This window comes from Glycine max, chromosome 13, assembly GCF_000004515.6.
Source record: "Glycine max cultivar Williams 82 chromosome 13, Glycine_max_v4.0, whole genome shotgun sequence".
NCBI lineage: Eukaryota > Viridiplantae > Streptophyta > Magnoliopsida > Fabales > Fabaceae > Glycine > Glycine max.
Genome location: NC_038249.2, coordinates 37,932,484 through 38,004,572, shown reverse-complemented (window position 1 = coordinate 38,004,572; position 72,089 = coordinate 37,932,484). Strand labels below are relative to the sequence as shown.

General features: G+C 31.4%; 7 protein-coding genes and 1 pseudogene across 7 annotated transcripts in view; 4 read left to right on the top strand and 4 right to left on the bottom strand.

The window, feature by feature from the left end:
• Positions 1 to 1,557, top strand: part of LOC100799073 (chitin-inducible gibberellin-responsive protein 1) — a 2,990-nt gene extending 1,433 nt beyond the window's left edge. Inside the window, exon 2 of the mRNA XM_003543235.5 lies at positions 1 to 1,557. This exon is cut by the window's left edge and continues 428 nt beyond it. Coding sequence (XP_003543283.1) covers positions 1 to 1,379 — 1,379 coding nt within the window. The 3' untranslated portion in view covers positions 1,380 to 1,557.
• Positions 1,558 to 2,400: 843 nt separating this feature from the next.
• Positions 2,401 to 5,152, bottom strand: CYP82A2 (cytochrome P450 82A2-like). Its single transcript, NM_001253148.1, is given in 2 exon segments — positions 2,401 to 3,206; positions 4,202 to 5,152. Coding segments are annotated over 2 exon segments (1,569 nt in total). The 5' UTR covers positions 5,141 to 5,152; the 3' UTR covers positions 2,401 to 2,576.
• A 6,803-nt stretch (positions 5,153 to 11,955) lies between these two features.
• TPS19 (terpene synthase 19) lies at positions 11,956 to 15,062 on the top strand. The gene is made up of 7 exons (XM_026125204.2): positions 11,956 to 12,131; positions 12,616 to 12,898; positions 13,035 to 13,407; positions 13,540 to 13,758; positions 13,887 to 14,028; positions 14,120 to 14,365; positions 14,531 to 15,062. Exons 1-7 carry the CDS (start codon positions 12,003 to 12,005, stop codon positions 14,834 to 14,836), a joined length of 1,698 nt encoding a protein of 565 aa, XP_025980989.1. The 5' UTR covers positions 11,956 to 12,002; the 3' UTR covers positions 14,837 to 15,062.
• Positions 15,063 to 21,447: 6,385 nt separating this feature from the next.
• LOC100797665 (organic cation/carnitine transporter 4) lies at positions 21,448 to 26,076 on the top strand. Its single transcript, XM_006594739.4, has 3 exons — positions 21,448 to 22,178; positions 24,596 to 25,111; positions 25,252 to 26,076. Exons 1-3 carry the CDS (start codon positions 21,764 to 21,766, stop codon positions 25,914 to 25,916), a joined length of 1,596 nt encoding a protein of 531 aa, XP_006594802.1. The 5' UTR covers positions 21,448 to 21,763; the 3' UTR covers positions 25,917 to 26,076.
• A 1,098-nt stretch (positions 26,077 to 27,174) lies between these two features.
• Positions 27,175 to 30,212, top strand: LOC100780297 (organic cation/carnitine transporter 4-like; annotated as a pseudogene).
• A 135-nt stretch (positions 30,213 to 30,347) lies between these two features.
• Positions 30,348 to 32,452, bottom strand: LOC100779759 (uncharacterized). Its single transcript, XM_003541820.5, has 2 exons — positions 31,945 to 32,452; positions 30,348 to 30,570 (listed from the first exon to the last, which is right to left on the bottom strand). Exons 1-2 carry the CDS (start codon positions 32,208 to 32,210, stop codon positions 30,507 to 30,509), a joined length of 330 nt encoding a protein of 109 aa, XP_003541868.1. The 5' UTR covers positions 32,211 to 32,452; the 3' UTR covers positions 30,348 to 30,506.
• Positions 32,453 to 37,727: 5,275 nt separating this feature from the next.
• On the bottom strand, positions 37,728 to 39,968 carry LOC100779229 (uncharacterized). The gene is made up of 4 exons (XM_006594738.4): positions 39,582 to 39,968; positions 39,100 to 39,286; positions 38,386 to 38,479; positions 37,728 to 38,286 (listed from the first exon to the last, which is right to left on the bottom strand). The coding sequence occupies exons 1-4, from the start codon at positions 39,839 to 39,841 to the stop codon at positions 37,979 to 37,981; spliced, it is 849 nt and encodes a 282-aa protein (XP_006594801.1). The 5' UTR covers positions 39,842 to 39,968; the 3' UTR covers positions 37,728 to 37,978.
• Positions 39,969 to 56,839: 16,871 nt separating this feature from the next.
• LOC100797120 (indole-3-acetic acid-amido synthetase GH3.6) lies at positions 56,840 to 60,498 on the bottom strand. Its single transcript, XM_003543231.5, has 4 exons — positions 60,031 to 60,498; positions 58,507 to 59,435; positions 57,614 to 57,909; positions 56,840 to 57,464 (listed from the first exon to the last, which is right to left on the bottom strand). Exons 1-4 carry the CDS (start codon positions 60,348 to 60,350, stop codon positions 57,174 to 57,176), a joined length of 1,836 nt encoding a protein of 611 aa, XP_003543279.1. The 5' UTR covers positions 60,351 to 60,498; the 3' UTR covers positions 56,840 to 57,173.
• Between the last annotated feature and the right edge of the window lie 11,591 nt (positions 60,499 to 72,089).

Genomic DNA, 72,089 nt, shown 5'->3' with positions numbered 1-72,089 from the left:
CTTTGCTGGAGCTAGAAACTGCTCTGATGGCACCTGATGACGATCAAGTTAACACACCGAATACATTGGCCGAGAGCAGCAGGCCAATGGCATCAGGCCAGAGATCCAGGTCCTGGAGCAATGAGAACCATGTGTCACAATATACTCAAACTCAGCCATCATATGCAACTGCCAATATGCAGTCAAGTGAAGTTGTGCACGTAGAGAAACGGCAAAAGTTGATGGAAGAAGCAACGCTACAAGATTTCCCACCAAACAATTTGAAGCAGTTGCTGATTGCATGTGCCAAAGCCCTGTCTGAAAACAACACGAAAGATTTTGATCAATTGGTAGGAAAGGCTAAAGATGCTGTGTCCATCAATGGGGAGCCAATCCAGCGGCTTGGTGCTTACATGGTAGAAGGGCTTGTTGCAAGGATGCAAGCATCGGGGAATAGCATCTATCATGCCCTCAGGTGCAGAGAGCCTGAAGGTGAAGAGTTACTCACTTACATGCAACTGTTGTTCGAAATCTGCCCCTACTTAAAATTTGGTTACATGGCTGCCAATGGAGCCATTGCGCAAGCATGCAGAAACGAGGATCACATACACATCATAGACTTCCAAATTGCTCAGGGAACTCAATGGATGACTCTTCTTCAAGCCCTTGCTGCAAGACCTGGTGGTGCTCCCCATGTTCGGATCACAGGGATTGATGATCCTGTTTCCAAATATGCCCGTGGCGACGGACTAGAAGTTGTTGGGAAAAGGTTGGCCTTGATGTCTGAGAAATTTGGCATCCCAGTTGAGTTTCATGGAGTTCCTGTTTTTGCTCCAAATGTGACAAGGGAAATGCTTGATATCAGGCCAGGAGAGGCCTTGGCTGTGAATTTTCCCTTGCAACTCCATCACACAGCTGATGAGAGTGTTCATGTGAGCAACCCAAGGGATGGACTTCTGAGATTGGTAAGGTCACTTTCTCCCAAGGTGACCACACTGGTGGAGCAGGAATCAAACACAAACACAACCCCTTTCTTCAACAGGTTCATTGAAACCTTGGATTACTACTTGGCAATCTTTGAGTCCATTGATGTCACCCTCCCAAGAGATAGCAAGGAGAGGATTAATGTGGAGCAACATTGTCTGGCCAGGGATATTGTGAATATCATTGCTTGTGAAGGCAAGGAAAGGGTTGAGAGACATGAACTGTTCGGCAAGTGGAAGTCGAGGTTAACGATGGCCGGCTTCCGTCAGTGTCCTTTGAGTTCTTATGTGAATTCTGTCATAAGAAGCCTTTTGATGTGCTATTCAGAACACTATACACTGGTGGAGAAGGATGGAGCCATGTTGTTGGGGTGGAAGGACAGAAATTTGATATCAGCTTCAGCATGGCATTGCTAAAAACATAGATAGTAGGAAATACTGTGTAGTGGTAATAGAAATACCATGATGATGGGAAGCCAAATGGTATTTGGGAGGGTTTAACATGTAGCTGATTAAGGTTTATGTTCATTGCCATTGCTCTCATCTCATGTACTGGTAGTATATTGATTCTTTTATAAAATGTCATTTATGTTAACTGTTCTTGTTCTGTAGATATTTCGATCTTGTGCCTGATCCCCAGTGAAGTATGGACTATGGGAATCACAATTTTGAACTGACTGTCCTAATAAAAACATTCTTAGGTGGGTACACTTCGGTGCACTCTTATCTTGTGTGGTAAAATTGCTTGAATAAGCTGGTTACGTGATGTGGTACAAGAAAAACTTGTCTATAATGATTTTAATAAATATATACTGGTTACGTGACATGGTACAAGAAAAAAATACAAAAAATAGACAAACCGAATGACACTTGAAACAATCCCTGCAGCAAACGCAGGCCCATAACATATCCTGAGATGCAACAGAGCAAAGGATGTTGCTTCTTGCACTATTACTATTGTTTTTTGTTGTGTCCCCATTCATTCGGGAATTGTATTTTGGATTGGACTTTTCAGAATAAATGGGGTACAGCAGAAAACAACAGTGAGAGTGCAACAAGTTTTAGCCCAAAATAGCCAGCCCAAAACCACATTGGTTCAGCAGCACAAAACCTAAAATGCTGGGTCAGTATTCCAAAATCAGACACGTGTTTTATAAATAAATAAAAATGTTTGATTCTTTTTTACTTTATCTTTTCATTCTTCTTCGATATTCTCCAAAAAAACATTAGATTCTCGGAAAAGTCCTTATATGTGTTCTGTTGTGTCTGTTTACGTTTGTTGTGGCCGAAATGTAACCACCCTTGTTACATTCACTCAAAATTCAACATATAAAGTCTTTAATTTTAAAAAAACTATTTATTAATTTAATTATGAAGTGTAAATTTTTTGCGCATGTGTAACATGTTGCGTAGAAATAATAAATAACAAAGGAATATTGAAGAAAACACCATCAATCTCTTGCTTCATGTTTATTCAAATGAGATTAAGCAACAAAATACATAGTTTTGGAATAGCTTACAAGGCAAACCAGGCTTATTTTAAAACAGATTACATATAGTTTAAAAATAAAAAATACAGACAGCAGGTTCACACAACTAACACATAATTAAATATTAGATACTTTCATAACAACTAGGAGATAGGCGTGGTTTAATAAGAATCTCAAGTGGAGTGGCTTTAGTGTTGGTTGCTCTAAAGACTTCAGTCATATCAAGAGGCTCAGTTGATGGATTTAAGATTTCAAAGGAATGCAAAAAACTAGCAAGTGTCAAACGAACTGTTTGAAGGCCTAAGTTTATTCCAGGACAAATCCTCCTACCACCTCCAAATGGTAATAGCTGAAAATGTTGACCCTTCATGTCTATATCTTTATCAGTCGTAAGGAACCTTTCTGGTTTAAACTCTAATGGATTTGACCAAACGTTATGATCTGTGTGGATCTTGGAAAGATTTGTAATTAGACGAGTTCCCTTTTTGACAGTGTAGCCACCTATAGTGCAATCCTCTTCAAACTCACGAGGTCTTGAGAGAGGAGCTGGAGGGTACAATCTTAAAGTTTCTTTGACTACAGCTTGAAGATATGTTAACTTACTTAAATCAGACTCACATATGTATCTCTCTTTTCCAACTTGGATGTCTAGTTCTGCTTTAAGTTTTTCTAGTACACTAGGATTATTCAATATCAAACTTGTTGCCCATATAAGAGTAGTAATGCTTGCCTCAGTTCCTGCTTGAATTACTGTCTGCGAATCAAATACGTAATCCAAATGAATGTGTAATTAGTGGGGGTTTGTAAATTAAGAAATGAAGCAAATGAATATGATGTTTGCATCATTCTATTTAAGATTTTTTAAATGTTTTTTGAAGGGTAAAAATATTTTATTGAAGTGATAAATTACCAATCCAGGAACAAGACGTGTTATTGATTGGTTACATGCATGAAGATAATACACCAAGCCAAATAGAAAAAAAGGAGATTAAATGAAAGACTCTATATGCTTTGAATACATTAACTCCCAATACAGTAAAGGACTACAATGTAAACCATAAATCCACATAATCTTCAAGCGATGATATAAATACATACTGCAATGCACACTTTTGCTGCACCACATATTACATACATATACATCATTGATTATGGAATAAATTGGCTCTCGAACAACAAATTAATAGATTATGAAACAAAATAATAAACTATTTTAGCGATAGTATATTTTGAGATTTGGCACAAATGTGCAAATAATAGATCAATGCTAAAAATAATCTATTATCTTGATCAAACTTAAACCCAAATAATTTCAAGATCAAAATAATTGATTTTCTTGAGACAGTAATAATAAATTATTATGGTTCTCAACTGTAAATAGCGAACTTCTGAGCACCCAGCAATGCGACTCTAATCCATATTCATTTTTAGAAGTTTCTTGAGAGAAAAGTGAGCTACGAAAATCGTTTTTAAGAGCAAACTAAAAAGGTTTTTCATCTCTTTCAAACTTTCATCACGGATCGCTCCGTTGTTTATGTTCTGCTCTCTATATTTGTATTGTTAACACATATTACAACCTAATTTCCAACTCCACAATATGTATAGTGTTCGATCTTTATCCATTATATTGCTTGTCCATCTTTTCAAAGTTTATCCATTTTTAAGACCAAAAAATTAATTAAAGTCATGACCTGGTGCTAATTAATTAACATGGTAACAAGTAGATGAATGAAGAGTATATATACATACCAATACAAAGGATTTGATGACAATATCAACATTCATGCCCTCAATAGTTTTTCCTTCAAGCAAGGAAAGCAACACGCTCATGAGGTCTTGAACGTTCTCACCCATTTTTCTTTTTTGTCGATGCTCATCTAACCACTCGCCAATAATCTCGTCCAATTCCTTCCCAGTTTCTCTCATATCATTCTCATAGCCACCAAAGTCAAACCATCTAAGATAAGGAATGGCATCTCCCACGGTGAAGGTGGCGGCGAGACGCACGAACTCATCCACAGCCTTAACGCATCTGTTTGCCTTCTCATCATCCGAAGTAGAAGCGCTGAAATAGCGCTTCCCACAGACCATCCGCAGAATCATGTTGAAGACAAGAAGAGAGAACCATTGCTTCAACTCCACAGTGGCAAAGCCAGACTGGACATTCTTATTGCTACGCCAATCACGGAAGAGCTCCGTGATGGAACTTTGAACTTCAGAGACGCGAACATGGTGTAGTTGCTCTACTCGGGAAGGAGATAGGAACTCAGACATTAAAATCTTTCGAAGTTGGCGCCAATAGGGACCGTAGGGTGCTACGACTATCATGGATCGGTTGTAGCACAAGAGGTTAGCGGAGATAAGATCGGGGAGGGAGGAAACGGCGATGTCGTTTGTGGTGTAGCATTCTTTAGCCATTTCCCAGTTGCTAACAACCACTGCGTTTTTGGCACCAATCTTGATCGAGAATATGGGTCCATACTTGTCAGCCAAGTCACCCAATGTTTTATGAGGTGTCTTTGAACCAAGCAACAATGGGAGGTGACCAATTATTGGCCATGCACCTGCAACTGTTGGAGGACCCTCTTCCCCACTCTTCCATGAACCACCACGCAAAAACAAGTACAAGAGGAGGATCAGAGAAACAACTCCAACTCCAATTGTTGTGCTGTTTAGAACTAACTCCATTTTCACTTTTGTTTTTGTGTTGTTCCATGCACATCCCCATCATCAGTTTAAATAGCAGAGAGGTCATCCATTTTCAGTACTTGAAATAAAACAACATTGCAAAATTAAGTAGATAATATGGTTAAAGAAAAAATTAATATTTTTAAATATTTATAATTTTATCCTTTCAGAAAAATATATTAAGTCACTGATTATAAAAGAACATTACAAAATTAAGTAGATAATATAGCGATTTTTGGTGGAAAGTTGAACACTTAATCAGAATTCTTTTCTCTTTACCTACCCTCGAATCAGTTCAGCTGCAAACGTAAACGTTTCAATTTTCTGACATTCAACATTCAACATTCAACGTCAACATTGGCTAAGTCTACATTGGCTGCACGCACGTTTTAGATATGGCTCATTAAGTCAAATTGTACATCAATTGCAAACATAGACTTTCAACAAGAATTTACCGAAATTTTAATTGTATTTAGATTGATGTAAATCTAATTTAAAAGCAAAGATAAGGAAATAATAGATAGAAAATAAGATAAAGATTTAGAAGAAAAGATAAATATTTAAAAATAAAAGTAGAAAATAGAAAAGATAAAATATTTGAATTAAAAAATGATAAAGATAAAAGAAAATTGAAGATAAAGAAAGATAAGATAAGAAAAATAAAAGATAAGATGAAGATAGAGAAAGACAAACTCTTAGAATGTGATAATGTTGGGACTAACCTGCCTTATTTGCTAGGATGTATTATTTTAGATTTTTCTCTATCAATTTGGTAAATTTTTCTTACCCACATATACTAATATGCTCAACCTGAATCCCTCATGATGAAGACATAACAAATTCACTCTATCCCTATAAATGTAATGTTGAGATACCCTTTCCTAGTTCTATTAAGGATTACTGTCTCCCGACCGATTAATCCCTAAAACTAATGCATGCAAGACCTTCCTTATACTTTTATTAAGGATTATTGTCTTCCGAGCGTCTAACCCCTAAAGATAATGCAAGATTGAATGATAGATGAAATTAAAATAAGAAAATAGGAAAGAAATTAACACCTGATTGCATTGATAAATATGAAACATTACAATACATTTGTTGGTTTTTTAGACCTGCCAGGACCTAACTAAGGAGGTTAGCCCCTCATTGTCATGATAGACTTTTACACTTTAAGGGGTTGAGGTGGATGGAAAAGGTGATAGATGACTAATAACAAGAAAAGAAGGATGACTAAGGAAAGAGAGTTTCTCTTAAGGGATAGACCAATTGTGTAGGTTGTGAGATTGTCCCCTTTTTCTTATGTTTCCTCCTCCTTATATAGACACTAGGTAGCTTAATTTTCACGTTGACTCAAGGCTTAGCATAGGCCTTAGCGCAAAGCGTGCCTTTAAAGTTCTTGAGGATTTTTTTCGTGCTAAGTGTGTGTTGTGCGTTAAGCGAGAATGGTGGACTTTTTAATTCTTCTAATTTTTCTTCAAGACTTTTTTCTTTTTGTTTTTGCATTAATTTTTTCTCTCAAACACTTGAAATCTCCTTCTTTTGAATTCTGCTAATAAAAAATAACAAACATGTTAATTTCTTTATTATTTTCTTAAAAATAATAATAAAGTAAAGTTTCAATTATTTTTAATCAAAATTAACTATCAAATTAACTTATATTTTATTATCAGCTGTGGTATCTGAGGTTGAAAGACACATTCCTAATATGTCTACTTTTGCTTTTTCATCATTTCATCAAAGTTTTTAATTTGGTCACATTATAAAGATGTTTTGGATGTTTTAGAATTTTTTTTGACACAGGAAGTTTTAGAACTAAACTATACATAACTGTGCGTAAGTTAAATGATATAAATTGGACCTTTTTTTCATTAAGAAATTTTATAGGAAAATGATCATATGATTTCAGCGTTATAATAATTTTATAAGGAATTAATGCAAAATCAAATAAGAACTGAAGGAAAACAACATACTGGAATCGCACTACAGTGATTTTAGTGTTAAAATTTAAAATAAAAAGAAATACATTACCCCATGAATAAATTTAAATAAAAAAAGTGAAATTATTTTGCAGGTTCTTAAACTATCTGACGATAATAATTATATTTCTTTTAAGGTTTAAGTATATTTTTAATCTTTCACTTTTGTGACACTTTTGATTTAGATATCCTTCAATTAAATTATATTATTTTTAATTCCTTAATTTTACTTTGAATGACTAAAAAGAACATAAAGTCTTATCATTTTAGTCTCTTAAATTTACTTTGAAGGATTAAAAAAAATATTTTATAAATTTAAGAAACTAAAAAAAGTATATTTTAAATCGGAGGATCAAGATGAGGAATGTTTCAAAAGACTAAATATTAATACTTATCGATAAAAAATTAATATAAGATACTTTCTTCTGAAAATGTGGTATTATATATATATATATATATATACACGCGTGTAACTTGAAATGGACATGTGTATTATTAGTCTGTCAGTACCTTTTATGGTGAGAAATAATTAATTATTTTTTCATGATGCAATGAAAGTAACAAATAGTAGCTAATTGCTTCTTATATTACAAAAAGGCTGATTACCTTAACTCGCTATCTAAAAGTAACGTGCACTTCTTGGTTCGGATACAATAGAACTCTTAACAACCTATCAGTTTTTCTTCTTCTTCTTTCTAGTTAACGTTTGAACTAGTCTAGTGTTATAAGTTGCATATAATTAATGCGCTTACGGAAAGAACGAGCTTGTACTTTTACAGAAAATATTGAGAGAGCATTGCTTATATATATATAAAGATAAAGGTACCAGGAGTAGCATTGTTCCAACAATTACATAGCGAATCAAATACGTTGTGTCCTGCATACTCTTCCCCTAACGTGGAGCGTTTACAGGTTATTTATGCCATTAATAATCATAAATAAGTGATAATCGCCCACCCCTATGTGTATACATAACAGTGAGTGTTTCTAACTACCCAAAGATTTGTTACCTACAAAACGCTTGCACCCCCGGATTTGATGAAATAAGGATCATAATTCTTTAACCACGACCAAGAGTGATAAGTAACCTGATGAAGAAATAAATTTCCCATTGACCAAATCTCACCTTCCCACCGACCCAGGTTAGCTATAATATCCCCCTTTTTATTCCCAGTTAAGGATAAGTCTTGGATATTTATATGTCAAACTTTTTATCTCCCAACCACACTTCACTCCGAAATAAAATTTTATCCCCTTTCCCAAGCTTCCAACTCACCATCTCATCAAACCACTCACTCTCATTTTCCCTCCCACATGAATCGTTCAAGTTCCTCCACCAAAGTGATGAATTATGCACATTTTCCTCCCTTTCAAGGCCTCTCCAACCCAACACGTCACTCTCCCAACATATTTTTCTCTTCCCTTCCTTACACCCCATGAAAAATTCCTTTCAAGTTTGATGAGAATGTCACCCACTTTCTTAGGAACTTTAAAGAAGGAAAAAAAGAAAAAAACCAAAGAAGATAAAATATGGTTTATTAGACACACCCTACCTGCAAAGCATAAAACTTTCTGATTCCAACCCGACAATTTCCTAACAAATTTATCAATAAAGGTTGCCAAGTTTTCACTCTCTTAGGATTTGTACCAATGAGAATTCCCAAATAAACAAAAGGACATACTAACAATTTACAATTTAACAAAAATGCATACCTAATGCTTCCTCTTTATCCACCCCAATGACACCCAAATCTTTTTTTTTTTTTTTTTTTTGTGTGGAGAAGTTCACCTTAAACCCGGAAAGAAACTCGAAGCATCTCAATATACTCTTGATAATACCATTTTTTTTCACACTTGGCATCTTGGATTATTTTTTAACTTGAATTAGTCTAGCTAGTTCGCATGCAAGAGATTCATCAAGAGTATAAATATGTTATGAAGTTATAAAAATCCCAGCCATTAATTAGGTGAGTGTAAACTGCGCAGTTTGAATAGACTTCAATTCCCTTTTACAAATAAAATGCAGTATTTTTTTTCCCCAAGTGACCTATAATATGTCTTACAAAAGGAAAGTGAAGAGGAAATAAGTGAGTGAATGAGAGAGACAGTGGGCATTGTTGAGGGTCCATCCTACTTACCTACAATTTAATTATATCCCGCAGTGTTTAACTAATTAATGGAATATAAAGTTAATGGAATTTTCACTTCTTGTTTTCCTCTTTTCATTACATCGTTTATTGGCATGGGGGAATCTGCAAATGAAGGTGTGTTCGATTGGGTTTTTAGTGATCCAAATGTCATCAAAGCTGCATCAATTATTGGTAGAGTCTTGGACGACATGGGCTCACACACAAGGTACACACATGGCTTAATTAATATTAGGGTTAATTAAGTTTTTATTTTTAAATTTTTTTAAAATTTATTTTTTAATCTTTAAATACAAGTTTAATAAGTTAAAAGTTCCTCAATTTTTTAATTAAAATTTTTAATCTCTAACTAAAAGTTTGATCAGTTAAGGTTCCTAAATTTTATAAAAATTTAATTATTAATTCCTAAACAAAAATTTGAATCATCTTATTTTTATTTATTTAATAAAGTTTTAGGGAATAAAAACTGAGATTTTAAAAAGTTTAAGGGTCTTGATTGGTCATTTTTTTTAGAAACTAAAGTAAAAATCTTGACACAATTTTTTTTAAAACTTTGATCAAATAAATTTTTGTTCAGGAACTAATAAGCGTATTTCAAAAATATTTAAGGATTAAAACTTAGTTAACCCTTAATATTCATAATATTGATCATTATGACGTTCGGAAATAATAACTTTTGGATTTTCTTTTATTAATAGTTTGAACAGCAAAGAGTACATGTTGCCTCAGCCGTCGACTGTTGCACGAAGCAATATGACATTTCACAAGCAAAGGCCTATTACCTTATTCATAATGATGTTGAAGATTGTTGGAAGGTTATAAATGAACAGTGCCTCAAGTCAAATGATATCTCAAAATTTGTGCTTGATTGTGTAGTTAATTTGGCACGCATGTCAGTGGTTTCATGTGAAAATCACCAGGATAAATTCACAAATGGAGAATTACTGAAAGAGTTTGTCTCTTCACTGCTTATGGATCCAATTCGCCTCAATGAGCATGAATAGGGGAAGCTATTTCACAATACATCTTATATTCCTTTATACGATTAAGGAGATGTATTGCATATAGTGCTATGTACTAGCAAGCATGTGAAAAGCGAATTGTCCACAGGAAACTTGATTGATCCTATATGAATTGCTCAATGTGTGAGTTGAAACAAATACTGTTTGTATGTTGTTGTTTACTCAAAGTTTGCAAGTGCATATTTTCTTGACCAGGATTTAACACACAAAGAAATATGCTACATTGAGAAAGAATTCCAATATTATATATATATTTCACAAAATTAACAATGATAAATGTTAGATTTTTTTTAAAAATAATTTTATATTATATGATTTATTTTAACTATTATGCTAATTAATACAATAAAAATATTTATACTTTTGTGTATATGTTTTTTTTTTACTTTATTTTAAATTTGATTATAAATATTATAAGATATAATATAAGATTACTAGTATAATACATAATATGAAAAATATAATAATTGAAACAAAAAATATAATACAAATATTTTGCTATAAATAAAAATTTCTGATTTTAAAATTAATTAAAAACTAAAATCCTAATACCTTATAATATATTTTTACCCATAAAATAAAATTAAATTTATATAAAAATATAATATAAATATTTTTATTTATTTCATTTTAAATTTTTTAATTCAATATATAATTTTATTAATTAATCTAACAAATTTTATCTACCAACTAACTTTTTAATTAGTTTTTTTCTTCCTTTTCATGTCAATCAGTCTTTTTGTCAATTGGGAACAGAGAGAGAAAGATAGATTCTCTTGGCCACTAATTCAAAAATAAAAAATAAAATCTGTTTTCTTTTTCATTTTTTTGTCGGTACATCTTTCTTATTTCTCCTCCTAAATAAAATGTGAAAATTTAGTTTTTCTATCTCATTTATTTTATTTTTTCACTCGAACAAATAATAAGTAAAAAAAAAATAGTGCTTATACATTTTTCTTAATCTCTTATATGGAAGATATTGCCTTTAACTTAAAAATAAATAATAAAAGGTGATTGTTATATGTTATTACTCTACGTTGTTACTATTTATCAATCTATTGGATAAAAAGAAAATTTATTACTTTGTGTTCAATAATTAATGGAATTGGTTATTAATCTCTCCTGTCGATCGATTGTGTCTTATGAGTAACACGAGGTGCTCCCAACTTGCATATATTTGTTTGGATCAAAACAAACAATTGTACCGTCCAATGCCAACTGCCGTATATTTGTTTGGATCAAAACAAACATTGTACCCTCTAATGGTTTGTCTTTTAACAAAGACGACGGAAAATTTACAGATAGATGAACAATAACAAACACTTTTTAATCTGAGGCAGTTTTTTTTTTTAAAAATTAAACAACGATAATCATTCTTGTGCATGTATTTCCTTCATAGCATGCGCAGGAGGAAACGTGAATGCTAATCTTTTCTAAATATATATGGAAACGTGAATGTTAATCTTTTCTGAACATATCATGACCCCGACAAAGGCCATCATGGGGTCGCTCTGGGCCCTGATGGTTTATTAATTTTAGATGAATCCAACATAAAGTCATGTTAACACTGTTTACATAAAATTAAGTTAACTGATGTTTCAATGTGATTTTGAATAAACCAACGTAAAACTAATACGCTATAAATACCTAACTAGATGTTTGGGTGTTTCATCAATAATTAAACAAATCTTTTTTCCATACAAAGCACCTTGTAAAGATGTCCCTTCCAGCTTCAACACTTGCCTCAATTCAACATGCAGTATCTGACCAGCTCAAGCGACCTTGCGTGAGTTTTGCTCCTTGCATATGGGGAGATACTTTCCTTGAATATGCTTCTCAATTTGAGGTATTGTATTATAGTACTATATTCATATATGCGACCATGCAAGATATGTAGTCTTTTTATTAGTTCCCAAGAGACTTAATTAATTATAATAGTCTTACCAATGGAAAGGAAAGAGAAGATAAGCGAATGAGAAAGAGACAGTGCGCATTGTCGAATGTGGAGGTCCATCCTACATACCTACAATTTATGTCCCGCAGTTTAGCTGATTAAGTTGACTTGAGATGACACTGGATAACTATGAGAGAAATAACAAAAGAAATATATGTATTCTCCTAGTTCCTTCATACTTAAATATAAATAAATTTTAATTATTAAAATTAAATAATATTAATTAACTTTTTAATTAGCATAAAAGTTATTTATATTTAAATTCAGAGGAAGTATAATATAATTATTCTAATCTCAATAGTTGTTAATGTAAATTTAAAATTTTATTAAATACTCTATAAATATCAGTTAATTGAATGCTACTATATATTTGCAGGGAGTCAATGATGACGAGAAGCAGCAAGCTCAAACACTAAGGAATGAGGTGCAAACGATGTTTCAATCATCAATCGATCAAAATATCATACAAAAATTAAACTTGATTGACTCAGTCCAACGTTTCGGTGTATCCTATCATTTCCAACAAGAAATCAATCAAGCATTGGAACAAATTCACAACAGTTTCACAAAAAATAACACCATCAGTGATGATGGCAATCATCACTCTCTTGCTCTACTCTTTCGTTTGCTTAGACAGCAAGGATATCAAATTTCATCAAGTATGTATAGAACTTTGTCATTAATATTATTTTAAATAAGAAGATAGTATATATTATATGCCTAGAGAAATATATGTCAAAATTAAAATCCATTAAATAGCCATTATTTATTATTTATGTTCAATTAAATGAGCAGGTGCATTTAACAAATTCAAAAATGATCAAGGAAACTTTAGTGAAACACTTGCTAATGATATTCAAGGGTTGTGTAGCTTGTATGAAGCTGCACATCTAAGAACTCCCGAAGATGACATATTGGAGGAAGCATGTGACTTCTCAAATACTCACATGAAGTCCTTGGCCAACCAATTAAGCCCATCTCTTGCAGCACAAATCAATCACTGCTTAAGACTACCTCTTAACAAGAGTTTAATTAGGTTCGAGGCAAGGTGTCACATGAATCTCTATGAAAAAGATGCATCTCATAACAAAACTCTACTAACCTTTGCAAAAGTAGATTTCAATATTCTTCAAAAACTACATCAAAAAGAAATTAGCACTATCACCAAGTAAGTCTCTTGAATTTTTTTCCCTAGTCATGACTACATTCATATTGAAATACACTATCACACTAAAGATTTTTCATCATAAAGAATGGAACATATTTAAATTGTTAAGGTGTATTTTATTTTTTTATATAGGTGGTGGAAAAAGTCAAACTTTGAGACTAAGGTCCCTTACGCTAGAGGTAGGTTGGTTGAGGCCTACCTTTGGTCATTGGCTATGTCCTACAAACCTGAACACAGCCTCGCAAGAATGTTTGTGGGAAAATTGATTGCTGTTGTTTGTCTTCTAGACGATACTTATGATGCTTATGGCACTATTCAAGAACTTGAGCTATTCACAGAAGCAATTCAAAGGTTGATGCGTTTCACAAATTATAGCTTATATGATATCCAATGGGAACAGGACTTAAAAATAACATGATTGATTTTTAGCTCATGATTTCACACTTAAATTTTTTTATTAATTTTTTTTTTAATTTCAGATGGAATAAGAGTCCCATTGAATCTCTTCCACAATGCATGAAAGTAGTATTTGATACAGTTGTAGAACTGGGTGAAGAAATAGAATTGGCGACAACGGAGAGTGGGAAATCAAGCTTTGTAGTGCAATATTTTAAACAAGCTGTATGATAATTTATATTTCTATATTATTACTTGAATAGTTCTTTTTCAAGATTCATTTGATCTTATAATACATTGATTATTTTACTTGTAGGTTTTTAACTTAATAAAAGGCTACATGGCTGAGGCAAAATGGTGTCACGAGGGTTACATTCCAACATATGATGAATATAAAGTTAATGGAATTTTGACTTCTTGTTTCCCTCTTTTCATTACATCATTTATTGGCTTGGGAGAATTTGCAAACAAAGATGTGTTTGATTGGATTTTTAGTGATCCAAATATCATTAAAGTGGTATCAATTATTGGTAGAGTATTGGACGACATGGGCTCACATAAGGTACTAATTCATTTTTTTAATGACAATGAGGATTTGGGGTATATCTTCATCCATAATATTTTTTCATCAAAGTGGAAGATACACTCAAATATGGCTTAATTAATATTAACAGTTATTGACTATTATAATGTTCCTAATAACTTTTGGATTTTCTTTGATTAATAGTTTGAGCAACAAAGAGTACATGTTGCCTCAGCTGTGGAATGTTGCATGAAGCAATATAACATTTCACAAGCAGAGGCGTACCACCTTATCCATAATGACGTTGAAGATGGTTGGAAGGTTATAAATGAAGAGTGCCTTAAGTCAAATGACATCCCAAAATCTGTGCTTGATTGTGTAGTTAATTTGGCACGCATGTCTATGGTTTCATATGAAAACCACCAGGATAAATTCACTAATGGAGAACTACTGAAAGGTTATGTGTCTTCATTGCTTATGGATCCCATGTGCCTTGAACTACACCAGTAGGAGAAGCTATTTCACATATAAATGTGTAACACATCTTATATCCTGCTATACGTTCGAGAAGATGTATTACCATAGTGTTATGTACTAGCAAGCATAAATAGATATGAAAAAGTGAACTGCTGTTAGGAAAGTTGATTTGTCCTACATGATGTTCCATGTGTGAGTTGAGAAAAATGTTGTTTGTATGTTGTTGTTTGCTCAATGCTCAATGTGCTATTGGATACAACGATTCTGTACCCATCTTCATCATCCCTGGTTTGCATCAAGGTACTACGTACTACTCGTCAAACGTCAACAACAATTTTCAATATCCGTTGGCTTACGAATAACACCCATTTTTAAATTTTGTGACTGTAAACCTTAAATCATTTTTACATGCCAAAGTTTTAACTCCTTCCTCTAAAAAAAAATGTTTTAAATCCTACAACCGCAGTTTTTCCCACAAGTTTTTCTTTAAGAATTTTAGGTTTAATACTTGGGATTTTTTTTATTGATACGAATAGGTTGCTAAAAATTAAAAGTATGATATATTATCCCTAACTTTTAGGTGTACCCGACATCAGGCTACCTTGAGTAAATTTGGGGGATGTTTTTCTTCAATGTGACTCAGAATCATTATTAGTACTATATTTATACTTACGTATGCATGCAATTCTCTAAGTAGATGTGTTCATAAAGCTACAAAGTCAGTTTGTTTAAATTTAAAATAAAATTTTTAAAATAAGTATTTAATTTATTAACAAATAAATTTTAATAAACTGACTCTTAATTACTTTGTTCGAATTTTAATGAAATCTTGGATTCGTCTAGCTAGTTCTCATGCAAGAGATTCATAAAACTGAAGAAGAAAAAATAACTTAATTAGCCGTTAATTGGGTGAGTGTAAATTACAAAGTTTCAATAGAGATCAATACACACATGTATATATTAAAAGTTTTTTAAAAAAAATTATCAAAAAAAATAATCTATAAATAGATGCATTTCACTTTACGTACATGACTGGAAATTAAGAGAACATATATTGTTTTGCAGTTAAATTGTTTGCAAACACATCGATTAAGAAAACATATGTTGTTATGCTATCAAATTGCTTACAAAATTGATCATAATTTCTATCTTCTTTTAATAAATAAATAAAAAAGAAAAACCCACCATATAGAAACTATGTAGAAGTTTATTACTTGACCTCAAGTAATTAGCCTACAAAATTGATGTGTCTGCTGTGAGCAATTTTACAGCAAAACAATATATGTTCTCTTGATTTTAAGTTATATATATGCCATCTATTTATAAAAAAACACCAGCTTTATATCCCTATTTCTTAAAGTAATTGATTATTTGGTCAAGCTATAGTTGACTACTTTGCTTCAAATAAAAAATCGGCTAAAAATGAAACAAACTAAAACTAGCTGAATATTTTTTGTGGTCATAGTTTATATTCTGGTATACGAAAACCTCAAGATATCTTTGATAGTCAAATGTAGTAAATATATCTTGATGATAATCGATAACTTGATTTAAACGTTTTTTGCGTTTCTATGAACAAAGAAGTATATATATACTAGTTTTACTGATAGTCAACTACTTAATTGAGTGGAGAATCAAATACTTGACTATCAAAGTTCTTAAAATTAATCATAAACATATTCAGGCTTTAAAAACATTTTTTTAAATGTGAATGCATGGTCAAATAAATTTTTAATCATTAGAGTCTACTTGTGATTAATCAAGATCTTGCAAAATTTTCAAGAAATATAGAAAATCCTCCTAAATGTTTTTTTTACTACATTAAAAATTTTCAATTACATCTGCATTCTTCAATTCTTTTTTCAATCATATCTACATTGCAAACATTTTATTCCTTCCAACTATTTGCAGGAAATCAATGACAATATGAAGCAACAGGTTCAAATGCATAAAGAGGAAGTGAAGAAGATGTTTCTATCTTCAAGCAGTAGTATCTTACAAAATCTAAATTTCGTTGGCTCATTGCAACGTTTGGGTATATATCATTTTCAACATGAAATTGATGAAGAATTAGAACAAATCCATAATATATTTACAAATGACAATGCCATCAAAGAAGAAGGTTCCCTTCATTGTCTTGCCTTACTATTTCACTTGCTTAAACAAAGAGGATATCATATTTAATTTCATCAGAGGTATGTAGATCGAACTTTGCCCACAATATTTTTGTTACCAAGAAATCTATGATCCATTAATCATATTATATACATATCCGGATTCTTAATATTCCCATTAAAATCTCATATAGCTCATATGTGTGGGTGGGTTCTAATAGATATATTTAACAAATTCAATAACAACCAAGGAAACTTCACTCAAAAAGTTGCATAGAATTGTAGAACTGTTCGATGAAGTAAAGTTGACTACTGCGGAGACTGCAGGAAAATCGAGCAGGGTGGTGCAATGTGTCAAAGAAGCTGTAGGGTTCTCATTCCTATATTTTAAAACTGATCAATGCTATTTTTGCATCATTCACTCAATTAATAATTAATTAATATTCGGGTTATTTTACGTACTTTCAGTTCTGTAACTTGGCACTAGCCTACTTGGTTGAAGCAAAATGGCGCCATGAGGTCTATATTAACATATTAAGAGTATGTATAAGGTTAATGGAGTTATATCTTCTAGACTTCTACATACCCACTTCAAACAACATCATTTCTTCTCTTGGCAAAACCTTCAACGCAAGACGTGTTTGATTGGATTTTGAGCAATCCAACAATCCTTAAAGCTGTTTCAGTTATTGGCAGACTAGAGAATGACATATCCTCACACAAGGTACTATAAGTCATATTCATTTGAACTGTTTTTTTATTATATTAATTTTGAACCAATACTAATTCATTAAATCACTAAAGAATAATTTTGGCTTAATTCCATAAACGTGAAAAATTATATGGCATATCTAATGGAGCTTTTGGGTTTTGGGTTTGCTTTGATTATTTATAGTTTGAACAACAAAGAATGCATGTAGCTTCAGCAGTTGAATGTTGCATGAAGCAATATGACATGTCATCACAAGAAGAGACTTATAAATTCATTCAAAAAGAGATTGAAGATTTTTGGAAGCTGATAAATGAAGAATGCCTTAAGTCAGATCACATCCCAAAGCTCGTGCTTGATTGTATTCTTAATGTGGCGCATATATATAACTGAATTTACGTACGAAAACTTTGAGGATAAATACACTGATGGGAAACTATTGAAAGATTATGTTGTTGCACTGCTAGTGGATCCAACAAGCATTGAGCAACAACACGAGTAGGAGAAGTCGTATCAGTTATAAAAATAACTATTTTGCACAGTTATTTTACATATCTTTTACTGCAATGGATGGATACTTAGTTGGAGTGGCTTCTTTGATGTTTCTGTCTGAGTTGGGGTATCATGGTTGGTTCGTGTGCAGCTTGTTTTATATGGCTTTTGGTGAAGGTAGTTATTAGGATTGACAAGTTCTTGTAACAAGATATATTATTGTATATGCCGAATTTTGGTACACCTTGGATTATCGTAACAAGATATATTATAGTACACCTTGAATTTTTTGTTCTTAACTATTAAGCATATTAAACAGGCTAAATATTTATGCGACTGAGCAGTTTTTATAGCGACCGAATGTATTGTTTGCAAGACAGCAACCAACACATATGCCGGTCGCTAAAGGTTTAGCGACAGGTTTTTGAGCCGAATACGAACAGTTGCTATTTCCGTCACTGTTCTATATAGTGACCAATATGATCAAATTCGGTCTCTAAAACGCCTTTTTTGTAGTAGTATACTCAATATATTTCTTTTGATATAAAATTACTTTTACATCTCTTTTGCCGTTTGCTTGGTAGTAAAACTTAGTTTCAAACCATTCACAGTAATATAGATAGTTTAAACAGGGAAATGGGTTGGTTTTGTAAGGGAAGAGGATGGATGCAGTTTACATAACTGATATTGGTTTACTAGTCTCGGTACTTGTAAGGGAGGCTTTCTATAATTTTGGATTATATCCGTTTTTTTTCCGCCATCAACTGGTTTTATCTTTCCTACTTCTAAAGTATTCTCATAGTTGATATACTTTTTTTGCTTTTTTCAAAATGTCTTCTATGGATTACAGAGGAATCTTTGAGATTGAAGCAAAGAACGGCGAACCTTCTTTTACTTCGTCTTTTGCTAGCATCAATACCACTTCTGGTTGTCAGTTACTTGTTTCTCTAACTTCATGATTGAATTGGTTGATGTACTCTCTTAAGGAATGACCAAATCAAATTATTTGTAAATCATTAAATCTATCCAAATAAACCAAAAATTAATTAAATAAAAAATCTTTATCAGCACATATTTTTTACAGCTTGATTTAGTTTTTAGTTCTTGTTATAAAAATCAAATTAAAGCGTATATTATAATTATATTAATTTTATTTAATGGATGTTTAGTATAATGTAATAAGTATTATTTTAAATTTTTTATGATTATACTGTGATTTATAATGTATTTTTTTAATAAATTTGTAATGTGTGGTTTTTTATGATAATTAATAATAAGTATTTAATCAAACCAAATTGTAAAAAAAACAATTTGGTTTAAAATGATTTAAATTTGATGTTATAATTAAATTAAATCATATCATTATTTTATATTTGTTTTAAATATTTTTTTTCATCCAAAAATTAAACTAATATGCAGGTACTGTTGTATGTTATTTTTCAATTAAAATCAAATTTAAGTAGTTTGTTCAATAGTAGAAACTAATATTGACGTAAAAAAAAAGAAACCAACGTTAAAAATCAACATTAATTACAAAAACAATTTTATAAATTTTAATTCGATATAACAATAAAAATTATTTAAAGTAATCATTTTAGTGACAGTAATTTTGTCCAAATCGTATCCTATATTATCCAAGGAAAAAATGTGCAGTAGATCAAGTGCAGACTTTGTCTTCCACGTGCTATGACTTATTATCACTGTCGTCAGTGAATCAGTCGCACGATATGACATTAACGACTTTTTTTTTTATATAATTTTGAATATTTTGGTAAACAATTTAACAAATTAAAATAGATTGATCAGCAACTTCTTTATCTGTTATAAATTTTTTTAGACCTAAAATTGGAAGCATTGGTTAAAATGGTATCTCCTTATCAACGTTTGTCCTTACTTGAAGTCACCGTCTGCACTTTTTGACTGGCCTCAAGTGTGGTGTCAAAACTGGAGGCCTCTTCTTGATCAACGTTTGTCATTCATTATTTAGGATGTAACAATCAACACTACTGCTTCAATGACCCACACGTATTTAATGACTTTTTTTTTCTTTGCTGACATTAACCTCGCCAACCCACAATCGTCTTTCATGACCCACTTATTTAATGACTTTTTTTAAGCTGGCATAATTCGATTTTCAATGTTAGCTCATTTAATAAATGTATTTTTTATAATGAAAAATATTTGATAAACAATTTAGAATTATCTATAACTTGAGAGAGAAAGGAAGAAAGAAGAGATAATTGAATGATTTTATTTAAGATGTAGTATGATAGAAAGAGATAAAAAGAAAAAAGAATTATTAATTGATATATAAAATTTTTAATTATCCAAAATTTTAAGGGTGTTTTTTATTCAAGGGGTTGAATGTTGAGTGCAGTTGATTTAGACTGATTTGAGATTAAATTTGTGAGAAGGAAAGTTTAAGCGTGTGTAAGCAAATCAATTCCAGTAAGACAAATGAATTGAAACAACAATTTCTTAATTTAAACAACCCACTTAAGTAATTTTATTAAAATTGCTAAAACAAATAAAAATGAAAACATTATGAAATCTTTTGTCATATGTTCTAATTAGTATCCGACAATCAAATGTAGACAAATATATATAGTTAGAATACTCATTAAGAGAAAAAATGAGTATACTAAAAATATTTAAAATATCTATTATTATTGATTTTAATTAATTAAAAATATTTAATTAATCATATTAAATATATTTGGCTATATTTTTGGACACTAACTAGCCAGATTAGTAATGCAATTCAAATTTTCAACTGCAATTAATTAATGGTGAATTAATTTCTATAATAATAAATAATTTTAAAATGTTCTTGTTAGAATATTAATTAATGAATTAATAAAATAGTATATGCGTGCATCTAGCAAATGGTTTTTACAAATTACTTTAAAAATATTCATTAATAAATTACAGTTACAAAATTATTAAAAAAAGCATTGACAATATATATACATTTTAAATATTATATGTATTGAGTAAAGAGTTCTTACCAAATTAATTAAAATATTATATGCATTAAGTAAAGTCTCTACTTTAAGAGTTTGTGGATGAAAAAAAAATCTGATTAAAGGATATTTTATTAAAGTTGATCAATCAAATTTAGTCATTAACAAATGATATATTTTCCTTACCATTAAAAGCTTGATAGCACCAATTTGTAAATACTTCAACTAAAAAGTAACAAATTAAGATGTTGTTTTGACAAATGTACATTGGACCTCAAATGGTCTTCCAAGCATGCATAATTAGTAGATATTTTATACCTATAACATGATAATAATATTTTTTAGGCTAATAAATTGTAATTTAAAAAAACAAATTTTGGACTAAAATTTTGAGATAAAAAAACAAAAGAATTAAAATCACATATTAGAAATTATAAGTGAACTAAAATTATAATTTAATAAGGAGTGTTGATCAAACGTTTGTTGCTTGTTTAATTCTTTGGATTGTAGAAATTCTTATCCTTCTTAGTGATCAGATAAACGCGTTTTCATTCAGTGACCACGTGATATCCGACCTTTTAGTATTATCAGTGCCAGCAAAGAAACACAAGTAGCAGCCGCCGTATATATAACGCATAACGCCAAACCAAACAGAGTCAGAGAACGCCCAAAGCGCTGCTGAATGGCCGCCACATTCCCTTCCTCCGACATCCACGACCTCCGCTCGCCGATGCTACCAGCGGCGGCGGTGGCGGCGAAGAAGCCGGCGATGGAGAAGCTCTGCATCGACGACATGCTGCAGAAACACTGCGGCGAGTTCGGGCGGTGGCAGCTCAAGCACTTCATCCTCACCAGCCTCGCGTGGGCGCTCGAGGCCTTTCACACCATGGTCATGATCTTCGCCGACCGCGAACCGGACTGGAAGTGCGTCGCCGGCGCCGCCTGCGACGGCGGCGACTTGTGCGGTCTCTCGCCGGAGTCGAGGGAGTGGATCGGCGGCCGCGGCGGCTCCACGGTTTCCGATTGGGGTTTGATTTGCGGAGATAAGTTTAAGGTTGGATTGGTGCAGGCTGTTTTCTTCTTTGGCTGCATGATTGGTTAGTTCACTGTCTTGTCTAGACTTTTCTTCCTACCACTCTCTTCTTTGGCTGCATAATCTTTACCTATTTGATTATAATTTCTTTTTATCTTAAAAATTATTAATGGACAACATTACACAAAAAAATTAATGAAACAGTCACCAAATTTTGTGATAAAAATTGCTTAATTACAGAGTGGCGGGAAATTTAGTGAAGTTTTAAAATGTCAAAAATGTTTTTTATCCCTTTAAATATTTCAAAATATTAATTTTAATCTTTATAAAAAAAATATTACATTTCTAGTTTCGTCATTTTTGTTAAAGACAGGTGTTTTTAGAAATTAAAAATATATTTTGTCAATTTTAAAGTTATATAAAAAAAATTTCGTTAATCATTTTAAGTTTGTTTATAGTATTATTATTATTTTTTACAATGCTGACAATAAAATTTAAGATTTTGTGTAAACTATCCAAACTTGTTTACTGATAGTGTTATTAGGCCGATTTTAATTAATTTATTTATAATAAAGACAATTTAGAGTCATCTCACGAAATTTGAGAATGACATAATGTGAGTATGGTTTTGTTTCTGATTGGGACTTGTGGCTGTTATTGTTTGGGAAGGGGCATTTTTAATTTGGAGCAATTGAATATAGTTACGTAAACGATAAAATGACGAGCTGGCGAGATGGGCGTGACTGGTGAAGATTTGCAAAATATAATAAAAAGGTCAGTTATGGATTACTACTTTAGATGAAGGAATTAAAAAGTGTGAATCAGAAACCAACTGCATATTGTCGTTTTCCCACTTAGATGTATTTCACTTTTTTCTCTCTATCCTTTTCTAATTTGTCCTGTAGTTAGAGTTCATGTTTTTGAATACTCGGGTTATCAAAAAAGTTGTTAACACAACTTGGTTTAACACTTAATCTTTTAATTAAATTTTCAGTTTTGGATGTGGAGTCGTAATTAAAAAAATATTATTTTATCTTAAAATAAATCAATTCAATAAAAAATAATTAATTGAACATCAAATGAAAAATCTTAAATATCTCTCACCATTACAAAAAAAACAAGAAAACAAGTGGAAGTCGATGGCAACTTTTAAGTTGTCTGTTTACTGATATTTATTTTGGATGTGTGTCGCTTGTTCTTGTTTTCCTTTCTTTGTTTCGTTTTGACACATCACTTCATTTACATAATTTTTTTTTATAACTTTTATAAGTAATAAGATTAGATAAAGTCACTTTTTTTAATACACACATCTTTTTACCTAACAAAAAATGTTATAAAAGAGAGGCGTAGCCGCGCAGGCTACATTGTATATTTAGTACTCATCCTGTGTCCCTTAGACGGCTGTACAGAAAGAAAAGAGAAATATATCACTAAGTGTGGGGCTGTAGGCTGGAAATTCAAAGAGGGTATCATGATAGGGATACCTATACTTTCTAATAATGCTTTGGGGAATTTTGCATACTAATACATATACTGATAAAAAAAATTACTAATACATATTATAAAGGAGAAGTGTAGATGTTTTGGATAATATGAAGTGAAAAAAAAAGAGAAATAGATAAAAATGAAAAGTATAACAGGAGAAATTAATTATTACATAATCTAAAACTATCATCCGTAGGTGGTGTATGCCTGGAATATGTCAACGAAAATATGTATCTTAGTTGTTTCTGTTTATTAATTTGTGTATTATTATTTATGCTTAGTTTTTCTTTAAATCTTGATTTGTTTGTTTATTTAGAAATATCAATTGGGATATTTAAATATATGGTTTTTCTACTTTTTTTATATCTCATATTATTTATACTTATTTGCTTACAGTACTATATATAGCCATAGGCAATACCATGAGTGTGGAATCTTGAACATTAGTACCGGAATAAGCTAGCTAGTTTCACCTTATTTAACTAAGAGAATTTGAGTTGTATCAGGGTAATACACGCAAAAATTCAGCAATAGTGTTAATATCCCTCACGTACAAGTACAACTAGAATTGGCAATTGTTTCCACCTGAAAGTAACTCGAGCACTAGTATAACTCACATTGACTTCAGCTATCAAAGACAAAATGTTTCTTTCACAAATTTTTCTCTTTGGTGCGCACATCATTATTAACCTAACACTGATTTTCTTCCACATATATGTTACATTTCTCTGTTCCATTAGCTAATTAAACAATTAGAGACATTATTCGATTTCACCGCATAACATTAATGGGAGGAAAAATGTTTCATATGAACACTTACAGGTTATAAGACACCTAGACATTGAGAAAAATATAAATATTATTGGATTTATGATTTGATAGAATGACAAAATAATAAAAAATATTGATGAGATATTTAAAATAAAAGAGTACTTATGTATTATTGTTCTTAATGGAACATAACAACACACTATTGTTTTGACATTATAATTTCAGGTGCTGGAACATTTGGCCACCTCTCAGACTCCTCTTTAGGAAGGAAAGGCTCTCTCACAGTGGTTTGTGCCCTAAACACCATCTTCGGCTGCTTAACAGCCCTGTCCCCAAACTACTGGATCTACGTCCTCCTCCGCCTCCTCACCGGCTTCAGCAGCGGTGGCGTCGGCCTCACTGCCTTCGTCCTTGCCACCGAACCAATCGGCCCAACCAAACGTGGTGCAGCGGGTATGTCCACCTTCTACTTCTTCTCCGGTGGCATTGCACTTCTCTCAGGCATCGCCTACATCTTCCAAACATGGCGCTATCTATACATAGCTTCCTCCATCCCCTCCTTCCTCTACATCATCCTTGTCCTTCCCTTTATCTCCGAGTCTCCAAGATGGTACCTCATTCGTGGCAAAGTTACCGAAGCCATGAAACTCATGTCCACCATTGCTTCTTCCAATGGTAAACACCTTCCTGATGGTGTTCTCCTTGCACTTGACAACGAAACATCGCCCACAACAAACCAAGGTTCAGGTTTAGGCTATTTTTTATTTTTTATCATCAAATATTAATTATTAGTTTGTTAGTTTTTTTTACTGAAAAATTAAATCCAACGACTTTTTTTTTTCCTTTTTTTAATCATACAATCAATCTTATATTTTCTTCAGGTTCAGGCTATGACATAACAGAAATCATGACTTACAAAAACGAAAACAAAGATGCACTTATTGGGTCCATCATAGACGTGGTTTGTTCACCCATCACTCGTATGAGGTTGTTCATTGCGGTGGCTCTTAATTTCCTAGCCTCTGTGGTGTACTATGGGCTTAGTTTAAACGTCATGAACCTGGAAACCAACCTTTACGTGAACGTGATGCTGAACTCGGTGGCGGAGATGCCAGCCTTTACGATAACGGCGGTGCTTCTGGACCGGTTTGGACGGAAGCCATTGACGGTGGCAACGATGTGGTTCAGTGGGTTCTTTTGCTTGATGGGGAGTTTGGTGAGCAACGTTGGGGTGTGGAAGGTGGTGAGAATGGTGTGTGGTGTTTTGGGGATATTTGGGATGGCGGGGACTTATAATTTGCTGTTTATTTACACGGCGGAGCTGTTTCCGACAGTGGTGAGGAACGCCGCGCTCGGGTGTACTACTCAAGCGGCGCAAATGGGAGCGATATTGGCGCCGTTTGTGGTCGTTTTGGGAGGGTATTTGCCGTTTGCGGTGTTTGCAGCATGTGGGATAGTGGGAGGGATGTTTGCGTTTAATCTTCCCGAGACTCTAAACCAACCTCTCTATGATACATTTGGTGGACTGGAAGCTGGACTTGCTTGATGGTAGTTTGGTAGCTTCTTTTTATTGATTGTTTCTGATCTTTTACATGTTTAGCTTTGATCATTTGATTGATGCTTATGCGTGGAACTTCTCTCCTTTCCTTTGTTTTGTTTTTTGTCAAATTTTGTAGAGTGGGAAAATATTGATACATGTTTTCTAAGGATTAAAGTCTAAACAACTCCAACCAAGTGTCCAAACAACAAATCCAAATTATTATCTTTTTCCGTAGGCTGCGTAAGAAATTTTCTGCACGATCTATATATAAAGGATGATGCTCGTAAGAAAAAGCACAATCCGCAGAAAAATCCCCACTTAATATGAATAATTCTAGTAATGATGGGTGCCTATCATTATCCCTTTTAGGCATTTCTTTGTTTGTTATACTCTCCGAAAATGCATAAAAAAAACAATTATTAACTTTTAAAAAAATGAAACCTCTTTTCTTTTCTGTCTTCGCCTCTTCGGTCTCTTGCTTCTCTGTCTCTCGGAGCCTCTAGAGGATTGACATGTCGTAATGTTTTTCTAGCTTTGAGTGTAAGTTTTGGAAGGACATGGTTTTGTAGTTAAATTTGTAGTGCTCCTTTTATTGAATAATCAAATAACTGGTAACGAAAATTTAACGAAATATTTTTTAGCATATATTACGAGTATTTTCTATTTGAAACAATCATGCATGTTTGAACCAGGTAAAAGTAGAATTAATTATTACTATAACGACAAAACTTCTTTTTGTATTTCATGTATATGTAAATCTAAAATTCAATCTTGAAACTGCTGAAACAATATCATATATACCAATTGACCAACATGTTTACTTGTACAATATTTAAAATTTGAACTAATCTAGAATAAACTTATAAATTAGTCAAATAAATTGTAAGTTAATTAAAGTATTATATCAAACACGATTTAGTTTAGACTATATACATGCAACGAAATTTTAACTAAATAAAAGCAACCTTAATTTTCATCAAAGTTATAATTAGTCTAAGAATATTATAAAAAAAATGTGGCGCTACAAACATTATATATAGTACATAGCTCCCATGTCTCATTAACGTAAACATGCTGAAATAGAGAAAACACAAAATGACAAGTGCTGAGATGCCCACCGCGCTGTGACGACCTACCGTCGTGGCTAGTGAAGAAAATGTCTATCGACGAGATGCTCTGACACCACTGCGGCGAGTTGGGGCGGTGGCATCTTAGGCACTTCGTCCTCACCAGCCTTTCATGGGTTTTGGTAGGATTTCACACCATGGTCATCATATTTGCCGACCATGAACCCCACTGGAACTGCCACGCCGGCTCCCTTGGTTTCGATTGCAATGCGGCTGCCACTAGCATCTGCGAACTCAAACCGTGTTCGTGGGAGTGGGTTGGCGGCACCACCGTGTCGGATTGGGGTTTGATTTGTGGTGACAAGTTTAAGGTTGGGTTGGTACGGGCCGTGTTCTTTGTCGGCTGGACGATCGGTTTGTTGATTTTCTCTTATCTATGTCTGAAGTTTGTTATCTTTCAAAGTTCACTGCAGTGTGCATAATTTGAGGACCATGAGAGTAATGATCATATAAAAATATTCAACCAGCTTAATTTTTGGGTCACTTGAAAAAGAAAAATCCGGAAAAGCCAGAGAACATGCCATTCATGTTAGTTGTAAAAGTAATCTAATACTAATCTACTTACTCTTTTATTTAGAAAGATTTAATGACCTGATTTATATGGTTAAAGGAAGTGATATATCGATCAATTTAATTAATAACAGTAAATTTATCCTATTTTTTATTTCAAGAATATCCTTATTATTAATACTACTCTCTTCTAATTATTTATTAATATACTTAATTAGGAATATTTTAGTATATAAAAATATTAATGCAATAAACATTATTAATTTATAATAAAATAAATAAAGTAATTTAGTCTTATAAATAAAAACAAAGAAAACAAAACATTACTCCAAATTTGTGGACTCTATTAATAAAATAATATAATAATATCTACATTATAATTGAATTATATTATGAGGTTTTTTTGGTACAGGAAAATTTAAATGAATTCAGTCTTAAAAACTCATTAAGATCAAGACAAATAGTTATATTATGAGTTTAACAATCTTTTACATTACAATCCATCATAGAATATCATTAATATAACTATTTTAAAACTTAACCAATTCATCCTACATTTCATTTTGCCATTGTGCATCTGAGTTTATTGTTATTGTTGAATGGTAGTGCAAAAGTTATTAGACAGAGCATACAATTCTATCAAGTTTATTTATTTCTTCCTATCTCTTTTAAGATAATAAAAGGTTTATAAGAAAGGTTTTTGTTGGTAATTTCAGGTGGTGGAGTATTTGGCCACCTCTCAGACTCCTTTCTCGGAAGGAAACATAGCCTTGGAGTAGCTAGTGCCCTAAACGCCATGTTTGGCTGCTTAACAGCATAATCTCCTAACTACCTCTTTCGCATCCGAAGCAATCATCCCCAAGAAGTGCGGTGCGATTGGCAGGTGCACCTTCTACTTCTTCTTAGGAGGCATTGCAATTCTCTCCGGCATCACTTTCGTCTTCCAAACGTGGCGCTATCTCTACATGGCCTCCTCCATCCCCTCCTTTCTCTACACAATCCTTGTCCTCCTCCCCTTTCTGTTTGAGTCAAACAATGAATCCTCGTGTCACCACCACAATTCCAACAATGAATGCTTAGAAAAAAAAAAAAAAAAACTGCACGTCTTGGATCCATTTAGACATTGTTCGCTGCCCTACCACACGTGTGCGGCTACTAATCACGATGATGCTTAATTTCTTGTGCGATTTTGTTTACCAAGGCCTCAGCTTAAACGTGGTGAACTTGAAAAACAACCTGTACTTGAACGTGTTGCTTAACGCAGTGGGGGAGATGCCGACGTTCGTGATAACGGCGGTGCTTTTGGGGAAGTTTGGAAGGAAACCGTTGACGGTGGCGACGATGTGGTTCAGCGGGTTCTTTTGTTTGATGGGGAGTTTAATGAAAAACTTTGGGGTGTGGAAGATTTTGAGAATGGTATGTGGTGTTTTGGCAGTGTCTGGAATGGCAGGGACTTATAATTTGTTGTATATTTATGGTATGTTTGGGATGGGGGTGCGGTAAATCAAATTCGATTGTAAAATCACGTTGCCTTTGAAGCTACCCGTAGATGCTTCAGAAAATTCAAGTATCCACCACGATTTTATTGGATCCACCACGATTTTGGTGGTATCCAAACATGCTCTTACACGACAGAGTTGTTTCCAACGGTGGTGAGGAACACAGAGCTAGGGTTTACTACACAAACTGCTCAAATGGAAGCCATGTTGGCACCATTTGTGGTGGTTTTGGGTGGTTGGTTGCCCTTTGCAGTGTTTGCAGCTTGTGGGATAATGGGAGGAGTGTTTGCTTTTCTTCTTCCAGAGACATCAAACCAACCCCTCTATGATACATTCAGTGGATTGGAATCTGGATTTGCATGATATACTAGTTCCTTGCATTATTTTTACTTATTTTTTTAGCTTAAATTAAGGGTTATTTAAATTTTCAGTTTTTTTTTTTATTCATATTGTATTCTCAATTTGCACAAGTAAGCATTTCTTGTACTTTTATTTAGTTTTAATAAAAATATCTGATGTAAAACAGGTTAAACAGGTTACACATACTGCTCGTATCTGTAACCTATCTCAATTTGTATAAGTAAGAATTTCTTTGGCTAGAAATGAGGAAGTTTTCTCGGATATTCCCCTATGTGATAAACAGGTTACAGATGCTGCTCGTATGTTGTGTTCAGAGTACTATACTGTTGGTTGTGTCACATTACATTCTTGACAAAGACAACCTTCTGAAGCTCAGCAAACTCAAGTTAATTGGGTGGCTCCACCTGATGAATGGCTCAAGTGCAATTTCTCTGAATGGATCAAATGCTTCACGTGGAGGGTTGCTGAGAAATTGGGCAGGTGGCTGGATTAAGGGTTTTGAGAGACATATTGGTGTTGCAGATGTCCTCACAGCTGAGTTATGAGGGATTTATTCTGCTTAGCATATTTCTTGGAATGAGGGGCACAACAAAGTTTTGATTGAGTGTAGTTCCATGACTGTTGTGGACATTTTTTATTTGAAAAGTGTGATTTTTTCGCTCAACGACGTGGTTGCAACGCTTATTCAAACACATCTTTAAGTTGTTTGTAGTTGTCTTACTAATTCTTGATAGCTGATATCCGTATTTTTTATTAAAGGGTTAATATTGTAGTCATTTGCTGAGTCAACATGTTTACACCGTTTCATAGTTTCTGTGGTATATTTGCTGTCGAATGGAATTAAGAGTATTATTGGTAAAATGTGTTGAAGGAACAGAGTCCTTCGAAACACTATATTAGCTTAGGGTTGATTAGTCCATAAGGCCATAAGGCATTAATTATGAGACCTGTAATCCATTCACAGCAGCCACCCATGATAAACCTTTACAAATTTGTTATTTTGTCCTAAACCATATATATATGTATATATCAATATACTGATAGAAAAGAAACATATATGAATATGTACACATGTTATTTAATGAATACGATTGTAATGTTCAGAACATGAATGGCGTCGGAGAGAATGCTGGCATAACCGAGGGCATGGCGACTCGCCTAGGCCTGCAATTTCAAGAAAACAAGATAAAATACACATTCAGCACGAATTATAACTACGAGCCATGACAATAAAAAATTGACATAAGTACCACGCCAATACTTATATATTTCAATTGCCAGAGTTTTGTCAGTCTAAATTTATAAAGATGGCCACGAAACAAGTGAAATTCTATATGTAAAAAGTCACTAAACAGGAACAAACAAAAAAACATAAGACGATATAAATTAATTATGTGAATTAACTATTAATTTGACATAGTGCAGATCAATTATTAAACATTCACAGTCAATCTCTTTCGCTCTCTCCCAGTATACGGTGAATTTATCGATTCATTAAAAAAAAAAATCAATGGTAGAAACTTTTAACATTATTAAACTCTTCTTTTAAAATATTATTTTTTCAACAATTTTTTTTAAAGTAATTTCATTAATAACCAAAACAAACTGGTCCAATTTTAGGAGTTAAATAAATCAGAGCCTTAATTGACCAATTCATCCAATTTTCAGTCTCTTTTTTTAAAATTTTTTTTTGTCATCGGTAGTCTTAAGAAATCATTTCCATTTTGTCCCATTTAACTTTAATTCTTTTTTTCCGATAAATTTAACTTTTATTCTTATTGATCATTAATTAATCTCTCTTTTATAATTTCATATATTCATCTTTATTCCGTGCAACTTGGAAAGAAAAATTAGTAACGATTATGAAAGCATGATTTTACTATAAACTTTACTTGTTTTTTTTTTTTAAAAAAAAATGGCTTAGATAAGATTGGCGAGTTGTCAATGACATGGACATATGGACTAAAAGATCCTACTAGACACTACTAAAGTACTAGAATGCAAAAAGTAGAGCAATATGAATAGATGAGCATTCATTGATTACGCATTAAATTAATTTATTTTCGGTTAGTTTACGCTTTAATTACTGCATTTTTTTTTCTTGATAAGAGTCACTTATGCAATAATGCTCCGTCCAACGCCCCAACGGCAATTATGAACTTACAAGCAATCTAATCTAATTCCTATACTCAAGCAATTCATTAGCAACATGGTAGCGCAAAAATCACGTAAACTATTACTATCCCTTAAAAAAAGAAAAATAAAACCCACATATATTATTAAAATGAACATTAACTAAATAGTAAATACACATTTTCACGAACAACCCTGTGTGTTTAGTTTCTCTGTCCATCTTATAATTTATTTTAGATTGAAGTGCTAAATCATTTTAGTCTCGAGTTTACGAAAATCCCTTCATTTTAATTTTTTTTCTACCACATACTTTTATTTCCATTTTAATAAAAATAAAACATACACATCAACACTAAAATATTACAAAGCAATCATTGCAATTTGAAGTTTTTAATTTTTCCTTACCCGTAGTCGTAATCGTCGCTGTACTGGCGGCGGTGAGCCTTTGTGGTGGCGGTAGCGGCGGTGTTCTCTTTCCTCTTGCCATCTCCGGCGGAGGCCGCCGCGGTCCTCTCTCTGTGTGGCGGCGCGGTGTCCTCGGAAATGGATCCCAGGGCGGGCCTCCAGTGGGACTTGTTGCGGCGGAGAGTCTGCGAAGGCGGCGGAACGAGGGGCTTCGTGGAGCCGGTGGGGTCGCCGGCGCCGCCGAAGCAAGAAACGAAGAACCTCATCAAGCGAAGAAGAAGAAGGTTTGGGTATGGAACAAGTTTGTTGTAATTATCAATGTTAGAGAATGGGTTGCAACAATTTCCAATTTGCGTGTTATACAAAAATGGTTATGACACAGTGTGAGTGTGTTCTGTTGTGTGTTGTTCTACGTCTTTATAAGACCCCAATCAACGTAACTGCCGAACTAACATTCGTCTTTATCCGCCACGGGATATTCCTTTGCCCACAAATTCCGCTTTCATTTACATTTGCTGCCATTCTTCTTTCTTTTTTTTTATATATAAAAAATTTCATTCACAATTTAATTTTTAAAAACAATTACAAAAAAATTATTAAAATAATTAAAAATCTTTTTTGTACTATTTATATATAAGATTCCCTTAAAAAAACTTACTTTTTTTTAAAGAATTTTTTTATATTATCTTTTGAATTTTTTTATTTTTTTATGAATGAACTAGGACCAAAACACTCCTCCACTCCAACTCAATTGAGTCACTTAGCAAAAGATACAATTAGCGTCACCCTGAAAAGGGTCCAAGCAAAAGCTGGAACATTACAAAATAATTGACAATCAATATTGATAGACAAATCATGTTTCACAAACGCATCTTCCGAGCTTATTTGATTTCTTGGGAACATGTTAATTGTTTTTTAATACAGTACTCTTAATTATTTTATAATTTTGTAATCAAATAAGTGATAAATACAATAAACTAATATGATGAGTGTAACATTTCTTATTGTTGAGTGTTGGATGGCTCATACTCATATTTCACATTATGATACTTTATTTAATAATTTTGTTGATTAGAACTCTTCATTACCGGTCAGACCCTATGTAGATAACTCTTTTTGAGACCTCAGAAGTCAATTTTTTTTACTTCCAAGATCAATGATTGACCCAATAAGTCAATACGAGATTTTTTAGCGTATTTTATTTTCACTCATGTTTTTCGGAAAACTCCCCATAAGGTTATTCATCTCACAACTACTCCAAGTCAAACATGCTTAACTACGGAGTTCTTAAGTAATGGACTACCGAAAAGTAGATGATCTTGTTAATATAGGTAGTACTAATTAATTCCTTTAAGTCATCCTTAGTCGTATAGTCTCATACCTACAAAATCTTTGGATCTCTCTCATCTTGATGTGATTCAATCGGGGTGTTACATGTCCATCAGCTTCTACTTGGTTCGTCCTTGAATCACACCATACTGGGAGAGATCTGTTCTGATATCATTTGTAACATTCCTGGTTGTCGACTACTTGGCGACTTGCACTCTATAGTACTTCACATTGTGGCACTTTCACTCAACATTCTTGTTGGTTAAAATCCTCCATAGGTAGTCATTTTTTAGACCTCAAAAATCAGTTCTTCCTATTTCTAGGATCAATGATTGACCCCACAAACCTATATGAGATTTTTCAGCATATTTTGTCTTTATTCACATGCTTTTTGGGAAACTCTCTAGAAGGTTACCCATCCCACAACTACTCAAAGTCAAACATACTTAAGTATGCAGTTCTTAAGTGATGAACTACCGAAAAATATATGTATCTTGTTGATATAAGTAGTACCAATTAATTTCTTTAAGCCATTATTAATTGTACAATGCCATCCTCTGGATATCTCTTATTCTGGTGTGATTCAATCAGGTTGTTACAATAAGTTCATTTTTTCTCTTATTAAGCCATTATCAATTGTAGAGTCTCATATCTACATAACTTTTAGATCTTTCTCATTCAATTTTGATTCAAACAGGATGTTACAATAACCTCATTTTCTCTCTTATGTGTAACAAAATAAAATTTTCATGAAAATTGGAGAAAATAATTAAGATGTATTAATTAATTAGATAAATAATAATTAAATAAAAAAAGTAATATGATGATTCTCCTTAATTTTAAGGATGATTTTAAAAAAATGTTAATAAATTTAGTACTGCTAATTTAATTATTCAATTTTTTCAATTCTTATAAATTAGTTAAAATTTTCTTATTTAGGAGGAAGGAAGGTGAGATGTGATAATTTATAAGAGTTAAATTTATATTGACAACCAAATAGAAATCATTGTTTGTATGATTTTAAAGCTAGTTAAGTCAAGAGACTTGTCATATATTGTAATATGTGATGGGATGATTAATATAAAATTATTTGTGTATGATTAATATATTTGAATTAAAATTATAAAAAAATAATCCTTACTCTATTTGAATACAGTAGTTAATATACTTTAATTATTAAAGTTATAAAAAAATCCTTACTATATACTTTCAATGCTGCATAACAAAGGTTGGAAAAATATAATTCATATTTTTAATTTTGAAATGAGTAAAAAAGTATATGCAGAGCCAGCAGAGGTCATTCGATCTCGTAGACCCACTTGCCCTTTAAGTAAGTTTTTCTAGTGTACATATAAATATTGATGTTTAGAAAAATCAATGCTCAATACTCAATACTATTATAGTAAGCTGTGTCTATTTTTAAGGAGGTCATTTTCCCTTCAACTAAATCAAAAAATTCGATTACGAGACCAGCAGCCCAACTTGTTCGATTTATTTTTGGTCACTTTTATCATTATTTTTTTATTAGCTATTGTAATTTTACTTAGGAGATATAAGCCTGATCAGGTGATTAAAAAAATGAAATGAAAAAAAAAAGTTGTGGGTTGAATCACCCATTGCTGATAAAAAAAACTTTAATTTTTTTTTATTTAAGGAATTTGACTAATTATTTAAAGATTTAAATGTGAAATTCTTGCTTTCTGATTAGCTTTTTAATAAAACATTAATTTAATTTTATATTAAAATTTAAAATATGTACTATATAATTAAAAAGACATATAAATGATGTTATAATAAAGAAAAGAGAAAGATGAAAAGAAAATTTGTTGAAAAGAAAATGAAAGAAAAAGTATTTCATCCAATCTTTTATATTAGAAAACAATAATATATGCATTTTTTGTCCTAATTACGTGAAACATAGAATCATTTTAAGCTGTACAAAAAAAATGGCTCATTCTTAAATATACGTATTAATTGTTAATATTTTATAAACTTATTATAAAGTCTATTAATTTTTTTTTTGTTGGCCACAAAAGAGAGATCTATAACTTTTTATGATTTCTAATAAATACGAGTACATAAAAAAATGTAGTTATATATTGCCCCACCCTCTAGAATTGTTGTTATTCTTGTTGTCCTATTGTCTCTAAATATTGTCTCACTCTCAAGAATAAAATACTAGCAAAGATTCATTATGCAGGGTGGATTTCCATTTTCCAACTACACTTCCATTTTTTTGTGTGTGTGTTTTTCTGCAGTCCCGAAAGGAGAATAATAGACTCTTTTCTAATAACTTAGATTCCATTCTCATTCTGATGTGAACATTTGGTCACCCCGACACAGGCTACAATAACTCCCGCTGAATTGACGCACATAAATAAACCTATTTTCCACCACAAATATCAAAGTACACATGTTGCCCCCCTTTTGTCATTTAATCACTTTCAATCTAGAAAACTCTATCCCTTATTGTTTGTTCCCGGAGCAATAATAGAAAATTGACTAATATGGACAAAAGAAGCCACACAAATATATAATAGACCTTGCATGGGGAAATTTTGTCTCTCAAATATAAGGTTGAAGCCGCTGAGAAACGAAACCGCATAAAATTCCATGGTTTTCCAATTGCCTACACATGCAAAAGGTTTTCTATTTTTTGTTTTTCTTATATTTTTGAAAGGCTCCTACACATGCAAAAGGTCATTGTCCAAAATATGGTGACAATGCACTTGGAATGGAAATATCCAGTGTTTGGTTACTCTCTTGACATAAATTATTTTGCTCCCGTTGCCTCTCCTATGGGGCATTGCTCTCACGCCATTGGTTCAACATTGCAGAGTTGCTTTGTTCTGTTTCGTCCATGTGTGCAATATAGTAGTAATTCTGTTCTCTTCATTCGGACGTTTTCAATTCAGCTCAAAGAAAATGATTGAAGGAATAGTCAGTAATCGAAGTAGCTAACATTTGAAAGCCACAATTGTGCATGTGCTGGGACACCTTGCAGAAGAATTGGAAGAGAGCATTTCATTTCTTTAATCCAACACAACAGAGGAATCTAGAATATGTGATGCATTCTCTTTTGTGGTACATAAAGCACCAAATTTGCTACTAGTATAGGGTGTTCGGTTTGCATTTAATTTATTGGTAATGTTTTGTCCAGCTTGTTATACTACTTGTACTGGTGTAATTGGATTCATTTTAATAAAATATATTAACTTCGGATTTTCATAAAATGTTTTCTTTCAATATTGCTAGATAGAATCCAAGTAGACCATACCATGATGACATGCCAAAATAGATGGCAATATATGTTAGAAGCGAGTTAAATGGTATATAATGACTACTATGTTGTTAGGTAAGACCCCAATCTAACTAATTCATCACATACAAGATAAAAATAAATGATGAAAATGGGCCACCACATTAAGGCAAGCACTGTTTGTGGAACAAAGGTTTTCCAAAAAAAGTTTAAAAACAACATAACATGAAAAGAGTGTGAACTCCCTAAAATCACTTGAGCCTGTAGGAAGTTGTAAGTTGATTTAACAATGAAAAGGTTTGATAAATCCTACTTTTACACTCATTGGTACTAGTCAATGTGTGATATATCTCCAATACTAGTTATACTTTGAGAAAACCAAAGAGGTATCATGCATGCTCTTAGCATCCTTTATCAAGAAAAGATCATTTCATCATAGTGAGAACTAGAAGAAGCTAACCCAGTGCCTCAGGGTAGACAACTAATATTATCATACTTGATAGTTGATATGACATTGTAGGGTCTTAACATTGAAGATACTCTTAGATAATTGAGTGTGTGTGCAATTGTGAGAAATTTTCGTATTTATTTCTCTACTGTATTGTATTGATATCACGGACATGAATTCAGGTTTCTCACTTAATTGATACATATCTTGAGATAATTCTATAATTAATGTGTGTGAATAGAACATACTATATCATACATCGTTTCGTAACAAGATTTAAAATTCCTTTTCTACACTTTTAACAATATGGTCTTGCTACTTACTCTAATGAGTTAGGATATATATATATATATATATATATATATATATATATATATATATATATATATATATATATCACTGCTAAGTTCTGTTGGAAAGTACCCGCCAACCGAGGTAGAGACAAGAAGGAAGGAACAACATCAAATATAATCCAAGGACAGACCATGGAGGATCCCCATATATATCGGCATTTAAAACAAACAACAACCCAATTTAGTGGAGAAATGAAAGCACAAATGAACCTTCCTTCTTGTTCCCTATGGATCCCTTCACACGCTGCCATGTTCCTCAGACAAAAGGCCCCATATCAAGATGCAAAAGCCAAAATTGTACAACGGTTTACGTGTGAATATATAGACTATAGGGAATAGTCTTAAATATACATACCAATAAACACACACTAGTAAGTACAACGTGAAGCACAGATAACAGGAATCAAGACTAAGATTTAAATTGACATGTTTTTTCCAACTGTATATTTTGATTTATTAAAAAAATTCAAACTCGATACTGGTGGTTGGTTTTCGGAACCGACCAAAAACAGGTAACGCACAATAAATTTCATATCTTTTACCCATAAGTGCCTTTCATATTTAGCTCACAATTTTATTAATGCAAAAGATAAAACATGATCATAGTAAATAGCAAACTATAATTAACTAATTTCTGCCTAGAGTTTAAGCTCGCTTCAGCATTATCACCATCACAACCAACACTGCCAACCCCATGAAAGTTCCTCCCATAGTGATAGGATCGATGAAGTTTGCTTTTGTGTTTCCTCTAGCATCAATAACCGCAGAAGATGTCTGACCAGATAAGAACCCGAACATATTCTGAAGGTAATTTGGCACTCTGCTCAACATTTCAGATACAGTGAACTTTACATTTTGGAGAACATTCAGCGAATCAATAAATGCATACACTGAATCAGAATAAGGTAAGTTTCCCAGTCTTTGATCATGAGTTTCCTCTACTTCAAAATCAGCTGTTACAGCACAAATTGGTTTACTTAACATCCACTAAAATCCAAATTAGAAAGTGCTGTTAATGATTGAAACAGAAAACCATACCCCTTAAATATTACCTGTCTGTTGTGACTGGAAGAAATCTTGTAGCGCAGGATTTTGCACGATTGCGTTCCATATATTCGGGTCACAAGCAATCGAAGCTACCACACTCTGCTTATTAAGGCCAAAAATAAGTGACCTCTATTAATTCAATAAACGAAGTGCAGCCCAGATTAATAAACTTGTTTAGATCTTGCACAAAACATATGTTTTCCGAATATATATATATATATATATATATATATATATATATATATATATATATATATATATATTTGTTTGTCCATAGTTATTCTATATTTATAGAATTTGAATTTTGATCTCACTTAAAAGGCTAGTTCATGGGTCCAGAATTATCCTTTACTTATACACCATTTTAGTCATATCATTAATCAATATAACATCTTTTAAGACACTTGTTTCTGGACTAGACATCGATATATAGCTAATCCGATAACAGCCCAATAACTTATAGACCAATAGACCCAACAACAACTATACTAACATACATTCTGATATCAGTTTAGATTTTGGATTTAAACCTAATTAATCCGGCTTAAAAAACTAACTCGTCATAAGAGAGATGTCTCCCACTTCTATGCATTATTTTAACCATGTCAATGATCAATATGTAGGATTTCCAACTTATATATTTCCCCCAAAGAAGCTTAAAAAATAATAATAATAATAATAACATACAACTCTTTATGCAGTAGTAAAGCACGGTTTACCTGGGCCTCAGGACATTCACTAAGCAATTGAAAAGCCTGTAAAGCACGGTTTGACTCTGAAGGATTTAAGATAGCCTCGGTGACACGAGATTTGTTCTCTAACTCAGAATGAGAAGGTGACATAACAGAGACATGACCACTGAGAGAACAACCGTCGCATTCGGAAGAATTTGAAGATAGGTATATCCTAAAATATGATAAATTACGATGTTAGCAGAGAGATGACTTCCATCAGAAATAAGTACGTAATAAGTAATGCATAAAATAACACATCATCGATATCCTATGAAGCATCGATACTGTATGGAATTAACACCCCTACCCTCATCTTCATCACATATCATAACGTGTTTGCTAAAAAAATTCTAACAATAATTTCTTCTCGGAAAGACATTTCCTCTTAACTCATATTTATCATAACATGCAAAACAAAGAACATGCATGAATCATGATATACAGAGAGAGAGAGAGAGAGACTATACTTATCAATAGCATGTTTCAGTTCAGTGGTGGCTGACGTGGCCTCCTGAAAGCTAGGGACACCGCCCAACACCACCCTCGGCGTACCCTCGCCGCCGTCCGCCACTTCCCAGTCGTCCACGTCGTCCCACGCCGCTGCCTGCAGCGGCGACACTTCAGAAGCCGCCGCTGTCTGCGACGAAGCTCTCCGAACAGACGGCACGCCCCTGATCCCGGCGGTGGCAAACTTGGCCACCGTCCTCATGGCTCCTCCGCCACCCATGAATAAAGTGAGTGAAGAAGAGAAAGGGGTGATTTGGGTATATAAATATGCAGTGGGTCCCGCAAGGTTTCATGCGGAGAAGGAACGAAAGGGCGCTTCATTGCAGGGGTGCTACCTGTTAAGATTCTGAAACTTCGCATTCTTCTTCCGTTTTTGTCTTGAACCTACCAACTACGTGTCACGTTCCCATGCAAGGTGCAAGAGTCTCTTGCTTTTTTTTTCACAAATTAAATAGAATAAATATTACTATATATATACTTACTGTGTAAAAGTTCAATATAAAATTAATATATTACATAAGTTTATTAATTTTTAAAATAATTATTTTTTTAAAACATAATATTTTTTATAACACAGACACACTGAAGCAAAATATTGGCATGTAGATCCTCCGTAGAAATTCGAAGGATTTTATGTCAAAATTATATTTAAAGTTCGATTCAGTTTAATTTGTTCGTTTTTATTTTACTTTATTGTTATGTTGACTATGATTAAGTACTTTCAGTTTTCGTTCTTAATATGAAAAATGATAATTTTATTTCATTTATATTTTGACATCAGAAAATTTTAAATAAGATATCAGCAATTTTAATTTTAAAAAAAAAAATTTATTAATGGTAACAATTATAAGCCTTATTATTATCCAAAAAAAATATAAGCATTGTTAAAAACTTTTTAGAAAGAATGCAAATTTACAAAGAAGAGGAGCATTTCCTAATCTTCAAATGAATGCTATTGACAAAGAAGCAGTAGATGTGTGAAAACTCATAAAGAATGGTGTGAAGGACAAAGAGAAAGGTAAAAGGATGTTTGAAAGTGAGGAGGTATATGGAGAATGGGAGCTGGGAAAGAGGGTGAAAAATAAAATAGTAGTAATTTTACAAAAACGAAAAAAGTGGGGAGTGAGAAGAGGAAAACGGGGGATATCATGGGCCTTTAAAATTTTTAAGATGAATCTCTGGTCCAGCAAAGAAATTAATTCGCCCAATCTGTATGAGGTCTAAACAATTTTTTTTAAAAAAAAATCCAATCCATGTAGAAATTGAACCTGCAACTTTTCCATTGTTAACCCAACACTTTAATTAACTGGACTAATTAATCAATTATATTATAAAATAATTAGTGTTGTTATATATAATAATAAAATTTTTAATGTATATTTAATACACATATAAATTTAAATAATTAATAAATTTTGCGATAATTAATTTTGATCTAACAATTAATTTATTTACATATATAAATTTTTAAATCGTTTGGGTCTCATAATTCATATCAGCATTTGGCTTGTTTGTTGGATGTACCAATAATTATGTTGGATACACAAAACAATGCCCATCGAGTCCAGATATATGGACCAACCTTCAAGTCTCATTCTTTTACGTTTCATTTATTTATGCCCATGCTTTTATAGGGGATTTAGAAAATTTCCGTTGAACAATCATCATTTTACTTCTCACATGTATTTTTTTTCCTCAAACAACAATCATTTTCACTTCTCCTTCGGTGCGGGATTATTCTACATTCGTCAAGGTCATTATCATAGAATATAACTTCAAGGTGTATTGTATGTAGAAAATTCATCTTTTAAAGATGAGACAGATTACCCACTCAGTCTTCAAACTTTATTTTCTTTGAAGCAGGTTGGATGTTACCCACTTGCAACAGCAATTATATATTTCAGAATAAGCAACCAAAACACAGATTGAGAGCAAATTATTAGTTTTTAGTTCTTTTGAGATCTAATGTTTTGTTTTTATTTTCTTGATTACACTGATACTAACTCCCTGAGGTTTTGTGAGATTTTTCAAACTCCCTCTTGCTTTTTAACGTTTACAACGATCTCTCTTATAGGAGGACGTGATATAATGTTTTTCAAATGATTGATTAAGGGGGGTTAATGTAATGTATAAAGGGATGTCAATGTAATTTTTTCAATAAAAAAAAGGTAAGGGGGTTAGTCTAGGAGTGGAAAAAATAGGGGGTTTTGTGCAACAGGGAATGTTTGTGTAATTTATTCTTTTTTGAGAAGGAGGAGGAGGTTTAGAATAATAATCTTGCTTACAATCCTCTTGAACAAAAGTGTCACCAGACTAATGGAATGTAATGCAATAACTTGATAGAAGTTCTATGGAACATAAATGATAGTAAACTTATTTATGTGTTGTGTAGAAGGATTCAAAAGCTTTAGTGCCCTGATTTATCTGAGTCTAGTCAATCTCACCCCCAAATTTTTAAATAAGTTCAAAACTATGTTTCTAAATGTTAAATTTTGTAAAATATTAAGTGTATAAGTTTATGGGCTATGAAATTATTTATTTATTTTTAATATAAATCAGGTAATGCATGTCAACTAATGATTCACTAGATTAACCCGTGATTCAGTGATCCAATCTAACTAAGTCAAAGACTGATATGAGTATCATAACAATGGTTTGAAAGTGAGGAGTGAGGGGAAGGGAAGGGGGAAGGGGAAATAGGAAAAATGGAAAGAGCAAGAGTGTCTTTTTACATGTTTTTCGAAAAGTAAGAGGGTGGGAATAGCAATTTCCAAATAAAATTACTCGCTTCCAATTGGGTTTTTATGGGCCTGCATTCGCCCAATAATTTGTGATGAACTTCATGTCTTCCAACATAAAAAAAAAGTACTTGAACCCCATGACAGAGAAAAAAAATGCATCGACCCAATCCTTTGTGGAAAATAGTCAAATATTGATATGCATTTAAAAGAAAGAAAGAAAATGTTGATGTTGCTTGCATCATCATCTTAATCCGAAAATATTCGCAAATAATAGATTGTAAGTGATGCCTATACTCTATTATCATTCCACCATCCTTGCCTATGTTGTCTTCCTATACTTCATGTGGTATCAATTCAACTCTTTATATCTCTCTCACGCACGACTAACTGATTTTAGTCCTCGATATAGAAAAGAAAAATGTCAATGAAAAATCAACTTTCTGCCCCTTCGAAGCTTCTAAAAGGAACTAATAAAGGATTAATGACAATAATGGGCCAACTAATCGGCCTGCAAATTGTATTGTTCTCATTTGTAGTCCAATCTAGTCTTTTTATTTTGGGTAGAGTAGCCCAATCTAATCAAGATTTGAACCAAGAAAAAAGAAGACATACTATAGCTCATCATCAATTCATCATCATATTATTATTATTAATTATGTCTAACCGCCAATGTTAACCATTTCATAGGAAACTACATGAAATTGATATATAACAGTCTTTATCAATGTTTACAGAAAGAAAAAGACATTTACTTCGGCCTTTAAGCCCAATAAATTTCACTTTTCCTTTGAGTGGCATGCAGTATAAATGTATAATATTAAACTATTTTTATGCCTGTCCATAATTTATTGTATTTCAAAAAGCGAAATGTGCAAAAATCCTGTGTTCACCATAGCTATATTAACCTACGTGTGCGTTAAACATAGAGTGAAGTATCTAAACTATCAATTCACGGTTATTTCCAAATAAGACCTGTTCTCTGATGCAGTGCAACTGCAAGGTGGGTAAGAGAACCAAAAGACTTAAAAACCTAAATGCTCTTCAAACACGAGGCAATATAGCGGAAAATTTATTAAACTGGTCAATGATGTCTCCATAATCCACACAATTATATGTCAGGTTAGAAACACATTTCGACAATTATGGTGGGCACTGAATTACTTCAACAATATACTCTTTTCTTCCCAAAACAAATGTCGTTTAAGTTATTTTATAAGGACAAAAAAACTTAATAAAAAAAAATAATTTTATAAAACTAACTTTGTTAAATAAAAAATTAATAATATTAATATTAGATTCAAAAATTAAAATTAATTTATTGAGAATTTTGGTGAAAAAAATTAATATTATATTCAAAAGTTAAATGCAAGAATTATTTTGGAATTTTTTTTTCGTATATGATACTTATTTTATTTTGGAACAGAGAAAGTAACTAAGATATCATGATAGTCGTTTTGTTAGGCACTTGATGAAAGATTTTGGGGTGATATTATATCCTTCTAAAAAAATTATACAAATTTTCTTTATGTTTATTAAAAAAGTAAATATAATGTCCTGAAAATACAAAAAACGTTCAAGACTTTTCATATTTAACAACAGGATTAGGAAAATGTTCTCTTCCAAAAAAAAAAGGATCAGGAAAATGTTATATGAAGATTTAGAATTATTCAAGATGTACCAGTTGACAGAATTTTCTGGTAAGTGAAGTTTATTTTCATTTTATGATGCTTTAGTTATCTTTATTTATCATCAATGCATCGCTGGTAGTTATTTATTTGTCTCCTTCTTTTGAAGACGCAATTGTTAGCGTGGACGAGAGAAATTGGTTTAGTTGGCACATTCTGCAATTTTTAGTTGTCTCGAGGACTGTGGACCAAGAAAGTGTGCTTTCAATTAGCTAAGCATAAACATATATTGATGTAAACTTTTCAACAACAAACTGAATATATATATATATATATATATATATAATTGTGAACAAAATGATACTAATTATTGAGCAAAATCTAAGACCAAAATTTGAAAATCAAATTCCTAATGCAATTTAATTACCAAATAATCCTAGGATCCGATTCTGAATTGGGATTTGAGGAGGTTCAGGTGTACCAAACATGCCTCTACAAGCTAAACAGAAATAAAGTCATGTTTTTTAATTGGTCTTATAATTACAAAAAAATTCAAATTTAATCTCTTTTAGTTTTTTTCATAGAGATTGCATGAGATTAAAAATAATATATGTAAAGATCGATTAAAATACTACATCAAAAAAAGAAGAAGAGATCGATTAAAATAAATTAAAAATTATATGTATGAGGACTAAAATGGGATTTCTTTAAATATAAAGATAAAAAAGAAAAGTTTGTGTAACTATATGAACAAAACTAATAATTAAACCAAATTAAGAAAAAAAGTCCCAAGGATAGTGAAGTTTGAAGAAAGAAAAAGTAACAACATGAAAAAGAATGAGAAATTACTGCCCATATATTCGTCTTCTGCAGATTCTCGTCATAATTATTAATTGGTTTGGAATCCAAGTGATAAATTACTATGAATCCCAAAAGCCACGTTTTACAGCATAATCGTGGGCTCTATAGAAAGAAGTTGAGACAACTTGCAATTGGTCTTTTATTGGTTAATTTGCTTCCTATGGCTACCTGGAAATTATGTCATCTTCAACAGCCTAAGAGTCAGCATGTGTTTGACTAGATTCAATTTAGAGCTTAGTCTTAGCTGTCCAATAGAATGAAAAGACTTACTTTCCTTTTAGGAATGGTACCTCAACTCATTCCATGGAGTGGGTGAAATGCCAGTAGGTATGTTGTCTGAACATTTAAGTATGTAATATGTGCTGGATGGACGTTTTTCTTCAGGCTCTCTATGTTCTTTTATGACTTGTAATTTAGGTGGGTTTTGTGTAAGTGTTAATGTGTTAAAGTGGGTAGGCAGGTGTTAAGTTATTAAGGGACTGGATTAATCAAATAAGTACGTCTTTCATGTCACATGCATGATCGGTTAAATGCGGAACAAGATTAGGGGTGGGGGTGCCTTCCCTGCTCATGTTTTCAAGTACAACATCCTTATTTTCTACAATAATTAGAAGACCATGTAGAAACAAAGGGTTACAAATTTAACTTGCAATTAGGGCAATGGAGTTGTTGATCGAATGAAGGGTATGGACCCGACAAATTAGGAAGGAAGGAAAAAATGTTCACGATTGAGTGGACAATTGGAAAGAAGAGATTCAAAGAAAATGAAAATACCTGAAGGCCAGAGATATATGAGGTGACCCCTGAAAATGTGGCTACGTAGCCACCCAACCACCGTAGCCTCCATTTGTAATTCCACGTGAATTTTGGGCCAATGATGGTGGCTCCCAATATGTATATTTTGACATTTGTCTCTTCCTCCAAAGCACGACTTATCACTGTCAAACTCATTGTTTCTTCCATTTCTTTTCTAATGAATTTAGCTACATGAATTATTATTATTATTATCGTTGTTTCTTATTTTATTTTTTAATATAAGCACCTCGGGGAAGATTCAAAACAAATGAACCTAAAAACACTTAATATTAAGTTTGATAGATTATTTTCTTAAAACCAATTATATAAATAATTTGTTATTGTTGCTGTTTGAAAAATTATTTTTATATTTATAAATCAAGTAGTATATACTTAGTCTATTTAAATATATAGGCTCACGTTAGGCAACATGAAATTTTAATTTTATTAATTAGTTTATTTAAAGGGCGAGCTTAAAATTTTATTAATTGTCTTTAATGTCTTGTTAGAAAGATATCTTTAAATGAACTTTTAAGATAGGTTAAGCTTTCAAAAATATAAATATAGGTCAAATCACGCCTGATTGATGTTTAAAAAATAAACCAAACTCATTTAATCATGACAAACTAACGAAAGTTAAATGGTGAAAAGTGAAAGGATAAAAACTAAAATTTGATTGCTTGAGCATAAGTTTTGATTAAATTATAAAAACTTCTTTTATTGAGTATATTAAATAAATTGAATTTTTTGAATTATATCTTAGTAGGTAACATACACCAAAGCTTCCTGTAAAAAAAAAAAAAAATCACTAAACCTTGAATTTGCGATCGCATGCATGTTGAATCTCTATCACCAAAAGTCCAAAACTGACTATGCATGATCAATATCAGGGGTAGTATTTTTTTTTTTTTTTTTTTGCTACTTTATCTGGGGATAGTATTTGATCATGTTAGCACGATTCATTCTATTTTTTAGGCATATATTACGTCAGGCACCGTTATCATACAATTCCTAATTTCAGTACTATAGTTTCCAAGGGTGTTCGATTTATGACAAGTACCGCATCGCATCCAGTGAATACAAAAGATGTCTTTTAAATTTAATTAAGAATATTATGTATCGTACGTTGTTTTAATACACACGTCTTTCTCTCAATCCCACGCACAGATATAGCTAGACAAGGGTTACCATCAAGTTTCGATTCTATCAATCATCTGGTTACTTTACATCATAATTTGCTTATTTTAAACCATCCAGCTAATTATAATTGCTGGCCATCTTTGTCGTTGTTGGCTACATTGTCAGCAGAATAAAGTAGGAAACACTATTTGATCCATAAGAACCCTTTTGCTTAATTTTTCTTATTTATTTTTTCACTCTTATTCTTGAAGATTAAATATGGCTTTGATTTTGGTAAGTATGATTGAATTTAATTTTTATTTTGTACAAAGGTTTTTATTTTATTTTAATCCGTATAATTTTTTTTTAAATATTATACCTCTATTAATTTAATAGTAATGTGATATGCATTAAGTCAGAATATGTTAAACATAATATGTGATATGTCATGTTTTGATATGTCAAATTATCAGTAAATAGTGATACGAATCATTCAAAAAAATTAAAAACATAATAATTAACAAAAAAATGAAAAACTAAAAGTGAATTTGATTATATTTATAAAAAAAATATAAAATTGTTTATCTTAGTTTCTTTAGAATCTGTTGTTTCACATAGTTTTCGCTTATATGAGATTATTCTAGGGCAGATATGTTGGGAGTCCATCTATTAGTTGCTTCTTTCTTTTACCCCCAATAAGAAAAGGCTAACATTCAGGGGATGTGCTTAGAAATTTTGAGCCTGGACAATTTATTATCTTCATATTAAGATTGATTTTTTCTTTCAATTTTTAACCAAACTCATACTTTTTTTACATCTTTTATTGCTATGTATGAAAAATAAGATAATTAAAATAGTAACAATAAAAATATAAATGAAGTGGTTGTAAAGTCTGACGAGACAACCAATTAAGGATTATTTTTTGATAAATTGTGTTCTAAATATCTCTCGTAAATTTGTTTGACATTGTCAAATAATTTGAACAAATGAGATATTGAAAATATAATTTATGAAAAAAATTTACATAACTATTTCCGTTAGACTCCTTGATAACGTGAAAAAATTTTGAACTAATAAATGTTATCAATTAATGTTAATGTTTGTTACTCGATAACATGAATTAAAATTATTAAAAAAATTACAGGGACCAAAAAGGTTAAAAAAATTATTTAGGGACTACAAATAAAATTTACAAAAGTTTAGGAATTAAAAATATAATTAATCCAATAATTATTATTTTTGCAAAAGAAAAATATCATAAGCTTTTATAAAATATTTAATATGATAAAAAAAGAAATTCAAAATATTTGAACTTTTACAAATCATAATGATCATTTATGCATTTTCATACTTTGAAAATATTTTATGATTTTTTTTCATTATTAATATTTAAGCTTCTATAAATTATTTCTCTCCTTTTTTTCTTATATTTTTACATTCATTTAAAAAAATTATCTTATAAAAATAATATCATTTTTATGAGGGCAATTGCCCTGCACTGTTACTTGTGCATCTGCAGTGACTATGCATAACTTTATTTTAGTTTATTTATTTAATTAGCTCAATTTTTAACTCAAATTTAGTTAATTTGAATCATGAACCAACTTTAAAGAGTTAATTATCAAATTGAGTCTTCAATTATGTTCGAATTGATTTGGTTTATAATACTAAAAAATAACCAATGCAATAAATAATAATGCATTTATAATGTTTCCTCTATTTCTATTTATAAGACTCAAATTTAAAATAATGTTTAACTTTTTTATAAGATTTAATTTATAGTGTTTTTTATATTAATTATTTTTAAACTAAAAATATTTCTTATTAAAAGAAAAAATAAAATGTATTAATAAATCATGGGAAGAGAAAAAAGCATTAATGACAAAAATAATTTTAAAAAATTATAAATTTAAGATAAATTTATTATTGTCAATAAAATTAACAATTTTCTTTAATTTTAATAAATTAAATAATTGAGTCTTACATTAATGGTAGAAGTATTATAATTAGCCAACAACGACAAAGATGGCCAGCAATTTGATGTTAACTGTTTCCTACTTTATAATCAATGGTAGAAGTATTATAATTAGTCTTACATTAATTTTAATAATTTGATGTTAAGTGTTTCCATCTTTAATCAATTATTATCTGTTATAATCTAATCATATTGTCGTATTCCTCTTCTTTTCTTCCCCCCTTGCTTTTCTTTGTATACGATATATGATATATCAGCTGTGAAGTATCTTTATGGTACACTTAACTATCCTTTATGAATATAGTTGAATTTGGTTTCAGATTACATTTCAAGAGTGCACTCTTGAAATGTGCATATATATATATTGGAAAATATAAAGGCAATGCATTATTAATTTATTATCTGTCAGTCTTGCCGGCTTATTTATGTATCGTTATCAACACATGCATTGTCCGAATTTTATTTTTTTCTTTCCTGCGTGTAACCAAGCCATATTTCCATAGTCAAATACTACACTCAAAATAGAACAATTGAGTTTAATTTTGTTGGATATTAGTATTATTATGATGAAATACATAAAGCTGGCGGCAGCAGGATATTTAATTATTTGTATTCTTAGTTTGAGCTACTGATCAAAACCTAAATCCATTAATTAGCCTCAGCTTAATGATTAATTAAGTTAATTTTAAATAATTTGTATGGACTTTTAAGTTCAAAATTTGTTCCTACTGTAAAAAGAAAAACAAAATCAAAACCCTGCTGAAAGCAATGCGAATAACTTATATCATCCATTTTTACGGAACTCTATCCCACATTCCCACGTTATCGGAGGAGAAAAATTACAGTGACAAATTATATTGTAATGCACAACAGCATTTTGTCCCTACAAAACACTAAAGGATGCATAATTATAAATTAATTTATTCCAATTTCATATATAATAATGGTAAAAAAAAAATTTTGCACAGTTGGTTCATTATGTATAATTAAATTCTCATAACACTAATTAACAAGGTCATTCTATGCAAAGAAACTTGTAACTTCAATATGATTCAAGTATTCAACAAATTCAGATATGACCGGCTTGTTATCAGAAGAGTCGCGGCCTACGATAGCATTCCTGGTTTCGATACAAGTTATCTTTTCTAATTTGCAATACAAGTTCCCTACACGGCACCTTCTATTCACCAATGAACAAACATCTTTTTGGAAAAGGAGAAGTTAATCATAATTAAGAAATTTCAGATTATTTTGTATTTAAGATAATTTGAATTAAATATATGTAAAAAAAATTATCAAGATAAACCAAATTAAACATGCTATAAAATTATAAATAGATAACTACAGATGTTGGACAAACGACTAGTATACCAGTCGTATAAGTAATAAAGAGAGTAAGCAGAGTTTCATTTCTACAAGAATTGAGTTTTTTTTTTTTTTTTGTTTAACTAGTATTATCAGGATGTTTGACTTCATGATAGAATCCCAAAATTTTCTTAAGGTTATCATTGATTTAAAATTTAATCATATTTAAAGTTTATTATTTTTAAAAAAAAAAAAATATATATATATATATATATATATATATATATATATATATATTTTACAAGAATCAAACTTAAATTTTATCATACTAATTGAATATATATTGTCAATTGAACTATATTTATTGGATACAAGAATTGAGATTTAATGATTGTATAATTAATTTTTTTTTAAAAAAAAAGGAAGATAGAGATCACATCAAAGGTATAAAAAATTGATAAATGTTAACTAGTGTTATTAAAAAATTTATTAAAGAATAAAAAAATATATTTTTATGAAAATACATAAAATTATGTTATATGATTTTTTTTATACTCTCATCTGATATTGACAATAAATATTTTTTTTATATCACATATAAATATTTTCAATTTTTTTCTTAATTAATACCTAATAATACTAATCAACAAAATCCTTAGAAATTTGTGTTTGTTCAACCTTATTATTTTTAGTTTTGAAATTATTAAATTAATATAGTAATGGACCACTCAAAAGGGTGGCAACCTGAAACAGACAAATCCCAGGTGGGTTTCAATTTGCTGAGTGTTGATTAGTTTGTGTTAGTATGGGTCCTACTTTCGATCCTTTTGTCTCGTAATAACAAGGAGAAGAACGAGACATAGTTAGTCAATATTCAACGCTGATTCCTCTACACTCAGTCAACGCTTCTTCTGTTCCACGTGGTAACAATCCAGATAGGGTCCCCCTCAAATCAACCTTTCCTTCCATTATATTACGGATGATCAGATAAGATATACAAAGACATCTAATGTAGTCTTTTTTTTTTTTTTTTTTAAAGCAAGATATATCTTGTTAACGGTGAGAGATTAAATTGACATTTATTTAATGATTTATTTTTTTAAAAAATAAATAAGTTATTGATTGAAAATTTATAATATTTATATATGTGTACTTAATTATAAATTATTATATATAATAAGTTTGTTGATATTAGATATAACTATTTTTAATAAATTGATAATATAAAAATATTTTATATTAATATTATACTCATTAAACCGTTTTCTTAATAAATACTTTTTGTTATACATAGGTATGGAAATCATATTTCTAATAAAATTCTTTAAAAAACAATATTATTTATTAACTGTATCATATTACACTGGTTAAGTATTTCTTATAGTACTATCTAAAAAGAGTATTTATTATAATACAAACACCTTATTAACACTTTTTATTTCTCAGTCCTTTTTTCATATTGTATTATTTATAAAATATAAACTTCTTTTTTGAAAAAAAATTAAATATGTATTCTTTATATAAAATAATTCAGATTATCATTTAATTATAAATCATCATATATAATAAAAAATTTATTTTAGTGTAATAACTTTATTAAAAACCAGTAATATCAATGATAGTTTTTATTAATTGGCAACACAAAAAATTTACACTAATAATACATCATCAATAAACTCTTTTTTTTTCTACTCTCTTTCGACTCCAGCTATCCACGAATAAATTTTGTTTTTGATTTCTATGCTAACAATGAACAATGACTATTAATTTCTTATATGACTTGTCCCTGCCTCTCCCTCTCTCTGTCCCCCTCTCTTTTCATTTTTATGCCTTTTTTATCAACCACTATTTCTTGTGATGGAGAAACTATATATGCCAGAATTATGATATTTAGACACTAATAATATCAATATCTTTCATTTATTTTAGCTCTCTCTTCTTGTAGCATTATGTTAATAATCATTTCAATCACTTATTTCTCTTCTCTTATTATCCCTATTAAGATATCTACATTCAAGGGGTGTTGAAATATAATTTTCTATGTATATGTTATGCTTATATGCAACCGTAATTATATTTATAATAAGAGTCGACTGATACATGCCAAATTAACTACCTGCATGCCAGTCTAACATAAGAGTACTCAAGACTTCTCAAAGACATGTACAAAAATATTCTATCCTAATATTTTTTTATCAATAAATATTAATTTTATTAAAAAAAATAAACTCATGCCATTTTTCTTTTTTTCCTTTTTCTTTAACGTTTTGATCCATCTTACATCTCATATTTTATTCTAATATTATATGGTTTACAAATATATATTATCATTCCTATATATCTGAGTGTTGCTCCTGCAATTTGGTGTTGACCCCGACATTTGGATGAAAGTAAACCACTATATGGATCAGGCCACAAGACTAATATGAAACAATAATAATTTTTTAATTATATGGTTATATATATTTTATAATTAAATAACAATATGAATTATCAATATATCTCAATTAAATTTTAATTATGAGTATTATTTTTTATAGTGGGACGAGTCAAGTGTCATAATTAATTTACAAATAGGACAATGTGTTAGTGGTCTTATAGATTGTGGAATGTCGTAGAAATTAGTCATATCAACATACGTACATAGGAAATGGAAACTACCACTATTGGACGGACACACATAAACCTAATTACCTAAGGAATTAAAATGCATTTTTTAATGTTAATATTATGGTAATAGACAATAATCGATCACTTTAAGCAAGTGTATATTTGTTATGATTGGGTCTTATAAAGGTGGAATTTGAGAACTCAAGAGTCTCGATTCATATACTACCAGAGTTTTTAATTTCGAAATTGTATGTCGGCATATCATTTAGCTTCCATTTTTATTGATAATTTCTTTAATTACGTATGTACTAATTATAGAAATTCTGATCATGAAAAAAAAATCTTCTGGCATATATCTTACAGTTCTAAGAAGAAAGTAAGATGGTTCTGGTAATATACAATATCAGTAAAGAATTTTTAAATTTTGAATATGAAAAAAAAAACCACTCGTGCAATTTTTAATTTCGCATTTCCTTCCTTTACATAAACAACAGCTAGGATCCATTTAAACGTCACATTAAAAGGTAGTACTTGGAAATCACTTTGGAGACATGCCATCTGCTGGCTGTGTACAATTATTACCAAATTTTCCAAAGCATCAAATCGACAAATCTTATTATGTGCCCAATACATGCATACTCATCATTAAGTTTAGGAAAATCCATGATAACTTTCCCTTTAGTATAATTACAGGGTAGAAAATTTACTTTTCAAATATAAGGACCTAATTATTTATAGGTATGCTGATATATCATATCTTTTTTAATTACATAGAAGGAATATTAATGAGTATCCTAGTGATATTAGTAAAATAAATAAAAATAATGACAAGCCGTGATTCGAATATGATAAATGTTTATAATGTTCAATTGTACTTTGGGTACAATTGCTTCTTATAGACAATACGTATAATAAAATTAATCATATTAAAATACAACAATAATTTTTTTGAATGTATTTTATAATAACTAAATATTTATGGCTTATATTCAATATTTCCTAACTGGTATCCTTAGAATGCTTGTGAACTCAACATCTATTATATATTTACTGTAAATTTAGTCGGCTGCCAATTTTTATCATTAATTTTCTTAGCACTATTTTATTTTTATTTTTATATCATTTATTCTTATCAGATATTCACATGTTATGCAATTGAAAGTAACAATACATCAATCATACATATCTTTATATATAAAAACTTTTTAAAATGTTTTCATTTGACCATTTTAGTGCCCTAATATCTTTTGATAAATTTGAATAAATGTTAAACTATGTTTCAAACTTCAATAGCAAAAGTAAACTTTGCAACTGGCAGGGAAAGATCCAGAAACTGGACAAATTTTTAACTTATATAATTACATTAATTAATAAAATATAAGGTTTCAAATAATTTTCTGAAGAAATTTGAGAGGAGAAATCTGTACTTGTAGTTTATATATTTTGTTTCTGAAAAAAGATTCAGGATATACTGGATTACATTTATCATTTATGAGGGAAGGGAGGTGAAGTTTTACCCTTTAGAATAGTCTTGGAACATTGAACATGCATAGCAGTAGGGAAATTGAAAACGATATGAGGAAGACTAAACATGAATGTATGTGTACGGACCTTATCTTCTTTGCCAATTCGCATCGTCTGGGTAATGCTAACACATTCCGTACGAAAGTTGTCTTATATTTATATAATTTTAACCTAACTATTTCTAGTTTTACTTTATAGTTTATGTATTTCGCTTTAAAAAATTGTACAGCGTAGAATGTGTCCATACTCCGTATACAAATACTCTTTTTTTTAAAAAATCTAATTGCCAATTTGGTCCCTAAATCATTTAAAATACATTAATTTGATTCTCAAATTTTAAAACACTCAAATTGAATTTTTAATTGTTAAAAACATATCAAGTTCTTTCTGTCAGTTTGATCTAATCTTAACGACATTAATTTCAATACAGGTGACATGTGATATGATGATTCAAAATAAGTGTCATATTAGATAATTTTATCACTCAAATTAATGAATATGACAAAAAATATTTTTTTTAAGAGAGAAAAGTATTTAATTGATTCAATTTTAACGATTGAAGAATCGAAATGAAGTGTTTTAAAATTTGAAAATTATATCAACATAATTTATATATTTTAGTTACGAAAAGTAATTAAGCCTTTCAAAATTTGTATCACCCGTTTTTGAACAGGATATATGCCTTATCCGTCTAAGCAGAACACAACATGTCAGTGAAAAATATTGTCTGTTTCTTCCGAAATTGTCTGAATTTGTACATGATTATGTCCCGGAGACCATGAGAAAACATAACCTGCTCTTGTTTGTTTTCCCAGAATCTAGCAAACAGAAAAACCATGCTCTGATTCTTACATAATACACACTACAATCCAAGAACTTCTTTCGTCTTCTTTTGACTACAACTGCGATTTCAGGCGATGGGGCTCGTCCTTGCTGGGTACAGAGTGGGACACTCATACATTATACAACCCCGATGCATTATCATGAGAGAAAAAGAAAAAAAAGAATCTAACTAATACGTTTTATATCATTGAAATTTTGTATAACTTTTTAAGTGATTTGCTCACCTTGTAAATGTGTCACAAGGGTATCTAACATGAAAATTGACCACATCTAATTAGGTTTGTGATATGCGTTGAATTAGCAAGGCTAGTAATATACATCTCAAATGCCAGATTTTTTAATTTTATTTTATAATGTTTAGATCTTTGTTTATTCGGACTAATTTTCTTATATATATTAAATTATATATTTATATAACAAATAAAAAACAAGATATTTAAAAAGTTAATATATCAGTGATGAACTTTGTTAAATTATAAATATATTAACTATTTTATAATACAAGAGAATGATAAAATAATTAAATTTTGGTAACAAATTAATTGTTTTATATAAATTTACATACATTTAGTAATGCATTATTTATGATTTTTTTTCTTATAATTATCGTATTGAAATTTGAACCAATAAACTTATGTATATTATTGTAAATTTTTCACCATTAGATCGACATGTAATTCGACGGACATTATTCTTTTACCCCCGACTTGTAATTAACTATTTTAATTTAATAAAAATTTAACCTTGCAGTTAAATCAGTCTTTTCTGAATCCAATCCAAAATTTTATTAACCCTTTTTGGACTGATCTGGGACACCACTACATATGGCGGCAAATAGTTAGCAACTCAAATATTCGGTAACATGGTCTAGACAAAAAGAAAATCGTAACAATTACACAATTCGTGTTGTTTGCTTTTGGAATTACTAGGGAAACACCATGGTTGAACCTTGAACAGTAGCCCCCCCTGTTCATTTAATAACCACACATGGTTTTAGGCTTTTAGCTCCTTATTTTAGTGACAGAATCTGACACAACAACTATTTGTTACAGAGACATGGGAGAGAGGGAGGGTATTGGACTCATTCCAAACTATTACTATTCACGGGGGAGCTTATCAACATTTTTAACGTCAGATTTTTTGCCTTTTCTCTCCCACCGATCGAATCCATTACCTAGAGGTAGAGCATGTTTATCCTATATAAAAGTTTTCATATCGAAAACTCATTAGAAATTTATGTTTTTTTATTGATAAATATTAATTTGTTAATTTTATTAAAAATATTAATTGAAGAATTTCAACACACGATCTTTTTCTTCTCTTTTTCTATTTTTTAAGCATGGATCAATTCTATATTTTTAATAAAAAATTATATGTAAAATTACTATTGTTAAAGTCAGCAAATTGTTATACATGATAATGATAATTTCTGATCAATTTAGTGAATATCCTAATCATCCAGCAAACCAACCAGGCCAAGTGAAACAGGTTAATTCTACATATTATTTTCAACAATTTATTATTTAACTGTGATTGATTGGTTAGCTGGACTTCATAGTGGTATAAAGTTGGCATGTTTTTTTTTTCTTTTCTGAAAACTATAGAAAAAGAAAAGTTCACTAGTGAGGCCTTTCTCGTTTCCGTTATAGGAAATAAGCCCCATGCCACTTCAGTGGGGCAACTAGGCATCCATGATTGCTTGCTAAAATTGTAAAAGCCATTTTCAACCCAAAGTTATGATGATAAATATTGCTAGAAAGGTAATAAAAAGATAGAAAAGGAAAAATGGATAAAAAAAAAAGCTATTGAAATGGATAAAATTTTACAGTGGCTAAGATAAAGGTCACGATTAATCACGCACTATATACATTACACAAGTTAAAACATAGATTTGACCTAAATAGAGTAATTAACCTTTCCCTAACATGTCTATTAGAATAAACTATCATGTGTTAATTTTTATATGATCATATCTGGTAAAAAAAATGTGCGTATCTCTTTCTTCTTAAAAATTAAATAGATGAGACAATTAAAATTTGTGTACAGAGAGAGATAAATACATTTTTTTTTATAAAACATGACCACATAAAAATTCAACATAAAAAGATTCACTCTCGCATGAAAACATATAATAATGTGCCATGTTTAGATTCTTCAATTCTGATGGATCCACTGTTTGTGTCCAGGAACCCACTTTGGACACTTAGGACTGAAATAGTTGGATGTTACCCTCGAGTTCAACAATTCCACAATGGGGGCAAACTTGACGCACCTTGGTGCCTTATACTGATTAATTGATGCCCCTAAGCTAATGGCATAGTCCATGAGTTTGTCAAAGGTGCCTTGTTCCACAATCTTGATTTCAAGGGGCCCTATTGATTTGTCTGACACACGCCCTTGGCGATACACACTGTTGAGTGACTCCTCAATGGTTAAGCAACAATCCTACAATAAGAGATTAGACAATGAGAGATGAGATAGTAAACTACAACAATTAAATACAATATGTATTTAAATTACAAGATTAACTAGAAGATATGATATTAGTTGATAAGATATTCATTCAAGATTATAGAATCATGTTGATGCATTACCTCGTACACACAAGGTGGAATAGGGGTTGACCCTTTGAGATTGAGCTCCCAGTACAAGACATAATGACCTGGGATTGTGGTTGTGTCTGCATAGCTTGTGTACTCACTCACGTGTGCATCAAATGGCTCCAAGTGTGTCACTGCATTTTTCATTGCGTTCTGAAGCTCAACCTCGTCAGTCTTGTCGGAATCTATGCTCAGGGCAACATTTTTTCTACAAACAAAGCTGAATTGAGGGGCCTTGTTCTTGAATCCTGATACCTTTAGTATATCTCCCACTCTGTACCTATAAAGTCCTGGAATGATTTCACACTCATGGTCCTTAGTAAACCCAATTTCCAATTTAGGCCTATTTAAAACCATATGATAATATATTTACGAAAGTTAAAGAATATTATGTCATAAAATTTATTTCTTACAAAAAGCTGAAAAACTATTAATGTAAAACATTTTTAAACAAATATCTTATAACAATTCACCTTATCATCATATTATATTAATAAAAAGTCTAGTTACACTTATAGCCCTCATATTTTCTTAATTTTACGAATTTTGTTTCTTAATTTTTCTTACAATTTTTTATCATTTTAATTATGTAAGTTTGATCTTTCTATTATAATGTCATGTCAATATTTTTTTTAAAATATAAGATGCTAAATTAACTCAAACAAAAATTGCTCCACTAAAATAATAAGGATTGAATACATGAAAAAAAAATGTAAAGATAAAATTCTTGAAATAAAAAAAAATCAAAAGACAAAAATGCAATTAAATTAATGAATAGTATTGTGTAATAAAATAATAAAATCTTATTAGACGTTTGTATAAAAAATGTTTTACTATGATATAGTAGTTCATATAATTTAAATTAAAAAAAAAAAAAAAAAACTTACCGGCATGAGTTGTAACAACAAGCTCATATTCTTGGCCAAGCTTGACATCAACAAGCTCCACCAATTCTTGCTGTTGTGCCTGATTGAGAGAAGTTGGTGAAGGTCTTGAAGCAGCAAGCTCATTGCTTCGATTAACCGGTAAGAATTCGTAGTAGCACATGGTGGGGATAAGAGTGTAAGACACATGGCTAGGTTTGCAAAGAGGGTTGAGGTTGACCCCAAAGTAACACTCACTAGAAGCATACATGGTGCACACAAGTGGGAGGCCATTGCTATAGTAATCCAGAGTGGGTATATATTGTGCCATAGTCCCCGTCACAATAACATCCACATACTTTGTATTGGGCCAAAGCCTAGTAATAATCCCCTGCCATGACCCTTTACTACACTCATTGTGGATAAAATCCGCAAGCTTGGGATCAGCCTTGAGGATCCTCATCACAGCCTCTCTCACTGAAGAATCAGTGATTGAGTTGTTAATAGTTCCTGTTTTGATGTCATTGCACAAAAGGGCCCAATGTTTCTCAAGGAACCTAATGGCACGGATGAAGCCAGAGGCGAATATGGCACCAACTCTTAGAACCTCTTTGTGTTGGCAAAGGCCACATAGAAGTTGGGAGTACATGCTTTGGTAGGAATCAAGACATAGGACGGTCTCATTTGGGCTTGTGTAGTTTGTATATGGGTCGTAGGATCTGTCCCTAAAGTAAGGGCTTTTGTAATAGCTTGTGAGGACTGGGCGAGCCACTATGCCTCCGGGTGTTTTGGACTCGCATTTTATGAACATTAGGTACATTCCTTTGCCCTTTTCTAGGTCGGGGACAAATTGATTCATTATTGGCATCAAGAGGCTGTACAACATACACCTCCTTCCTAGCTCCTCTTCAATTGTTGGCATCAACTTTCTCTCACCCCCTGATGTGCCAGAGCTTCAAAATCCAAAACAGAAATAAACAAAACATGCCCATTAGTTTAATTAGCCTGACCAAATGAAAAAACTAACTGAAGAAAAAAAATACCAAAACCAAAATTTTTACATGACCCTTTTGACATAGCTCATTTTAGAGGATAAAATAGGTAACATCATATATTGATATAAGAAAAAAATTATCTATGCATATGGGAATATTTACCGTTAACATAACGGTTTTTTATTAGTATGAATTAAAAACATGTACAAAAAAAAGGTTTACCTACAACAACTTACTCACAAGTTAAAGCTCCTTCTTTAACATCTTAAAGAAGTAAATTATTTTTAAAAATATTTTTTTTTCTAGAAAAGGATGAGAAGAATAATTGTTACATGATTTTAGACCAACATGATTTTGATCAATTTTTACATGATATATATAATTAAGTTTTATTAATTTTTTCTCACACAAAGTGAAAAACTTAATTATGTATCATATAAAGATAGATTAGAATCATGATCACGTGTGGTCTCATATCATGTAACTAGTAGAAGAGAGAGCAAAACAAAAGAACAAGGAAAGAGTTTTGGTCTTTGAAATTATTGGCACGCACCTGGTGAGAAATTCTGTGACAGGTTTTGAGGTAAGGATTGGAGATTTGTCACCATTGGCGATGCGGTTGATGTCTGGTTGGATGTCCTCGTATGTAATGACAGGGAGAAGCCTCTTGAAGGTGTCAGGGTCGACGGTTTGGCCATTGACACCGTGTCGCCGTAAGTACTCAACGTTTGCATTGCGGGACAGGATTTCAGAGAGAACCTTCTTCTGGACTTCATCTGCGTTGTTGGTCACATCCTCTATGAAGTCCAAAATTTTCTTGTTCTTCTCTTCAAGAACATAGTCTTTGGTGGAGTCTCCAGGAGCCTCAGGCATGTTGATGATGATATGTGTTGTGAATGGAAAATGATTAAAACAAGTAAAAGAAATTTAAATTGTAAAGGGAACACAAGGGCAATCAAATAGACAAGAGAATATGGGATTGTTTTAGAGAGGGTGATTGTTAATGGAAGTGAGGTGGAACGAATGAGAAAGTGGTATATATATAGAGGCACATGTCAGGTTGTGTTGCTTAAGGGGTAGGGACCATGGAGTCAATACACACAAAGACTAGAGGGTGGAATCGGATATATATCCATTGTATCACTTTCGTTAATTTTCCTTTTCTACATCAAAACATTTATGATTCTTTCATTTAAATTTATAATTTTATTATGCTTTTACTATACACAACTTTTTATATGTCCCTTTTTACATATGGATTGAATTTTTGCAAAAGAGTATTTACTGGTTCTTTATGACGTAAGAGTAACAGAACTGATCGTATATATCGTGCCGAAGCATACAACCTTCATTTATTGTCATGTTAGGAATTTGGCTTGTTAGGGAAAATGGGGCCAAAACAATTAACAACAAAAAAGGAGTTCAGAAAATATCAACATTTCGTTCGCCGAGTGAAGCTCAATCTCCTTCATTAAAATTTTACAAATGAAAAAATATAATTAAAAGAATTTTTTTTTTATTAAAAGTGTGATTGATGAGTTTTTTACTGAGATTAATTAGTAGTATTGTTGTAACAATAATTTGTTCTAACAAGTATTGATTGATATATTTTCGTATCAAAGTGACCAAAAAGAAGATATACACAAGTGAATAAGACATAGCATTATATGGAGAAATTTGTATTTTGAACGTAAAGTAAAATAAAATTGGCATTAATTTATTTAAAGGTCCATACCCTTGGAGAGGTTGCCGCTTTTAAAAGAAAGATAGAATGTAGGGTTTAACTTCAAAACAAAAAGGGATGCAGTTGTAATCACTTCGGAACGCCTTATAGGACCCTAGTATCAAATAATGGGATGAGACAAATTTTTTATGAATATATCCCTTGTCTCCTAGATCGGTCAATACAAACAAACACCATTAAATTCAAGAAAATATCCAGAAAAACTAAGATAAAAATTCCTCCCGTTTTTTAGGTTGTGCAAAATGCAAATTTGAGAGAATTTTAGATCGAATTTGTATTTTGCAAATTAAAGGGAGACAGCCATACCATTTTAAAAAAACAAAACAAAGTTAGATGCAGTTGATTTGATCTTTTTAGTATTGTTTTTTTATTAAGATTAGAATTTTAGATCGATAATTTTAGAACGGAACGGAGATATATATATAGCTGGAGGGTGAGGGTGTCAAATGATCTTATCTCCCTCCCTCTCCCCTCCCCTCCCCAGCCCCTTCTCTCTCTCTCTCTCTGGCTCTCTAGATATGTTAAGCGTGTGTGAATTGAAATTCGAATTATAACATATTCAATAATGACACGAAACTATATTTAACACCCAAATATAAATGTTAGCTTTTCTTTAGAAAAGATAATGCATATTGTATCATTTTATATCACTAAAAGTTGTCATTTATAAATGATTTAGTATCGTGTTGGTCTCCGAAAGTATAACCTTTTTAAAAAAAGTTAAATTATTAGTATAAATATTACAGATTTATACTAATATATAGTATGATATATTTTTCAAGTATGTAATCCTGTTATACTAGTCGTGCATGCTACTACGTGGTCTCTTGCCATTAATCTGAACAAGGTTATTTTTCGTTGTTGAATGAGAACTGAAAGATGGACGTGAAGGAAAAAACTGTTTTAGATCCATCATTAAATAAAACCCCGTTGCTTCGTAGATAGCTATTTCTGCCCAGGCACAAGATGTAGCTCATTGTTTTTTTTTGCTTTGCATTTATAGACTTTGTTTTACGTGAAATAGTATGGTTTACCAGGAAAATGCCGACAATTCGGTTGAGCTTTTGTGAAATTGTGCTGGTTTTTAACTTCATATTCAAATAAAGTACAAAATATTATTCATACAAAAGTCCCACAATACTTGAGTTCTCTGTATATTATAATGTATGTATTTTTTTCCTTCTTTTTGCCACTTTACTTAAATAACTAAGCGTTAGTGGACAAGCCTCCTATCACACCATTGTCTATTGATCTTATCTTATATATATTTTTCTTTATTCTCTTTTCTTTTAATTGTAAAAAAATGTTATTGAAAAATATTGTTAAGAATAAAATTATCCATTATAAAATAATTATAAACTATATATGAGCAAAAATATAATTTCTCCAATTTAATTTCACGTGTGGGTCAGTATTTTTAGCAATTAATTGTTGCCTAATAAGAAGATGAAAATACAACAAAACTTGTCTTTTAAAACATCATAATTAAGTAACTCAATTAATAATCGTACTTGTGACGAGTTAAAAGTTGAAGCTGAAACATATAATGCGTGAATTCCTTCCCTAAAGTTGTAAAAAATTAATATATGACTGAGAATAATAATAACTAGAGAGATGCATGCATTTCTCAATATAGATTTGGGTGGTTTAGAGGACATAGTATAATAATAACTGCTAATTAGAAAGTTAGCAGGTGAGGTTATAATTAATTTTAGAATTTATTCGATATTACAATTCTTAATCATATTTTTTAATTAATGATGCTGAATGTACTTTATTCTATAAAGTTTACATATTCACTTTACAAGAGTCAATTCCCTTGATATATATAGAGAGATAGTCAAGTCCCTTAAATTTTCCTCTTATTTTGAAAACAAAAATAAAAAATTACACTTTAAATTCTAGAGTTAAGCAGAATTTAAACTAAACTTATTTTTCCTTTTTATATATCTTATCATTTTTTCTTAATTAATATAACAACAATACTCTAATATTTTTTTCAATAGAACTAGATTTTGTTTCTTTCTGCAAAGTATCAATTTGAGCATTGTAAATGAGAATAAATGTGATTAAGATAAAATATTTTATGATCATTTAGATTTTTTTAAAATTAATCTTTGATAAAAACAAATTATTATTATTATGCATCAATAACATGATTACATGTTTGGAAAAATCATATCTTTATTATCTATTCAAAATTTCACCCATTCCTTTTTTATATATTACCTTAATTATATATATATGTGTGTGTGTGTTAGGCCTTGCCCAGAATATGGATTCCCCAAGAATCTGTTCAGAAGCAGACCATATCTGATCTGGGTCCTAAGAAAATACAAAGAGAACCGTAGACACGTGCATGTTGGTGTGATGCAGGACTGAGTGAAGAAGTAACGGATGAATCTCCATCTCAATCGATTTTCGGTACCAAACATATCCTTTTGAGTTCAATTTTCCACTTCGAGTCAACCATGCAATCCATACTTTGTGTGCTGCACGCATAAGTGCACAACACAGTGCATATATACCAGAAGTCGTTCAAGAAAGGCGATTACATATTAATGGATCAATTTCTAGATATTGTTATTCTTATTTAAAAAACAATAAATTTTGCGCATAATTTTTTGATCATCATATTGTTTATATTATAAAGGTTTTTGTGAGAAAGTATCGTTAAAATAATATTAATCTGCAGTAAAAAAAAATATATTATTCTTTTTGTTTATAATTTATAATACGTACAAGAACATCATGCTCTCACTCTGGCCAGTCTTTTCCTCTCAAAGATCTAATTAAACTAAAGAAAAGGAAAATCAAAAACATCAATCATAACAATTCACCCCCGAAAACAAACATTATCATAACGAGTGCAACACATTCGGCATTTACTAAACGATAAATTAATGTAAGTCAGTAGACTATAGTTACTGCATAAAACACACTTTGTCCATTTCAAACTCAACTAAAAGAAAATAGTTTTTATAATACTTCGACCTAGCTTGAGTTGGTAATATTTCTTTTCTCCGATTGAAGGATTTTTCATCTTTGTTTAATTTATTGCAAGATCTGGTGCATCAAATGTATCATGTTTTCTTCTGATTGATGTACTGCTCCCTTTCATTCTATTAGGTTAATTTTGCTGTTAGAAATAGCAAGAGGATTTTTTTTTTTTTCATGTGATTGTCTCTGTAAATGGCTGGAATATCTCTTACACTTACTTACTTCCTTCAATAAATGTTTTATTTACCAATTTTTGTCTGTACACAACAGATATTCGATCTAAATCTCTTAATATTTTCAGTTAATGAAATTACATGTTTTCAAAATTAAACAAAAATAAAATTCCTACCAATTATAAAATTACAAACAATCTAGATTAAAATAAATAAATAAAACTTAAAATGAAACAAATATATCTTAAATACATATCACCATTTGTTGGTAAAAAGAGGCAATCTTAATTATATGCTGGAGATGTCCATAATATCCGTGTGATACCATTCTTCACCGAAAGTATCCTATTTAATATTTACTGCATTATTATTATTTTTATATATATATTCCAAGTCTTTAATCATGCCCTTCATTCAATTTGAAGAGGAACTGTCTCAGGGGACAAGGGAACCCCCTTGCTAATGTTATATGCACATCACCTCGTTGCCCTCATCTTGGTTAAGGGCCCATCATGCGTCTGAAAAGTCTAGCAACGCCACTTTTCAGCAACTTTTCCTTTTCATTGTGTAAGGTAGAATTATTTCCACTTCATTCATAATATTTTTTTGTGAATTAATTAATATTATTAAACTATTTTTTTAGATTATTAAAAGATATCTATCACAAATCAGATATTATGATGTTTAATTTAATTAAATGATGAATACTTATTATTTGAACCTATGATGAGTTGAGTTCTTACTTAATGTCTAAATAAGACAAAATGAGTACAAGTTTCATTAAATAATATGCACTTCTCAATAGCAGTGTTTTTTTATAAGATAAAGATTTCATTAATAATAAAAATACTTAAAATAAGCATATGGTCTACCTGAATATTCAAATACAATTAGTAATGTAGAGAAACAACAAAACATATAGCCATTTGTCTCTGTTAATTAACCAAGTGCATGTTTAGATTGCTGTTTGATAAATTCAACCTCCGTTTCCCAAAACATGTTCTTCCTTAGTGGAAGAGCATTGGGTTTTATTCTGCAGCAATTAAAACGGTAATGCAAACATGCTCTAAAGAACTAAGCCAAAGTGAAGAGTAGTGTACATAACATTAATCGAAAGACAGTGCAGCAGTAGAATCCAAACCCATCCATCACAGAAAACAGAAAATAGCATATAAGACAAAAAGATGGCCCACCAACAAGCTGATATGTTATTCTAGCAATGAAACGAAGAAGCAATTAAGCAAACCGTGCAGCTGATTTGAAATGCTAGTAATGAAAAAAGTTTTTTTTTTTTGTGGCATTGTATAGCACTCTACTGATATAGTGCCAAAAACGTGGGCTAAAGGTCAATAAGCAGAGCAATCCTGTTTGAATAAAATAAGACTAGTGTACTATACTATCATTTCTCATAAAATAAGAGTGATACTAACATATGTAAAGTTGAATAAAGTAAAAATAAAATAATAAGACAGAATCTAATTGATCAACTTTATTTTCTGGCTCTATTTAGCTTTCTATAACTTGTTTTAACTAAAGGCATCGATCAATGATACCACTTCAAGCTTTTGAGCCATCATTGCCACTTCAAATTTGTGTTAACAGAGGTTAAACTATAATCATTAATGTTTGATCTTGAAGCATATTACACCATGACAAAATGATATGACACGTAATATACCAGGGGTGATTAGTCAATAATCGATGAAAGCAATACCTTATAAGGCATCCTTCCCAAGTAAGGGAAGTTTACCAAAGAACATATAAGAAAATCATGATTAGTGTTTTCTCAGAGTTTGCTAAATTGTAGGACACATTGGGTGGTACCAATATAAAGAACCCATTAATTAAATGGTCACTAACAAATTGGTTGAGGCAACGAATCACATTGCAAAACCTTGCAATGAGTTTGTCTAACAACTTTTATTTGCCGGTGCTGGAAGCCTAGTGAGAACACTAGGTAAGCAAGGCACAAACAATTTGATTATAGTCTAGCATGTAGCCAAAGATGAACATTAATTCAAATGTTGAAATCAAGCATTTACATGACAAGATGGATCAGAAGAAAGTAAACAATACTATTGTTTATTAACAAAGTACTATTAGTGAATAGGGCTAGGTGATTTGATTCCAAAGCAACAATAAAGTTTTGTTGCAAGGCACTGCTTTGATTTAGTTGTTTTTGGCTCACCAATAAAAGTAAATGTATTAAAAGTGATTCAAACCATGAAGTTCATGTCCAATACTAGAGTTGAACATAATTAGGTAAAAACTTTCATCATAATTTTCATTTCACATTTCCACCCAATAGGTTTGTCTGTGGGACCTTAAAAATTGAATACCAGCTGCTACTTGGCCTGAAGTAAGCCAAAGAAGTCTTTCTCTTGTAGATGATGATTATAGCCATATGGAGTAGCAGTATGCTTTTCACACTCTTAAGAGTCCCTTATTCCCTTTCAGCCTTTTGACATTTGCTTTTGGGGGGGAAGAATTAGGACACAAATAGAAAAATATTGGCATTAACAGAGAAAGTGATGCTTAATAGTTAATACCATGTAAGGTGGGGAACATATTCATATAAATAGTTGAAAATAAAATTATGTTCCTAGCTAGGCTAGCCAGTAGATTGCATATGAGTGTTCCTTGCTTAAAATGGGAGGGGTTATCATATTTTCCGATATTAATTGTTGTAATTTAAGAAATGTGGACCATTTATAATGTTTGGAGATATGCTGGCTTGTCTAGATAGTGATGAGTAATATGCACATATAGCGAAGTTTTCTAGAATTAAAATTTGACGTGTATTCAAATCTGTGACTTGTTTGTGTGGAAAATAGGAGATGAGGAAGTTAGTCCTATTATTATATGCATCTAAAAACAGAGAATAGTGTAGGTATATCTTGTTCCTTTATATATAGTTCAACCCCTGTGAAGCGTGTAAAGGGAGTTGTATCTCTTTTAACGTTTCCCACTCCTAATGGGAAGAAGTGGATGAATAAGAACAACTAAGTTTGCCCCCACTAATGAGTCCCCTTAAATGGCATAATGCAAGACTTTCTTCCATAATGGTAGGCATTGGTTACTAGTTAGAAACTGTTATGACTTTTGAGCTGCAGCACTACCTTATGAGATGTTTCTAGTTAGTTATTTGTTATTTTTCATTTTCTCAATGCACAAGTTTGGAGGAGAATAAGCTCTTTACTGGATTTATACTGTGAAAGGGATTCAAATACGAGTCTGACTTAACCTTATAGGCCTACTTAAACTCGTTGGCTTCCTGTCTTGCTTATAGCCCTTAATTAAAACATGTTAAGTAGGCTTCTAGGATATATTAGACTTTGAAACAGATTAAGTCAAACATTAAACAATTAATGGCCTATATTAGGTGAAAAGGTTAGACTCAAACTTTGTAATTAATTAGGTACCAAGGCTTTGTAATTATAAACTAGGTTAGTTAAATTTAGGCTTGTCAAAGCCTGCCCTTATTTGGTTTAATTCGACTCCTAAGTATTTTTATTAATATTATTATAAATTGTCATGGATGGTTGTTACTTCTGTTATTGTCATCTTGTTTGTTATTCTTCTTATTATTATTATCACAATAAATGTGACCATCAACATTTTTCACAAGATCATCTTATCTTTTATATACAATTTATATTTATTCAGATTTAATTGCATGTTTTGCTATAAAAAAATGTTTAATTACACATTTGACCTCTCAAGTTCCAATTGTGCTAACTGTTTCTCTCCACAATGGTAAAATTATACATTGGTGATTGATTGCTCATGTGGGTTCAAATATGGAAAGTCTCTTTGCACATATAAGGATAAAACCGCATACAATGCTACTTCCCCATACCTCCACGTAGAGAGGAGCCTCTGGACGTTAGTTTTGTAATCAAATCCCTTTGTCAGTCTTCAATTAAATGTGGTGACATTAACATGTTGATATATTGTAACTGATGTGTTGGCTAACAATATTTATTACATCACTAATTATACAAAGAAAAATTGAAAATTAAAACAGTTTTATAATTAAGATATATAAAAATAAACTTAGTGTTTTTTTTCCCGTTTAGATTCAAATTGGTGATTTATTTTTTAAATTTTGTCAATTGGAAATAATGATCGTTTTTGAAGAAAAGGTTAATCGGTATAATTTTTTAAAATTCCAAAATAATTATTTGGTAAACTTATTTCCAAAATAAAAAATGAAATGGAAAACAAATCTAACTTGTTGAGGAAACTATTGAAGGTAACGAATATCTCTTCGATCTTTATTATGTCTTTTTGGTATGATACTTTTTTCTTCTATTTTAGATTTCTACATTATGATTCAATAATGGGTGTTGCTAGGTGCATCTAGTATTATTGCTGATGCACTCAACACTTAAGATAAAATGATGAAAATATCCTTAATCTGTAAGCTTTTTACAGAACAACACGGATCAACTTCATCCGTAGTTGATCCGTATGCTTAATATCAACATACTGATCAACTTGATCCGTATCAACCTTACGGATCGACTTGATCCGTACGATTTATGGACCATCCTCACCCACACCCATCACAAATGCGAAAAAAAAAATACAGGGGCAGTTTTGGTATTTTTAGAGAATGCTGGGTGCACCTAGCAACACCCTTCAATAATATGGTCCGAAGCCCAGGATTGGTACAACTACTTTGAGTTTGAGTTTGGGTCAGTCAGTTTTGTTTATGGCAGTTGCTTTGGGTACCCAGTATTTTTGTTGGCACACCCAACAACACAGGTGAAAGGGCTAAAATGTTCTTCACATTTTCTTTAGGTGGAGATCGATAATCCGTATGACTTATACGGATTGACGATTTGAATGCATTTTTTTTTAAATTCATGCGGATTGATGATCCGTATGAATCATGGATTGACAATCCATATGACTTATACAGGTCAACAATTCATATGATTTTTTTTTATTTTTTTTACAAAATAATAATTTTATTTTAAAAAAAACTCGTACGGATTGTTGATCCGTATGAGTTATACAGATTGCCAATCCATATAACTCATACGGATCAATAATTAGTAGTTTTTTTAAAAAAAAATTAATTTTTTTAAAAATAATAATAAAATTTTTTTAAAAATCATACAAATTGTTGATCCTTATAAGTCATATGGATATGACTTATACCAGTATGAGCTTTTTTTTAAAACTCATACAAATCAACAAAATGTATGAGTTTTTTTTAAAAAAATTTATTTTAAAAAAAACAAAATTTAAAATTCATATTTATAAAATTGCTAAAATTATTATAAAAAAATTACACTACAAAACAAATTAAAAAAATATATATTTACAATTTTATTTTTTAAAAAAGCCCTACAGATCAACAATCCGTATAAATCATACGAATTGTCAATCTGTATGTTTGTTTTTTTGAAAAATTATGCACCTCTTTTTCTCCGACGATAAAAAATCACCAAATTTTTCCATATATTCATAAGTAACACACGTACACCGCCAAAGACAACAAACGCTCAAAATAGGTGACTAATGGAAGCAAATTACACTAAAGGAGTGATATTTTACGGGGGAAAAAAAAAGACGTTGCAGAAATGAAAAACAAAACCTGTTATTTAAAATCGAAAATACCCATAAGAATATTTTCGGCCTTTTGAAAATCTACTGGGTGTCCCAACAAAAACACTGGGTATCCCAAACATATGCCTTTGTTTTTTACTTCAAGCTGGGTCATTAGTCAACTTTATATGGGCTTTACCACAAAATAAAGTTCACAATTGTTATTAATACCTCCCTTCTTTGAAAGTGTACCCCTTTTTGTTTTATTTTTTTTTTTCAAAAATACCCTTTTGTAACTTATACCTCCCTTGAGGTTCTGTTAAGAAACACATGCCAAATTCGAATCCACAAATCACATACCCCACCAATAAAATGTACACTTCGAATCAAAATCATTCAGATTCCCTCATCTTAGTTGATGTGAAGCTCTTTAAATTTTTTAAAACCTTATGCCAAATAAAAATAAAGAAAAATATAATAGAACCAACTTCACAAAATTGAAATTGACCCACTGTGACTCAGTAGAAGGGAAAAAATCCAAAATATTTCTAAAAAATTTGCGAATGAATTCAACTGAGGAAAAGGTTTGAAACTAGTAGAATATACAAGAAAATAAAAACTCTCACCCTTTGAATTTCCAGAAAGAAAAGCTGTGGGTGAAAACAGCAACACCCATTATTGAATTCGAGCAATCAAATCAAAGCCACCTGGTATCAACAAAAGCAAAAAGGTAGGTAAAGCATCCAAAAATCTCAAGAGAAGCTTTCGTTGTTTTATTTTCCTATTGGCCATACAGTGTTGTACAGGGCATGCGTCAAATAGTTAGGTCAAAGAGGTATAAATTACAAAAGGGTGTTTTTGGAAGAAAAAGAAAGAAAGAAGTGGAGGTAAGTTATTAAAGAAGAGAGTTATGAAAAACAACTGCCTATGAATTTTGAGAATATTTGTGATCAATATTCTCTAGTGGGCTTGGTATTCCAAATTGAGCTCTTGAGGCAATTACTTAACGCAACCACATTTTATTTGGTGCACCTTCAAAAACTCTAACAGTCAAGAATGCCCTTGAACCCTAGTACCTAATCTTCCCTGCAAAACGCCCAATTACCTCAAACAGTATGTTATGTCGCTCGTCGCGGAACCAGTGCCAAACCTCTTTAGCTCCTCCGATTTTGATGGCTTTGATCCCTGCAATGCGAAACCAAATTAACACATGAATAGGTAGTGAAACAACATGAATGAACCTTGGCGTCGGGGAGCAGAGCGTTGTTTCCAGATTCAGGCGTCGACGACGTCCTTGGTGTTGGAGTCCTTAGTGCTTCTTAAAATGATTTCACGCACGGATCTGGTGCCCCGAAATCACGCGCGTGGATTTTGGTCTTGTAGGTGGCGGCTCGCGCAAGAGGGGTTGTCCGAGGTAGTTCGTGCGTAGATGATGTTCTTGGTGTGGTGGTGTGGTCGTGGTCTCACGCACGCAGATCTGGAGAGGACAACGGCGTGTGACAGTGCTGGAGTCCATGCTGAAAAATAAAGCACCTAAAAAAGTAGGTTACGGACTATGTAATCCGTAACATATGCAGAGGTGTTTTGGCTTGAAGTCGTGATGAGTGGTCATGCGTGCGGTGGAGGGCATGGATCTGGAGTGAAGTGGTCGCGGAAGGGTCGTGTAATCTTGGCTTGCAATGGTTCCGAGGTGAGTGTTGGTGGTTGGCGCCACTCATGGAGGTGGTGGGAGAAAGGAAGAAGAATAAAAGGGGAACATTTGAATATTACGAGTTACACCAAGCAAAAATGGAGTGCATTAAAGAATTTTCAGCTCTCGAACGTTTAGGATGGATTAGGGCCCTAGTGCCTTGACCCAAAAACAGGCCCACTACAAAACTTTTTCACCTGAACTTTTCAGCCCGAAAAATGAAAAAGAAAAGCTGAACATTTAGTCCAAGTTTCATTAAGAGTTATAATAAGCATTTTCTTTAAATTATTTCGTAAAATCTTCTGTGGCATATATATTATTTTAACTTGATTCACTTTTCATTAGTAAGTTTTATTTAACTTACGTCACTTAATATATATTTTTAGAGAGGTTTGAATGTTTGCTAACGTATATCAAGTATTAAAATTTGATAATTATTTGATTCT

Coding starts and splice junctions, on each gene's coding strand:
- TPS19 (XM_026125204.2), top strand. CDS start 12,003: ATGTCCCTTCCAGCTTCAACACTTGCCTCAATTCAACATGCAGTATCT. Junction 12,899..13,034: donor AGGATATCAAATTTCATCAA/GTATGTATAGAA, acceptor TTAAATGAGCAG/GTGCATTTAACAAATTCAAA. Junction 14,366..14,530: donor ACGACATGGGCTCACATAAG/GTACTAATTCAT, acceptor TTTGATTAATAG/TTTGAGCAACAAAGAGTACA.
- LOC100797665 (XM_006594739.4), top strand. CDS start 21,764: ATGGCCGCCACATTCCCTTCCTCCGACATCCACGACCTCCGCTCGCCG. Junction 22,179..24,595: donor CTTCTTTGGCTGCATGATTG/GTTAGTTCACTG, acceptor TTATAATTTCAG/GTGCTGGAACATTTGGCCAC. Junction 25,112..25,251: donor ATCGCCCACAACAAACCAAG/GTTCAGGTTTAG, acceptor TATTTTCTTCAG/GTTCAGGCTATGACATAACA.
- LOC100779759 (XM_003541820.5), bottom strand. CDS start 32,210: ATGAGGTTCTTCGTTTCTTGCTTCGGCGGCGCCGGCGACCCCACCGGC. Junction 30,571..31,944: donor AGCGACGATTACGACTACGG/GTAAGGAAAAAT, acceptor TTGAAATTGCAG/GCCTAGGCGAGTCGCCATGC.
- LOC100779229 (XM_006594738.4), bottom strand. CDS start 39,841: ATGGGTGGCGGAGGAGCCATGAGGACGGTGGCCAAGTTTGCCACCGCC. Junction 38,480..39,099: donor GTGAATGTCCTGAGGCCCAG/GTAAACCGTGCT, acceptor CTTAATAAGCAG/AGTGTGGTAGCTTCGATTGC. Junction 38,287..38,385: donor CTTCCAGTCACAACAGACAG/GTAATATTTAAG, acceptor GTGCTGTAACAG/CTGATTTTGAAGTAGAGGAA.
- LOC100797120 (XM_003543231.5), bottom strand. CDS start 60,350: ATGCCTGAGGCTCCTGGAGACTCCACCAAAGACTATGTTCTTGAAGAG. Junction 59,436..60,030: donor GTCACAGAATTTCTCACCAG/GTGCGTGCCAAT, acceptor TGGATTTTGAAG/CTCTGGCACATCAGGGGGTG. Junction 57,910..58,506: donor TGTTGTTACAACTCATGCCG/GTAAGTTTTTTT, acceptor AAATCATTCCAG/GACTTTATAGGTACAGAGTG.